Source organism: Triticum aestivum, chromosome 3D, assembly GCF_018294505.1.
Source record: "Triticum aestivum cultivar Chinese Spring chromosome 3D, IWGSC CS RefSeq v2.1, whole genome shotgun sequence".
NCBI classification, from domain to species: Eukaryota; Viridiplantae; Streptophyta; class Magnoliopsida; order Poales; family Poaceae; genus Triticum; species Triticum aestivum.
In genome coordinates, this window is record NC_057802.1 from 407,936,610 (window position 1) to 408,008,698 (window position 72,089).

The 72,089-nt window shown below is 47.0% G+C and overlaps 1 protein-coding gene across 1 annotated transcript; it reads right to left on the reverse strand.

Moving 5' to 3' along the window:
* Positions 1-36,876: 36,876 nt before the first annotated feature.
* Positions 36,877-38,161, reverse strand: LOC123074768 (dof zinc finger protein 5). The gene has a single exon (XM_044497523.1). It carries the CDS (start codon positions 37,915-37,917, stop codon positions 37,297-37,299), a length of 621 nt encoding a protein of 206 aa, XP_044353458.1. The 5' UTR covers positions 37,918-38,161; the 3' UTR covers positions 36,877-37,296.
* Positions 38,162-72,089: the final 33,928 nt, after the last annotated feature.

The window sequence follows — 72,089 nt, forward strand, 5'->3', positions numbered from 1 at the left end:
GCATTACCGAGAGGGCCCAGAGATACCTCTCCGAAACACGGAGTGACAAATCCTAATCTTGATCTATGCCAACCCAACAAACACCATCAGAGACATCTGTAGAGCATCTTTATAATCACCCAGTTGCGTTGTGACGTTTGATAGCACACTAAGTGTTCCTCCGGTATTCGGGAGTTGCATAATCTCATAGTCATAGGAACATGTATGAGTCATGAAGAAAGCAATAGCAACAAACTAAACAATCATCGTGCTAAGCTAACGGATGGGTAAAGTCAATCACATCATTCTCTAAAGATGTGATCCCGTTAATCAAATGACAACACATGTCTATGGCTAGGAAACTTAACCATCTTTGATTAACGAGCTAGTTAAAGTGGATCTGATCGTGGAGGTGAATATTTGAGTTACGAGTTTGGCCTTCATTTAAAACAATGTGGAATTGTTTCATAACTCACGCCACCTGGAACACTACAACGTAATGGTGTGTCTGAACGTCGTAATCGTACTTTGTTAGATATGGTGCGTTCTATGATGTCTCTTACCGATTTGCCTTTATCATTTTGGGGTTATGCATTAGAGACAACCGCATTCACGTTAAATGGGGCACCATCTAAATCTATTGAGCCGACACCGTATGAACTATGGTTTGGCAAGAAAGCTAAGCTATCATTTCTTAAAGTTTGGGGATGCGATGCTTATGTCAAACAGCTTCAGCCTGATAAGCTCGAACACAAAGCGGAGAAGTGCGTCTTCATAGGATACTCTAAAGAGACCATTGGGTATGCCTTCTACCACAGATCTGAAGGCAAGATCTTTGTTGCCATGAATGGGACCTTTCTAGAGAAAGAGTTTCTCTTGAAAGAAGTGAGTGGGAGGAAACTAGAACTTGATGAATTTGCTGTACCTTCTCTCGAATTGGAAAGTAGCACACAGGGGAAAACGTTTTTGCGATGCCTACAGCAACTAGAGAGGAAGATAATGTTGATGATCATGAAACTTCAGATCAAGTTACTACTAAAATTCATAGGTCGACTAGAACACGTTCCGCACCAGAGTGGTACGGTAATCCTGTCCTGGAAGTCATGTTATTATACTACGGCGAACCTACGAACTACGAAGAAGCTATGATGAGCCCAGATTCTGATAATTGGCTTGAGGCCATGAAACCTCAGATAGGATCCATGTACGAGAACAAAGTGTGGACTTTGGTGGACTTGCCCAATGATCGGCAAGCCATTGGGAATAAATGGATCTTCAAGAAGAAGACGGACGCTGATGGTAATATCATTGTCTACAAAGCTCGACTTGTCGCAAAAGGTTTTTGACAAGTTCAAGGGGTTGACTATGATGAGACTTTCTCACCTATAGCGATGCTTAAGTCTGTCCAAATCATGTTAGCAATTGCCGCATTTTATGATTATGAAATCTGGCAAATGGACGTCAAAACTGCATTCCTTAATGGATTTCTTAAAGAAGAGTTGTATATATGCAACCAGAAGGTTTTGTCGATCCTAAAGGTGCTGACAAAGTTTGCAAGCTCATGCGATCCATCTATGGACTGGTGCAAGCATCTTGGAGTTGGAATGTACGCTTTGATGAGGTGATCAAAGCATATGGTTTCATACAGACTTACGGTGAAGCCTGTATTTACAAGAAAGTGAGTGGGAGCTCTGTAGCATTTCTGATATTGCATGTGGATGACATATTGTTGATTGGAAATGATATAGAATTTCTGGGTAGCATAAAAGGATACTTGAATAAGAAATTTTCAATGAAAGACCTCGGTGAAGCTGCTTATATATTGGGCATCAAGATCTATAGGGATATATCAATACGCTTAATAGGAATTTCACAAAGCACATACCTTGACAAAGTTCTGAAGAAGTTCAAAATGGACCAGTCAAAGAAAGGGTTCTTGCCTGTGTTGGAAGGTGTGAAATTGAGTCAGACTCAAAGCCTGACCACGACAGAAGATAGAGAGAGAATGAAAGTCATTCCCTATGCCTCAGCCATAGGTTCTATCATGTATGCTATGCTGTGTACCAGACCTAATGTGTGCCTTGCCAAAAGTTTCGCAGGGAGGTACCAAAGTAATCCAAGAGTGGATCACTGGACAGTGGTCAAGAATATCCTGAAGTACCTGAAAAGGACCAAGGATATGTTTCTCATTTATGGAAGTGACGAAGAGCTCGTCGTAAATGGTTACGTCGATGCTAGCGTCGACACAGATCCGGATGACTCTAAGTCACAAATCAGATACGTATTTATATTGAATGGTGGAGCTGTCAGTTGGTGCAGTTCCAAGCAGAGCGTCGTGGCAGGATCTACGTGTGAAGCGGAGTACATAGCTGCTTCGGTAGCAGCGCATGAAGGAGTGTGGATGAAGGAGTTCATATCCGATCTGGGTGTAATACCCAGTGCATCGGGTCCAACGAAAATATTTTGTGACAAAACTGGTGCAATTGCCTTGGCGAAGGAATCCAATTTTCACAAGAGAACCAAACACATCAAGAGATGCTTCAACTCCATTGATGAAAAGGTCAAGGATGGAGACATAGAAATTTGCAAAATACATACAGATATGAATGTATCAGATCCGTTGACTAAACACGTTCCGTGGGCAAAACATGGTCAACACCAAGACTCCATGGGTGTTAGATTCATTACTATGTAATCTAGATTAATGACTCTAGTGCAAGTGGCAGACCGATACATCTCCAACGTATCTATAATTTTTGATTGTTCCATGCTATTATATTATCTGTTTTGGATGTTTAATGGGCTTTACTAAGAACTTCTATATTATTTATGGGACTAACCTATTAACCGAAGGCCCAATGCAATTTGCTGTTCTTTTGCCTATTTTAGTGTTTCGCAGAAAAGGAATATCAAACGGAGTCCAAACGGAATGAAACCTTCAGGAGAGTTATTTTTGGAACAAACGTGATCCAGGGGACTTGGAGTGGACGTCAAGAAAGAAGCGATGAGGCCACGAGGTAAGGAGGCGCGCCTGCCCCCTGGGCGTGCCCCCACCCACGTGGGCCCCTCGCAGCTCCACCGACCTACTTCTTCCTCCTATATATACCCATATACCCCAAAAACATCCAGGAGCACCATGAAACCCTATTTCCACTGCCGCAACCTTCTGTACCCCTGAGATCCCATCTTGGGGCCTTTACCGGCGCTCCGCCGGAGGGAGAATCGATCACGGAGGGCTTCTACATCAACACCATAGCCTCTCCAATGATGTGTGAGTAGTTTACCATAGACCTTCGGGTCCATAGTTATTAGCTAGATGGCTTGTTCTCTCTCTTTGGATCTCAATACAAAGTTCTCCTCGATCTTCTTGGACATCTATTTGACGTAACTCTTTTTGCGGTGTGTTTGTCGAGATCCGATGAATTGTGGGTTTATGATCAAGATTATATATGAACAATATTTGAATTTCCTCTGAATTATTTTATGTATGATTTGTTAGTTTGGTTTGGCCTACAAGATTGATCTTTCTTGCAATGGGAGAAGTGCTTAGCTTTGGGTTCAATCTTGCGTTGCTCGATCCCAGTGACAGAAAGGGAAACGACACGTATTGTATTGTTGCCATCGAGGATAAAAAGATGGGGTTTATATCATATTGCTTGAGTTTATCCCTCTACATCATGTCATCTTGCCTAATGCGTTACTCTGTTCTTATGAACTTAATACTCTAGATGCATGCTGGATAGCGGTCGATGTGTGGAGTAATAGTAGTAGATGCAGAATCGTTTCGGTCTACTTGTCGCGGACGTGATGCCTATATACATGATCATGCCTAGATATTCTCATAACTATGCACTTTTCTATCAATTGCTCGACAGTAATTTGTTCACCCACCGTAATACTTATGCTATCTTGAGAGAAGCCACTAGTGAAACCTATGCCCCCCGGGTCTATCTTCCATCATATTAATCTCCTGCCAACGTGCTATTTCTGTCGCCGTTTCTTTTTGCAATCTTTACTTTTCAATCTATATCATAAAAATACCAAAAATATTTATCTTATTATCTCTATTAGATCTCACTTTTGCAAGTGGCTGTGAAGGGATTGACAACCCCTTTATCGCGTTGGTTGCAAGGTTCTTATTTGTTTGTGTAGGTACGAGGCGACTTGCGTGTAGTCTCCTACTGGATTGATACCTTGGTTCTCAAAAACTGAGGGAAATACTTACGCTACTTTGCTGAATCACCCTTTCCTCTTCAAGCGAAAAACCAACGCAAGCTCAAGAGGTAGCAAGAAGGATTTCTGGCACCGTTGCCGGGGAGGCTTACGCAAAGTCAAGTCAAGAATTGATCTCCCATCAACTAGCCAATTTCTGGTGCCGTTGCCGGGGAGATCTACACCAAGTCAAGTCAAGTCAAGACATACCAAGTACCCATCACAAACTCTTATCCCTCGCATTTCATTATTTGCCATTTGCCTCTTGCTTTCCTCCCCCCACTTCACCTTTGCCTTTTCTTCGCCTTTTTCCCGTATGTATCTTTGTTTGTGTTTCCATGTGCCTTCTATTTGCTTGCATCTTTGCTTGCTAAAAATCTATTGATATGGATCCACTTAAAGTGTTCTACTTGGATCATCTTCGATCCTTATGCGCTCGTGCTGAAACCCCAACTAGCCTAGTTGATGTGAAATCTTTAGATGAGCATGCTCATTTTGTGTGTCACCGCTTGTCTGAAAAAGGGAGATGAACAGATTCTTGTGTTATGCTTGGAATCTTTGGGATATTTATGATTTTACTTGTTGCTCTAAGAACCCTAAAAAACACCTCCCCTACCTATGTGAGTTTAATGATAATGAAATCTTATCTTCTTATGCAAAGGGTGTTTATAGTTACTACGATATTCAAACAAATTGAAGAATTTGTTGCTTTTAAGGGTGCTTATGAAGTTGCTTCTTTGATTGAAAAGTATGATATTACTCTCTACGAATCTGAAAATTTTGACATACTTAAATATTGCTATGAAAACTATGCTCATAATGTCTATGTCAAAGAATTTAATGAAAGAATGACCGTTGCTTCTGAAGAAAATAATGATATGCATGAATCTATAGATAATTATGATTCCGATGATTTGATTGAAGTATCCCTTGATGAACATGATGCGTGCTATTCTTGTGGCCATGATGCCAATATTTATGAAGATGAATTTTCTATAGTTCCTTATGTTAAACATGAGATCGTTGCTATTGCACCCATACTTGATAGTTCCTTTGATGAAAAGCATGATTGCAATGATGTTATTATAAATTCTCTTGATGTTAATTGTGCTAATAATATGCAAAACCCTAATCTTGGGGATGCTAGTTTTGCTATGTCTACTACTTGTTGCGATGATCATGATTGGGGTGATTCTTCTTATGATCTTGAAAATTTATTTAGGTCCCATGATGAATATGAGATTGATAATATTGTTTGCAATAATATTGAAAGTGGGTTTGGAAGAGTGTCAACTTTAGATCCCACATATTTGGAGAATGTTCAATCTTATGAAGTTTTTGATAAAAGTGGGTTTGGAGAGGTCATGACTTTAGTTAATGTTAACCCCACTATTTTGGAAGAGTGTCAACTTTGCATACATGTGGATCATGTTAACAATATGTTTTGTGATAGTTATATTGTTGAATTTGCTTATGATCCTACATGTAATTATTATGAGAGAGGAAAATATGGTTGTAGAAATATTCATGTTACAAAATTACCTCTCGTTATGTTGAGATTGCTATTGTTTCTTTCCACTTCCTTGCATATGCTAGTTTTTGCTTGCCTTGCTAATTTGTTTTCCTATAAGATGCCTATGCATAGGAAGTATGTTAGAATTAGATGTGTTTGTCACGTGTTTTATGATGCTCTCTTTGTGCTTCAATTATTTTCTTTCATGTGAGCATCATTGAAATCTCAATGCCTAGCTAGGGGCGTTAAATGATAGCGCTTGTTGGGAGGCAACCCAATTTTATTTTTGTTTCTTGCTTTTTGGTTCTGTTTAGTAATAAATAATTGATCTAGCCTATGGTTAGATGTGGATTTATGTTTTAATTAGTGTTTGTGCCAAGTAAAAACCTATAGGATCTTCTTGGATGATAGTAATTTGATCTTGCTGAAAAAGTCAAAAACTTTCTGCTCAGGAAAACAATTGTTAAAAATCACCAGAACATGATAAAATACTGATTCCAATTGCAGTAGATCAAAAAAAATTATCTAGGTCGTTCTATTTTGGTAGATTTTTCTGATTTACAGAAGTTTGCGTCAGATCCAGATTACTACAGACTGTTCTGTTTTGGACAGATTCTGTTTTTCGTATGTTGTTTGCTTATTTTGATGAATCTATGGCTAGTTTCGGAGGTTATGAACCATAGAGAAGTTGGAATACAGTAGGTTTAACACCAATATAAATAAAGAATGAGTTCATTACAGTACCTTGAAGTGGTGGTTTGTTTTCTTTCGCTAACGGAGCTCATGAGATTTTCTGTTGAGTTTTGTGTTGTGAAGTTTTCAAGTTTTTGGGTAAAGATTTGATGGATTATGGAATAAGGAGTGGTAAGAGCCTAAGCTTGGGGGTTCCCAAGGCACCCCAAGGTAAAATTCAAGGACAACCAAAAGCCTAAGCTTGGGGATGCCCCGGAAGGCATCCCCTCTTTCGTCTTCGTCCATCGGTAACTTTACTTGATGCTATATTTTTATTCACCACATGATATGTGTTTTGCTTGGAGCGTCTTGTATGATTTGAGTCTTTGATTTTTAGTTTTCCACAATCATCCTTGCTGTACACACCTTTTGGGAGAGACACACATGAATCGGAATTTATTAGAATACTCTATGTGCTTCACTTATATCTTTTGAGCTAGATAATTTTGCTCTAGTGCTTCACTTATATCTTTTAGAGCACGGTGGTGGTTTTATTTTATAGAAAGTATTGATCTATCATGCTTCACTTATATTATTTTGAGAGTCCTTTAGAACAGCATGGTAATTTGCTTTGGCTATAAAATTAGTCCTAATATGATGAACATCCAAGATAGGTATAATAAAAAGTTTCATAAAAAGTGCATTGAATACTATGAGAAGTTTGATACTTGATGGTTGTTCTGAGATATGGAGATGGTAATATTAGAGTTGTGCTAGTTGAGTAGTTGTGAATTTAAGAAATACTTGTGTTGAAGTTTGCAAGTCCCGTAGCATGCACGTATGGTAAACGTTGTGTAACAAATTTGAAGCATGAGGTGTTCTTTGATTGTCATCCTTATGAGTGGCGGTCGAGGACGAGCGATGGTCTTTCCTACCAATCTATCCCCCTAGGAGCATGCGCGTAATACTTGGTTTTTGATGACTTGTAGATTTTTGCAATAAGTATATGAGTTCTTTATGACTAATGTTGAGTCCATGGATTATACGCACTCTCACCCTTCCATCATTGCTAGCCTCTTCGGTACCGTGCATTGCCCTTTCTCACCTTGAGAGTTGGTGCAAACTTCGCCGGTGCATCCAACCCCCGTGATATGATACGCTCTATCACACATAAACCTCCTTATATCTTCCTCAAAACAGCCACCATACATACCTATTATGGCATTTCCATAGCCATTCCGAGATATATTGCCATGCAACTTTCCACCGTTTCATTTTTGACACGCTTCATCATTGTCATATTGCCTTGCATGATCATGTAGTTGACATCGTATTTGTGGCAAAGCCACCATGCATAATTTATCATACATGTCACTCTTGATTCATTGCCATCCCGGTACACCGCCGGAGGCATTCATATAGAGTCATATTTTGTTCTAGTATCGAGTTGTAATCATTGAGTTGTAAATAAATAGAACTGTGATGATCATCATAAATAGAGCATTGTCCCAAATAAAAAAAGAAAGAGAAAGGCCAAATAAAAAAGAAGGCCCAAAAAAAAGAAATAAAAAGGGACAATGCTACTATCCTTTTTTCCACACTTGTGCTTCAAAGTAGCACCATGATCTTTATGATAGAGAGTCTCTTGTTTTGTCACTTTCATATACTAGTGGGAATTTTTCATTATAGAACTTGGCTTGTATATTCCAACAATGGGCTTCCTCAAATGCCCTAGGTCTTCGTGAGCAAGCAAGTTGGATGCACACCCACTTAGTTTCTTTTGTTGAGAATTCATATATTTATAGCTCTAGTGCATCTGTTGCATGGCAATCCCTACTCCTTGCATTGACATCAATTGATGGGCATCTCCCTAGCCTGTTGATTAGCCGCGTCAATGTGAGACTTTCTCCTTTTTTGTCTTCTCCACATAACCCCCATCATTATATTCTATTCCACCCATAGTGCTATATCCATGGCTCACGCTCATGTATTGCGTGAAGGTTGAAAAAGTTTGAGATTAATAAAGTATGAAACAATTGCTTGGCTTGTCATCGGGGTTGTGCATGATGAGAGCATTCTTGTGTGACGAAAATGGAGCATGACCAAACTATATGATTTTGTAGGGATGAACTTTCTTTGGCCATGTTATTTTGAGAAGACATAATTGCTTAGTTAGTATGCTTGAGGTATTATTATTTTTATGTCAATATTAAACTTTTGTCTTGAATCTTTCGGATCCGAACATTCATGCCACAATAAAGGAAATTACATTGAAAATTATGCTAGGTAGCATTCCACATCAAAAGTTCTGTTTTTATCATTTACCTACTCGAGGACGAGCAGGAATTAAGCTTGGGGATGCTTGATACATCTCCAACATATCTATAATTTTTGATTGTTCCATGCTATTATATTATCTGTTTTGGATGTTTAATGGGCTTTCCTAAGCACTTTTATATTATTTTTGGGACTAACCTATTAACCGAAGGCCCAGTGCAATTTGCTGTTTTTTTTTGCCTATTTCAGTGTTTCGCAGAAAGGGAATATCAAACGGAGTCCAAACGGAATGAAACCTTCGGGAGAGTTATTTTTGGAACAAACGTGATCCAGGGGACTTGGAGTGGACGTCAAGAAAGAAGCGAGGAGGCCACGAGGCAGGGAGGCGCGCCTGCCCCCCTGGGCGCGCCCCCACCCTCGTGGGTCCTCGCAGCTCCACCGACCTACTTCTTCCTCCTATATATACCCATATACCCCAAAAACATCCAGGAGCACCACGAAACCCTATTTTCCACCGCCGCAACCTTCTGTACCCGTGAGATCCCATCTTGGGGCCTTTTTCGGCACTCCGTCGGAGGGGGAATCGATCACGGAGGGCTTCTACATCAACACCATAGACCCTCCGATGATGCGTGAGTAGTTTACCACAGACCTTCGGGTCCATAGTTATTAGCTAGATGGCTTCTTCTCTCTCTTTGGATCTCAATACAAAGTTCTCCTCGATCTTCTTGTAGATCTATTTGATGTAACTCTTTTTGCAGTGTGTTTGTCGAGATCCGATGAATTGTGGGTTTATGATCAAGATTATCTATGAACAATATTTGAATCTCCTCTGAATTCTTTTATGTATGATTTGTTATCTTTGCAAGTCTCTTCGAATTATCAGTTTGGTTTGGCCTACTAGATTGATCTTTCTTGCAATGGGAGAAGTGCTTAGCTTTGGGTTCAATCTTGCGTTGCTCGATCCCAGTGACAGAAAGAAAAACGACACGTATTGTATTGTTGCCATCGAGGATAAAAAGATGGGGTTTATATCATATTGCTTGAGTTTATCCCTCTACATCATGTCATCTTGCCTAATGCGTTACTCTGTTCTTATGAACTTAATACTCTAGATGCATGCTGGATAGCGGTCGATGTGTGGAGTAATAGTAGTAGATGCAGAATCGTTTCGGTCTACTTTTCACGGACGTGATGCCTATATACATGATCATGCCTAGATATTCTCATAACTATGCACTTTTCTATCAATTGCTCGATAGTAATTTGTTCACCCACCGTAATACTTATGCTATCTTGAGAGAAGCCACTAGTGAAACCTATGGCCCCCGGGTCTATCTTCCATCATATTAATCTCCTGCCAACGTGCTATTTCTTTCGCCGTTTATTTTTGCAATCTTTACTTTTCAATCTATATCATAAAAATACCAAAAATATTTATCTTATTATCTCTATCAGATCTCACTTTTGCAAGTGGTTGTGAAGGGATTGACAACCCCTTTATCGCGTTGGTTGCAAGGTTCTTATTTGTTTGTGTAGGTACGAGGCGACTTGCATGTAGTCTCCTATTGGATTGATACCTTGGTTCTAAAAAACTGAGCGAAATACTTACGCTACTTTGCTGCATCACCCTTTCCTCTTCAAGGGAAAACTAACGCAAGCTCAAGAGGTAGCAAAGACTGATCGAAATATGCCATAGAGGCAATAATAAAGTTGTTATTATTATATTTCGTTATTCATGATAAAGGTTTATTATTCATGCTAGAATTGTATTGACCGGAAACTTAAATACATGTGTGGATACATAAACAAATACCGTGTCCCTAGTGAGCCTCTACTAGACTAGCTCGTTGATCAAAAGATGGTTAAGGTTTCCTAACCATAGACATGAGTTGACATTTGATAACGGGATCACATCATTAGGAGAATGATGTCATGGACAAGACCCATCTGCTAGCTTAGCATACGATCGTTCAGTTTATTGCTACTGCTTTCTTAATGTCAAATACATGTTCCTTTGACCATGAGATCATGCAACTCCAGCATACCGGAGGAATACCTTGTATGCTATCAAACGTCACAACGTAACTAGGTGATCATAAAGATGCTCTACAGGTATCTCTGAAGGTGTCTGTTGAGTTGGCGTGAATCAAGATTGAGATTTGTCACTCCGTGTGTCGGAGAGGTATCTCTGGGCCCTCTCGGTAATAAACATCACAATGAGCTTGCAGGTAAAGTGACTAAGGAGTTAGTTACGAGATGATGTAATATGGAATGAGTAAAGAGACTTGCCGGTAACGAGATTGAACTAGGTATGGAGATAGCGACGATCGATCTCGAGCAAGTAACATACCGACAAACAAAGGGAATTACGTATGTTGTCATAAAGGTTCGACCGATAAAGATCTTCGTAGAATATGTAGGAACTAATATGGGCATCCAGGTCCCGCTATTGGTTATTGACCGGAGAGGCGTCTCGGTCATGTCTACATCATTCTCGAACCCGTAGGGTTCGCACGCTTAACGTTCGTTGACGATATAGTATTATATGAGTTATATGAATTGGTGACTGAATGTTGTTCGGAGTCCCGGATGAGATCACGGACATGACGAGGAGCTCCAGAATGGTCCGGAGGTAAAGATTGATATATATAGGACGATGTTATTTGGTCACCGGAAATGTTTCGGAAAGTAACGGGTATTTATCGGAGTGCCGGAAGGGGTTCCGGGAGGCCACCGGTAAGTAGTGGGCCTTATGGCCAAAAGGGGGAAAGCACACCAACGCACAAGGGGGCTGGCGCACCCCTCCACCCCCTACCCATGTGAAGGAAATATGCCCTAGAGGCAATAATAAAATTATTATTTATTTCCTCATATCATGATAAATGTTTATTATTCATGCTAGAATTGTATTAACCGGAAACATAATACATGTGTGAATACATAGACAAACATAGTGTCACTAGTATTCCTCTACTTAACTAGCTCGTTAATCGAAGATGGTTGAGTTTCCTAGCCATGGACATGAGTTGTCATTTGATTAACGGGATCACATCATTAGGAGAATGATGTGATTGACTTGACCCATTCCATTAGCTTAGCACTTGATCGTTTAGTATGTTGCTATTGCTTTCTTCATGACTTATACATGTTCCTATGACTATGAGATTATGCAACTCCCGTTTACCAGAGGAACACTTTGTGTGCTACCAAACGTCACAACGTAACTGGGTGATTATAAAGGTGCTCTACAGGTGTCTCCGAAGGTACTTGTTGAGTTGGCGTATTTCGAGATTAGGATTTGTCACTCCGATTGTCGGAGAGGTATCTCTGGGCCCTCTCGGTAATGCACATCACTATAAGCCTTGCAAGCATTGTAACTAATGAGTTAGTTGCGGGATGATGTATTACGGAACGAGTAAAGAGACTTGCCGGTAACGAGATTGAACTAGGTATTGAGATACCGACGATCGAATCTCGGGCAAGTAACATACCGATGACAAAGGGAACAACGTATGTTGTTATGCGGTTTGACCGATAAAGATCTTCGTAGAATATGTGGGAGCCAATATGAGCATCCAGGTTCCGCTATTGGTTATTGACCGGAGACGTGTCTCGGTCATGTCTACATAGTTCTCGAACCCGTAGGGTCCGCACGCTTAAAGTTTGGTGACGATCGGTATTATGAGTTTTTGTGTTTTGATGTACCGAAGGTAGTTCGGAGTCCCGGATATGATCACAGACATGACGAGGAGTCTCGAAATGGTCGAGACGTAAAGATCGATATATTGGATGACTATGTTCGGACACCGGAAGTGTTTCGGGAGGTTTCAGACATTTACCGGAGTACCGGGGGGTTACCGGAACACCCCGGGGAGTATATTGGGCCTAATGGGCCTTAGTGGGAGAAGAGGAGGGGCGGCCAGGGCAGCCGCACGCCCCCTCCCCCTCTAGTCCGAATTGGACAAGGAGGGGGGCGGCGCCCCCCTTTTCCTTCTCCTCCTCTCTCCCTTCCTTCCCTTCTCCTACTCCAACAAGGAAAGGAGGAGTCCTACTCCCGGTGGGAGTAGGACTCCCCCCCTTAGCGCGCCCTCCTTGGCCGGCCGCCTCTCCCCCCTTGCTCCCTTATATACGGGGGTAGGAGGGCACCTCTAGACACACAAGTTGATCTGTTGATCTCTCCCAGCCGTGTGCGGTGCCCCCTCCACCATATTCCACCTCGGTCATATCGTAGCGGTGCTTAGGCGAAGCCCTGCGGCGGTAGCAACATCATCACCGTCATCACGCCGTCGTGCTGACGGAACTCTCCCGTGAAGCTCTGCTGGATCGGAGTTCGCGGGACGTCATCGAGCTGAACGTGTGCTGAACTCGGATGTGCCGCACGTTCGGTACTTGGATCGGTCGGATTGTGAAGACGTACGACTACATTAACCGCGTTGTGCTAACGCTTCCACTTTCGGTCTATGAGGGTACGTGGACAACACTCTCCCCTCTCGTTGCTATGCATCACCATGATCTTGCGTGTGCGTAGGATTTTTTTTTTGAAATTACTACGTTCCCAATAGTGGCATCCGAGCCAGGTTTATGCGTAGATGTTATATGCACGAGTAGAACACAAGTGAGTTGTGGGCGATACAAGTCATACTGCTTACCAGCATGTCATACTTTGGTTCGGCGGTATTGTTGGATGAAGCGGCCCGGACCGACATTACGCGTACGCTTACGCGAGACTGGTTCTACCGACGTGCTTTGCACACAGGTGGCTGGCGGGTGTCAGTTTCTCCAACTTTAGTTGAACCAAATGTGACTACGCCCGGTCCTTGAGAAGGTTAAAACAACACTAACTTGACGAACTATCGTTGTGGTTTTGATGCGTAGGTAAGAACGGTTCTTGCTCAGCCCGTAGCAGCCACGTAAAACTTGCAACAACAAAGTAGAGGACGTCTAACTTGTTTTTGCAGGGCATGTTGTGATGTGATATGGTCAAGGCATGATGCTATATTTTATTGTATGAGATGATCATGTTTTGTAACCGAGTTATCGGCAACTGGCAGGAGCCATATGGTTGTCGCTTTATTGTATGCAATGCAATCGCCCTGTAATTGCTTTACTTTATCACTAAGCGGTAGCGATAGTCGTAGAAGCAATAGTTGGCGAGACGACAACGATGCTACGATGGAGATCAAGGTGTCGCGCCGGTGACGATGGTGATCATGACGGTGCTTCGGAGATGGAGATCACAAGCACAAGATGATGATGGCCATATCATATCACTTATATTGATTGCATGTGATGTTTATCCTTTATGCATCTTATTTTGCTTTGATTGACGGTAGCATTATAAGATGATCTCTCACTAAATTTCAAGATAAAAGTGTTCTCCCTGAGTATGCACCGTTGCCAAAGTTCGTCGTGCCGAGACACCACGTGATGATCGGGTGTGATAAGCTCTACGTTCATCTACAACGGGTGCAAGCCAGTTTTGCACACGCAGAATACTCGGGTTAAACTTGACGAGCCTAGCATATGCAGATATGGCCTCGGAACACTGAGACCGAAAGGTCGAGCGTGAATCATATAGTAGATATGATCAACATAGTGATGTTCACCATTGAAAACTACTCCATCTCACGTGATGATCGGACATGGTTTAGTTGATTTGGATCACGTGATCACTTAGATGATTAGAGGGATGTCTATCTAAGTGGGAGTTCTTAAGTAATATGATTAATTGAACTTAAATTTATCATGAACTTAGTACATGATAGTATTTTGCTTGTTTATGTTGTTGTAGATAGATGGCCCCTGCTGTTGTTCCGTTGAATTTTAATGCGTTCCTTGAGAAAGCAAAGTTGAAAGATGATGGTAGCAATTACACGGACTGGGTCCGTAACTTGAGGATTATCCTCATTGCTGCACAGAAGAATTACGTCCTGGAAGCACCGCTGGGTGCCAGGCCTGCTGCAGATGCAACTGACGACGTTAAGAACGTCTGGCAGAGCAAAGCTGATGACTATTCGATAGTTCAGTGTGCCATGCTTTACGGCTTAGAACCGGGACTTCAACGGCGTTTTGAACGTCATGGAGCATATGAGATGTTCCAGGAGTTGAAGTTAATATTTCAAGCAAATGCCCGGATTGAGAGATATGAAGTCTCCAATAAGTTCTACAGCTGCAAGATGGAGGAGAATAGTTCTGTCAGTGAACATATACTCAAAATGTCTGGGTATAACAATCACTTGATTCAACTGGGAGTTAATCTTCCGGATGATAGTGTCATTGACAGAATTCTTCAATCACTGCCACCAAGCTACAAGAGCTTCGTGATGAACTATAATATGCAAGGGATGGATAAGACAATTCCCGAGCTCTTCGCAATGCTAAAGGCTGCGGAGGTAGAAATCAAGAAGGAGCATCAAGTGTTGATGGTCAACAAGACCACCAGTTTCAAGAAAAAGGGTAAAGGGAAGAAGAAGGGGAACTTCAAGAAGAACGGCAAACAAGTTGCTGCTCAAGAGAAGAAACCCAAGTCTGGACCTAAGCCTGAGACTGAGTGCTTCTACTGCAAGCAGACTGGTCACTGGAAGCGGAACTGCCCCAAGTATTTGGCGGATAAGAAGGATGGCAAGGTGAACAAAGGTATATGTGATATACATGTTATTGATGTGTACCTTACTAGAGCTCGCAGTAGCACCTGGGTATTTGATACTGGTTCTGTTGCTAATATTTGCAACTCGAAACAGGGACTACGGATTAAGCGAAGACTGGCTAAGGACGAGGTGACGATGCGCGTGGGAAATGGTTCCAAAGTCGATGTGATCGCCGTCGGCACGCTACCTCTACATCTACCTTCGGGATTAGTTTTAGACCTAAATAATTGTTATTTGGTGCCAGCGTTGAGCATGAACATTATATCTGGATCTTGTTTGATGCGAGACGGTTATTCATTTAAATCTGAGAATAATGGTTGTTCTATTTATATGAGTAATATCTTTTATGGTCATGCACCCTTGAAGAGTGGTCTATTTTTGTTGAATCTCGATAGTAGTGATACACATATTCATAATGTTGAAGCCAAAAGATGCAGAGTTGATAATGATAGTGCAACTTATTTGTGGCACTGCCGTTTGGGTCATATTGGTGTAAAGCGCATGAAGAAACTCCATACTGATGGACTTTTGGAATCACTTGATTATGAATCACTTGGTACTTGCGAACCATGCCTTATGGGCAAGATGACTAAAACGCCGTTCTCCGGAACAATGGAGCGAGCAACAGATTTGTTGGAGATCATACATACTGATGTATGTGGTCCGATGAATATTGAGGCTCGCGGCGGGTATCGTTATTTTCTCACCTTCACAGATGATTTGAGCAGATATGGGTATATCTACTTAATGAAACATAAGTCTGAAACATTTGAAAAAGTTCAAAGAATTTCAGAGTGAAGTGGAAAATCATCGTAACAAGAAATAAAGTTTCTACGATCTGATCGTGGAGGAGAATATTTGAGTTACGAGTTTGGTCTACATTTGAAACAATGCGGAATAGTTTCGCAACTCACGCCACCCGGAACACCACAGCGTAATGGTGTGTCCGAACGTCGTAATCGTACTTTACTAGATATGGTGCGATCTATGATGTCTCTTACTGATTTACCGCTATCATTTTGGGGTTATGCTTTAGAGACGGCTGCATTCACGTTAAATAGGGCACCATCGAAATCCGTTGAGACGACGCCTTATGAACTGTGGTTTGGCAAGAAACCAAAGTTGTCGTTTCTTAAAGTTTGGGGCTGCGATGCTTATGTGAAAAAGCTTCAACCTGATAAGCTCGAACCCAAATCGGAGAAATGTGTCTTCATAGGATACCCAAAGGAAACTATTGGGTACACCTTCTATCACAGATCCGAAGGCAAGACATTCGTTGCTAAGAATGGATCCTTTCTAGAGAAGGAGTTTCTCTCGAAAGAAGTGAGTGGGAGGAAAGTAGAACTTGATGAGGTAACTATACCTGTTCCCTTATTAGAAAGTAGTTCATCACAGAAATCTGTTTCTGTGACTCCTACACCAATTAGTGAGGAAGCTAATGATGATGATCATATAAGTTCAGATCAAGTTACTACCGAACCTCATAGGTCAACCAGAGTAAGATCTGCACCAGAGTGGTACGGTAATCCTATTCTGGAGGTCATGTTACTTGACCAAGGCGAACCTACGAACTATGAAGAAGCGATGGTGAGCCCAGATTCCGCAAAATGGCTTGAGGCCATGAAATATGAGATGGGATCCATGTATGAGAACAAAGTGTGGACTTTGGTTAACTTGCCCAATGATCGGCAAGCCATAGAGAATAAATGGATCTTCAAGAAGAAGACTGACGCTGACGGTAATGTTATTGTCTACAAAGCTCGACTTGTTGCAAAAGGTTTTCGACAAGTTCAAGGAGTTGACTATGATGAGACTTTCTCACCCGTAGCAATGCTTAAGTCTGTCCGAATCATGTTAGCAATTGCCGCATTTTATGATTATGAAATTTGGCAAATGGATGTCAAAACTGCATTCCTGAATGGATTTCTGGAAGAAGAGTTGTATATGATGCAACCGGAAGGTTTTGTCGATCCAAAGGGAGCTAACAAAGTGTGCAAGCTCCAGCGATCCATTTATGGACTGGTGCAAGCCTCTCGGAGTTGGAATAAACGTTTTGATAGTGTCATCAAAGCATATGGTTTTTATACAGACTTTTGGAGAAGCCTGTATTTACAAGAAAGTGAGTGGGAGCTCTGTAGCATTTCTAATATTATATGTGGATGACATATTACTGATTGGAAATGATATAGAATTTCTGGATAGCATAAAAGGATACTTGAATAAGAGTTTTTCAATGAAAGACCTCGGTGAAGCTGCTTACATATTAGGCATCAACATCTATAGAGATAGATCAAGACGCTTGATAGGACTTTACAAAGCACATACCTTGACAAAGTTTTGAAAAAGTTCAAAATTGATCAAGCAAAGAAAGGGTTCTTGCCTGTGTTACAAGGTGTGAAGTTGAGTCAGACTCAATGCCCGACCACTGCAGAAGATAGAGAGAAAATGAAAGATGTTCCCTATGCTTCAGCCATAGGCTCTATCATGTATGCAATGCTGTGTACCAGACCTGATGTGTGCCTTGCTATTAGCTTAGCAGGGAGGTACCAAAGTAATCCAGGAGTGGATCACTGGACAGCGGTCAAGAACATCCTGAAATACCTGAAAAGGACTAAGGATATGTTTCTCGTTTATGGAGGTGACAAAGAGCTAGTCGTAAATGGTTACGTCGATGCAAGCTTTGACACTGATCCGGACGATTCTAAATCGCAAACCGGATACGTGTTTACATTGAACAGTGGAGCTGTCAGTTGGTGCAGTTCTAAACAAAGCGTCGTGGCGGGATCTACATGTGAAGCGGAGTACATAGCTGCTTCGGAAGCAGCAAATGAAGGAGTCTGGATGAAGGAGTTCAAATCCGATCTAGGTGTCATACCTAGTGCATGGGTCCAATGAAAATCTTTTGTGACAATACTGGTGCAATTGCCTTGGCAAAGGAATCCAGATTTCACAAGAGAACCAAGCACATCAAGAGACGCTTCAATTCCATCCGGGACCAAGTCCAGGTGGGAGACATAGAGATTTGCAAGATACATACGGATCTGAATGTTGCAGACCCGTTGACTAAGCCTCTTCCATGAGCAAAACATGATCAGCACCAAAACTCCATGGGTGATAGAATCATTACTGTGTAATCTAGATTATTGACTCTAGTGCAAGTGGGAGACTGAAGGAAATATGCCCTAGAGGCAATAATAAAGTTATTATTTATTTCCTCATATCATGATAAATGTTTATTATTCATGCTAGAATTGTATTAACCGGAAACATAATACATGTGTGAACACATAGACAAACATAGTGTCACTAGTATGCCTCTACTTAACTAGCTCGTTAATCAAAGATGGTTGAGTTTCCTAGCCATGGACATGAGTTGTCATTTGATTAACGGGATCACATCATTAGGAGAATGATGTGATTGACTTGACCCATTCCGTTAGCTTAGCACTTGATCGTTTAGTTTGTTGCTATTGCTTTCTTCATGACTTATACATGTTCCTATGACTATGAGATTATGCAAATCCCGTTTACCAGAGGAACACTTTGTGTACTACCAAACGTCACAGCGTAACTGGGTGATTATAAAGGTGCTCTACAGGTGTCTCCGAAGGTACTTGTTGAGTTGGCGTATATCGAGATTAGGATTTGTCACTCCGATTCTCGGCGAGGTATCTCTGGGCCCACTCGGTAATACACATCACTATAAGCCTTGCAAGCATTGTAACTAATGAGTTAGTTGTGGGATGATGTATTACGAAACGAGTAAAGAGACTTGCCGGTAACGAGATTGAACTAGGTATTGAGATACCGACGATCGAATCTCGGGCAAGTAGCATACCGATGACAAAGGGAACAACATGTTGTTATGCGGTTTGACTGATAAAGATCTTCGTAGAATATGTGGGAGCCAATATGAGCATCCAGGTTCCGCTATTGGTTATTGACCGGAGACGTGTCTCGGCCATGTCTACATAGTTCTCGAACCCGTAGGGTCCGCACGCTTAAAGTTTGGTGACGATCGGTATTATGAGTTTTTGTGTTTTGATGTACCGAAGGTAGTTCGGAGTCCCGGATATGATCACGGACATGATGAGGAGTCTCGAAATGGCTGAGACGTAAAGATCGATATATTGGATGACTATGTTCGGACACCGGAAGTGTTTCGGGAGGTTTCAGACATTTACCGGAGTACCGGGGGGTTACCGGAACCCCTCGGGTAGTATATTGGGCCTAATGCACCTTAGTGGGAGAAGAGGAGGGGCAGCCGCGCGCCCCCTCTCCCTCTAGTCCGAATTGGACAAGGAGGGGGGCGGCGCCCCCCTTTTCCTTCTCCTCCTCTCTCCCTTCCTTCCCTTCTACTCCAACCGGGAGTAGGACTCCCCCCTTGGCGTGCCCTCCTTGGCCGGCCGCCTCTCCCCCCTTGCTCCTTTATATACGGGGGCAGGGGGCACCTCTAGACACACAAGTTGATCTGTTGAAATCTCCCAGCCGTGTGCGGTGCCCCCATCCACCATATTCCACCTCGGTCATATCGTAGCGGTGCTTAGGCGAAGCCCTGCGTTAGTAGCAACATCATCACCGTCATCACGCCGTCGTGCTGACGGAACTCTCCCGTGAAGCTCTGCTGGATCGGAGTTCGCGAGACGTCATCGAGCTGAACGTGTGCTGAACTCAGAGGTGCCGTACGTTCGGTACTTGGATCGGTCGGATCGTGAAGACGTACGACTACATCAACCGCGTTGTGCTAACGCTTCCGTTTTCGGTCTACGAGGGTACATGGACAACACTCTCCCCTCTCGTTGCTATGCATCACCATGATCTTGCGTGTGCGTAGATTTTTTTTTAAATTACTACATTCCCCAACACCATGCACCAAGGAGGCTGGGAAGGAAAGGGGGCAGCCAACCTCTTTCCTCCCCCCCCCATGTTCAAATATGGAAGAGGGTGGGTGCTAGGCAGGCCTCTAGGGCGGCCATCGGCCACTTGGGGCGCCTAGGGCTGCCTCCTCTCCCCCCTCCACCTATATATTTGTGTGGAGGGAGAGGGGCAACACACACCACGATTCCCAAGCCGTGTGCGGCGCCCCTCTTCCTCTAGTTCGTCATCGGTCATATTTCCGTAGTGCTCGGCGAAGCCCTACGGAGATAGTTGCATAACCACCGTCACCACGCTATCGTGATACCGGAACTCATCTACTACTTCGGCCGTCTTGCTGGATCAAGAAGGTGAGGACATCATCGAGCTGAACGTGTGATGAACGCGGAGGTGTTGTATGTTCGGTACTTGATCGGGCGGATCGTGAAGGTGTACGACTACATCAACCGCGTTGATAAACATTTCCGCTTAACGGTCTACGAGGGTACGTAGACACACTCTCCCCTCTCGTAGCTATGCATCTCCATGGATAGATCTTGCGTGTGCGTAGATTTTTTTTTATTTTCGAGGCAACGTTTCCCAACAAGACGACCATCCTACGATCCAGTGGCGGTTGCGCGAAATCTTGCTGGGACGAATCCGACTAGCCTCGTCCCAGCCGCCGCCGGAAAGGCTGTTCTACACGCGCCGAAGTGAGCATGCCCATCTGCCTCCCTCCTCCCCCTACCCCTGCACGATCCGACACCAAAGAGGATGACCGTCCTATGATCCAGTCGCAATTGCGCGGAATCTCGCTTGGCCGAATGCGCCCAGCCTCGTCCGAGTTGCAGCCGGAAGAGGCTATTCTCCACATGCCGAGGTGAGCATCCATGTCCGACGGTGTGAACTTTGGCTGGTTCCATGGGCACTTCGTCCCCGCCATGCAATCTTCATTGATTCGGAAAGATGCGGTTGTCCGTTAAGCTTATTCAATCTGCCATTGATCGTGCGAATTATTGCTATATGCAGTTATATTGGAAAACAACATAAATGTACTTCTCCTTTTCCAATCACAGTACTTAAATGTTGTGAATTGTATACATTTTTAATATGTTGTTGAACTATGCGTACAGAGACTCCAAATTATGATATACTCTTGTCATTTCCATATCTGATTGTTTTAAATATGTAGTGCCAGCCTTGCACCGTCCTGCTAAAATGTGAATATGCTTACAGTCCAGTTTGACATGGAAAGTAAATGAATGGCATGTTCAATGCTTGGATTATTCGATTGTTGCTTCTCAGTAGAAGCCATGGGCCAGTTCAAATACAAGAATTATCTGGATAACATTGTTGTTGCAGCTCCGTGAGCAGTTTGCACCTTCTTCATTGATGGTAATAAACTTCAGACACAAAAAGATCCATGTGTAACTCCACTTGACTTCAGTCGCTCTCCTGGTCTATTCTCCCACTGTCATGTCCCTCCCGAGCAGGCGGAGTCAGCACTGTAGATGCAGCGTGTTGTGTGTTGGCGACTACCCCTCACGGGAAGACGGAACACTGGTCCACATGACCACAGCCAACCATCAGGGTATGATGTAGTAATTTTGTCTGATATTGAATTATCTTTTTGACCAACATTGTGGTTAAACCTAACATTCAGTTTGTCCATACACTAAAAGTGTTTTTCAATCATCTAACCAGTAGAATGCATGACTGATATTAGCTGTGAAACTTGTTTTATATTTGGTCTCTCTGACTTGCCCTACAAGCATGACGCAATATCGTCAGCGAAAATCTCAACTGGCAGGATAAGATGAACGAGCATAACAATCCATTCTTTGATACGTGTGAAGGCCATTCTTTGATAAGTGTGATGACATATTTGCCAATTATAGCAGGAAGGTAACCCACTTCACTTAACTGAATACATGAAAATATTTGGGTGATTTGGGTAGGCAAAATATGGACGAGGTTCAGGTAGAACTTCTCGGAATTGAAAGTATGACGTGTACATGAGTATTGTTATTTTCGGCCAAAATACTTTCTATGGTGGGCAATGGGTATTACCTTGTCGTACTTCAATAAAATATGTCGGCTCTGCTTGTACAATATTGCATGAATACCACAGTAATCGTTGTACCAATTATCTCAACATAATTATTTATTATATTGTAGCTGATGATGTTGAAAGCTGTGGCTGATGGTTCCACCAAGGAAACCTACGCAAGTAACTAATGCAGTTGCAACTTGCAATACAAGGTGGTGCTTACGGCAGCGGCATGGTGATGACAGATATCGAGCGGGCCAAGGTCGCGGTGAGAAGGATGAGACAACTATTTTGACTGGAGCAATTGAGCCGCAACAATTTCAATGGAATTATTTCCCTCTTTGCTTATGTTGGCCAAATATAAGGCATATGACCCATTAGACTCTAGGCCGAATGCCCGTGACAGATGTCAAATATGAGGCGTTGTCAAAGCACAAAATAGTGGATTCCACATGTACTTATGTGTATTTTCGCCTATAAACAATTTGTGTGTATAGAGAAGTCGGTTGCACAAGGGAGAGAGAGAGAGAGATGAAGCAAGGGAGGGAGAAGAAGAGTGTGTTGTTAAAAAGTTTACAAGGGAGGGGGACAAGAAGAGTGTGTTGTGTTGTTAAAAAGTCGTCAACGGAGGGAGGAAGATGAAGAAGAGTGGTTAAAAAGTTGTCCGTATCATAAGTTTCAAGGCTAAAATATTGATGCCCCAGTTGCGAAAGCAGGGGAAATAGCTAGTCACGAATTAAATTTGGACTCGGGAGTCCTGAGCGTCCGCTGAAGCCGGCGATTGTCATCAGGTTGCGCTGACGCACACCAAGACACCACGGGGCTTCAAAGTTCAAACATTGAACAACTCCTTGTCTTGTTCTCTTTTTGACCGCCACCAGTACCGCCCTGTATGCTTTCTAGCTTTTAGTAGATGTCAGACTCTGATCCGGCTGGTCAGTTTGACGTCTGCCTAGCCCTAGACCCATACGGCGCTCGTTTGCCTCCTCGCTTACTCAAACGAAAACTTCATCTAACCGATGGATACAACGTATTCCCAGTCCCAGTCCCACCCATAAAGCTAGGACTGTTGGAAACGTAGAATAAAGCATAAGGATAAAGCTACTGCCTTGTGGCGAAGCTAATCCGAACATATCAAATAATCTAGGTAAGCAGAAAGATGGCTTGTTGAATACTACTTCCTCATTTCCGGTTTATAGGGCTCAATTCAAAAATCTCACCAGTCAAGGTAGATGGTGAGTGGTGGAATACTTTTTGTAGTTTGCAAAAGCACCCAATTTAATGCTCTTGTTTTCCTTAAAAAATTATGTTTATCAATGCATTAATTAAATTGCATGCATGCATAAAGTACATGCATTGGTCAATTTTCTCTTAATACTTGCATGCAATGATTTAATGCACCTTAGAATCTGAACTTGTGATGGGGAACAACCAAATTAAGCCTTATAAAATGAGAAAACTAAAGTTTTGAGATAAGCCCTATAAACCGGAAAGGAGGTAGTAAGAATGATGCTACTAGAGTACAAGCAATTTCTGCGGCAGTTTCGAGCTATCTTCCAAAAGAGGCGGGGAAAGTGAAGCCTCTCATGCGTGCATTGCTGATAAGTACTCCCTTTGTTTCACAATACATGCCTTCCATTTATCAAAATATAGATGTATCTAGACATGTTTTAATATAGGACTGTGATATTTGGCACACGTGTGCCATATAAGCAAAACTGCCACACCTCTATTTCTTTCATTTTAAAGTAAGTACCACATGATCCCTCGTCCTTTGACCTCGCCTCCTCCCAAACGACCCCGCAGGCTCGCCCGAGAAACCTGCTTCTCCCGCACATCTCGGGCGCCCACTCCCGAGAAAACTGCCACTTCTTCACGTCTACCGCATGATTTCTCCTCAAGACAAAGTTACCATGGTATTCGTATGCAAGTTATCAGGCCTGTGTTGCATAATTTACCGTGCTATTTACATAGAACGTACCAGGTATCTATGCTTCAACAACTATATCCCTTCAGAGTTACCACTGTGTTTTGTACACAAGTTATAAGGTCTTCGATGTGTAAAATACCGTGGTACTTGCACATAAGTTATCAGGGTATATGTACATCAACCTCCCCCCGGTCAAAGTGACCATGAGGGATTGTACATGAGTTACTGGGTCTACAGTTCGTATATTATTAAGGTACTTGCACCTGAAAACCTGGTTGTGTTTCGGTAGCTTTTTTCATAGGTCAAAAATTACCACGATGTTTTTGCGTAACTTATCACGCCTATAGCACGTGTGCCCCTCATGACACTAAACATTATGTGACTTTCCCGTGGCACGCCATGTGTTGTGTTCATCCAAGAGGCCCACGCGCGAGGCGAGTGTATGTTTTTTACAACTTAGTTTCCTTTGGTAAAAAAGTTACCATCATGTTTATATTGCAAGTTATCGGTTATGCTGTGCTTATATTATCATGTTATTTACACAAAAAATATTGGGGATGATTTGAACAACTTTTTCCCGGGACAAAAAGTTATCATGGGGATTCTAGGTAACCTATCAAGCCCGTAATACTTAAAATATCATGCTATTTACACAAAATTTATCAGGGGTATGTTTCAGCAAATCCCCCCCCCCCCACGGGTCAAAAACTTATCATGGTGTTTAATTATCGCAGTGCATATGTTTTCATGCTATTTACACATAAAAATGCCAGAGGAGGGAGGTATACTACCGTGCTATTTACACAGAAGATACTGGAGTATCTTTTCAAAAAAAAGATCCCTACGGTCAAAGTTACCATGGTGTTTCTACCTCAATTATGAGATGTGCGCTGCGTATATTACCATCTATTTACACATAAATTATCGGGTATCTTTTCACATTTGCCTTCCCCAATGGTTAAAGTTATCATGATGTTTGTATCTAAATTATCAGGTCTATGGCGTGAATGTTATTGTGCTATTTACAGAAATTACCGGGGGGCGGGTTCAACAAATTTATTCCCAATGATCAAAGTTACCACGAACTTGTCAAAAACAGTATTTCCCTTAGCTTGCTCAACAATGAGTGTCATAGGTGAGGTGGTTAGCTCCCTTTGTTGATTACCTGCAGACCAGAGATCAAATCCTAGTCCAAGCATTATTTTTTGCCGAAAATCGGGAAGGCGCGTGGGCCATAATTGACGATTACGAAAATTAGGAAGGCACGATAAAATCGGGGAGGGCATGCGGGAAAGGAAAGAAATCGGGGGAGGCAGGAAAGAAATCGGGGGAGGCCGGTGGGGGAGGACCTGCGGGAAAGGAAGGAGATCGGGAGGCGTGCGGGAAAGGAAAGAAATTGGGAGGACGTGCGAGGAAGCAAGGAGATCGGGAGGGAGGTGACGGCACTGGATGCGTGTGGCAGTTTCGCAATCTGCCACACGGTTGCCATATACATATTTCGTTTAATATATAGGTACATTCATTTTTGGACAAATGAAAGTCAAGTATTTTGAAACGGAGGGAGTACTTGTTGGAAATATGCCCTAGAGGCAATAATAAATAGGTTATTATTATATTTCCTTGTTCATGATAATCGTTTATTATCCATGCTAGAATTGTATTGATAGGAAACTCAGATACATGTGTGGATACATAGACAACACCATGTCCCTAGTAAGCCTCTAGTTGACTAGCTCGTTGATCAATAGATGGTTATGGTTTCCTAACCATGGACATTGGATGTCGTTGATAACGGGATCACATCATTAGGAGAATGATGTGATGGACAAGACCCAATCCTAAGCATAGCACAGATCGTGTAGTTCGTTTGCTCAGAGCTTTTCTAATGTCAAGTATCAGTTCCTTAGACCATGAGATTGTGCAACTCCCGGATACCGTAGGAATTCTTTGGGTGTACCAAACGTCACAACGTAACTGGGTGGCTATAAAGGTGCACTACAGGTATCTCCGAAAGTGTCTGTTGGGTTGGCACGAATCGAGACTGGGATTTGTCACTCCGTGTAAACGGAGAGGTATCTCTGGGCCCACTCGGTAGGACATCATCATAATGTGCACAATGTGACCAAGGAGTTGATCACGGGATGATGTGTTACGGAACGAGTAAAGAGACTTACCGGTAACGAGATTGAACAAGGTATCGGGATACCGACGATCGAATCTCGGGCAAGTAACATACCGATAGACAAAGGGAATTGTATACGGGATTGATTGAATCCTCGATATCGTGGTTCATCCGATGAGATCATCGAGGAGCATGTGGGAGCCAACATGGGTATCCAGATCCCGCTGTTGGTTATTGACCGGAGAGTCGTCTCGGTCATGTCTGCGTGTCTCCCGAACCCGTAGGGTCTACACACTTAAGGTTCGGTGACGCTAGGGTTGTAGAGATATTAGTATGCGGTAACCCGAAAGTTGTTCGGAGTCCCGGATGAGATCCCGGACGTCACGAGGAGTTCCAGAATGGTCCGGAGGTAAAGATTTATATATGGGAAGTCTTATTTTGGTCGCCGGAAAAGTTTCGCACTTTATCGGTATTGTACCGGGAGTGCCGAATGGGGTCCGCGGGTCCACCAAGGGGTCCACCAGCCCCGGGGGGGCCACATGGGCTGTGGGGGGTGCGCCTTGGCCTATATGGGCCAAGGGAACCAGCCCCAAGAGGCCCATGCGCCAACAGATAAGATAAACGGAGAGTCCTAAAGGGGGAAGGCACCTCCGAGGTGCCTTGGGGGGGAAGGACTCCCCCCTGGCCGCACCCTTCCTTGGAGGAAGGGCCAAGGCTGCGCCCCCCTCTCCCTTGGCCCTATATATAGTGGGGGGAAGGGAGGGCAGCAATATCCAAGCCCTGGCGCCTCCCTCTCCTCCCGTGACACACCTCCCTCCTCCCGCAGCGCTTGGCGAAGCCCTGTTGGAATCCCGCTACTTCCACCACCACGCCGTCGTGCTGCTGGATCTCCATCAACCTCTCCTCCCCCCTTGCTGGATCAAGAAGGGGGAGACGTCGCTGCTCCGTACGTGTGTTGAACGCGGAGGTGCCGTCCGTTCGGCGCTAGGATCATCGGTGATTTGGATCACGACGAGTACGACTCCATCAACCTCGTTCTCTTGAACGCTTCCGCTCGCGATCTACAAGGGTATGTAGATGCACTCACCTTCCCCTCGTTGCTAGATTACTCCATAGATTGATCTTGGTGATGCGTAGAAAATTTTGAATTTCTGCTACGTTCTCCAACAGTGGCATCATGAGCTAGGTCTATGCGTAGTTTCTATGCACGAGTAGAACACAAAGTAGTTGTGGGCGTAGATGTTGCCAATTCTTCTTGCCGTTACTAGTCTTATCTTGTTTCGGCGGCATTGTGGGATGAAGCGACCCGGACCGACCTTACACGTACGCTTACGTGAGACAGGTTCCACCGACTGACATGCACTAGTTGCATAAGGTGGCTAGCGGGTGTCTGTCTCTCCCACTTTAGTCGGAACGGATTCGATGAAAAGGGTCCTTATGAAGGGTAAATAGAAATTGGCATATCACGTTGTGGTTTTACGTAGGTAAGAAACGTTCTTGCTAGAAACCTATACAAGCCACGTAAAAACTTGCAACAACAATTAGAGGACGTCTAACTTGTTTTTGCAGCATGTGCTATGTGATGTGATATGGCCAGAAGATGTGATGAATGATATATGTGATGTATGAGATTGATCATATTCTTGTAATAGGAATCACGACTTGCATGTCGATGAGTATGACAACCGGCAGGAGCCGTAGGAGTTGTCTTTATTTTTTGTATGACCTGCGTGTCATTGAATAACGCCATGTAAATTACTTTACTTTATTGCTCAGCGCGTTAGCCATAGAAGTAGAAGTAATCGTTGGCGTGACAACTTCATGAAGACACAATGATGGAGATCATGATGATGGAGATCATGGTGTCATGCCGGTGACAAAGATGATCATGGTGCCCCGAAGATGGAGATCAAAGGAGCAAAATGATATTGGCCATATCATGTCACTACTTGATTGCATGTGATGTTTATCATGTTATGCATCTTATTTGCTTAGAACGACGGTAGTAAGTAAGATGAAACCTCACTAAAATTTCAAGAGACGTGTTCCCCCTAACTGTGCACCGTTGCGAAGGTTCGTTGTTTCGAAGCACCACGTGATGATCGGGTGTGATCGATTCTAACGTTCGAATACAACGGGTGTTGACGAGCCTAGCATGTACAGACATGGCCTCGGAACACATGCGAAACACTTAGGTTGACTTGACGAGCCTGGCATGTACAGACATGGCCTCGGAACACAAGAGATCGAAAGGTCGAACATGAGTCGTATAGTAGATGCGATCAACATGGAGATGTTCACCGATGATGACTAGTCCGTCTCACGTGATGATCGGACACGGCCTAGTTTGACTCGGATCATGTATCACTTAGATGACTAGAGGGATGTCTATCTGAGTGGGGGTTCATTAAATAATCAGATGAACTTCATTATCATGAACATAGTCAAAAGGACTTTGCAAATTATGTCATAGCTTGCGCTTTAGTTCTACTGGTTAAGATATGTTCCTAGAGAAAATTTAGTTGAAAGTTGGTAGTAGCAATTATGCGGACTGGATCCGTAAACTGAGGATTGTCCTCATTGCTGCACCAGAAGGCTTATGTCCTCAATGCACCGCTCGGTGTGCTGAACCTCAGCGTCGTCTGTAGATGTTGCGGAACATCTGACATACACGTTTTGATAACTACGTGATAGTTCAGTGCGTAATGCTAACGGTTTAGAATTGTGGCACCAAAGACGGTTTTTGAAACGTCGCAGAACATATGAGATGTTCCGAAGACTGAAATTGGGATTTCAGACTAGTGCCCGCGTCAAGAGGTATGAGACCTCTGACAAGTTTCTTAAGCCTAAAGACTAAGGGAGAAAAGCTCAATCGTTGAGCATGTACTCAGATTGTCTGAGTACTACAATCGCTTGAATCGAGTGGGAGTTAATCTCCTAGATGAGATAGTGATGGTTCTCCATAGTCACTGCCACCAAGCTAGTAGAGCTTCGTGATGAACTATAACATATCAGGGACAGTTATGATGATCCTTGAGCAACTCACGATGTTTGACACCGCGAAAGTAGAAATCAAGAAGGAGCATCAATTGTTGATGGTTAGTAAAACCACTAGTTTCTAGAAGGGCAAGGACAAAAAGGGATACTTCATGAAACAGCAAGTCGTTTGCTGCTCTAGTGAAGAATCCCAAGGTTGAACCCAAACCCGAGACTAAGTGCTTCTGTAATGAGGGGAACGGTCACTGAAGCAGTACTACCCTAGATACTTGGTAGATGAGAAGGCAGGCAAGGTCGACAGAAGTATATTGGATATACATTATATGAATGTGTACTTTACTAGTACTCCTAGCAGCACCAGGGTATTAGATACCGGTTCGGTTGCTAAGTGTTAGTAACTCGAAATGAAAGCTGCGGAATAAACGGAGACTAGCTAAAGGTGAGATGACGATATGTGTTGGAAGTGTTTCCAAGGTTGATTTGATCAAGCAACGCATGCTCCCTCTACCATCGAGATTGGTGTTAAACCTAAATAATTGTTATTTGGTGTTTGCGTTGAGCATAAACATGATTGGATTATGTTTATCGCAATACGGTTATTCATTTAAGGAGAATAATGGTTACTCTGTTTATTTGAATAATATCTTCAATGGACTTGCACCTAAAATGAATCTCGATCGCAGTGATACACATGTTCATGCCAAAAGATATAAGATAGTAATGATAGTACCACATACTTGTGGCACTGCCACATGAGTCATATTGGTATAGAACGCATGAAGAAGCTCCATGTAGATGGATCTTTGGACTCACTCATTTTTGAAAAGATTGAGACATGCGAACCATGTCTATTGGTATATATGCATGAAGAAACTCCATGCAGATGGATCGTTTGGACTCACTTGATTTTGAATCACTTGAGACATGCAAATCATACCACATGGGCAAGATGACTGAAAGGCCTCGTTTTCAGTAAGATGGAATAAGAGAGCAACTTGTTGGAAGTAATACATTTGATGTGTGCAGTCCAATGAGTGCTGAGGCATGCAGTGGATATCGTTATGTTCTTACTTCACAGATGATTTGAGTAGATGCTGAGTGTATTTACTTGATGAAACACAAGTCTGAATTATTGAAAGGTTCAAGTAATTTCAGAGTGAAGTTGAAGATCGTCGTGACAAGAGGATAAAATGTCTATGATATGATCATAGAGATATCTGAGTTACGAGTTTGGCACACAATTAAGACATTGTGGAAAGTGTTTCACAATTAATACCGCCTGGAACACCACAGTGTGATGGTGTGTCCGAACATCATAACTGCACCCTATTGGATATGGTGCATACTATGATGTCTCTTATCGAATTACCACTATCGTTTATGGGTTAGGCATTAGAGACAACCGCATTCACTTTAAAAGGGGCACCACGCAATTCCGTTGAGACGACACCGTTTAGAGAAACCTAAGTTGTCGTTTCTTAAAAGTTTGGGGTTGCGATGCTTATGTGAAAAAGTTTCAGGCTGATAAGCTCGAACCCAAAGCGGATAAATGCATCTTCATAGAATACCCAAAAACAGTTGGGTATACCTCCTATTTCAGATCTGGAAGCAAAGGTAATTGCTTCTAGAAACAGTTCCTTTCTCGAGGAAAAGTTTCTCTCGAAAGAATTGAGTGGGAGGATGGTGGAGACTTGATAAGGTTATTGAACCAACACTTCAACTAGTGTGTAGCAGGGCACAGGAAGTTGTTCCTGTGGCACCTACACCAATTGAAGTGGAAGCTCATGATAGTGATCATGAAACTTCGGATCAAGTCACTACCAAAAACCTCGTAGGACGACGAGGATGCGTGCTACTTCAGAGTGGCACGTGATCCTGTGTTGGAAGTCATGTTGCTAGACAACAATGAACCTACGAGCTATGGAGAAGCGATGGTGGGCCCATATTCTGACAAATGGTTAGAAGCCATGAAATCCGAGATAGGACCCATGTATCAGAACAAAGCATGGACTTTGGTGAACTTGCCCGATGATCGGCAAGCCATTGAGATAAATGGATCTTTAAGAAGAAGACGGACATGGACGGTAATGTTATCGTCTATGAAGCTCGACTTGTGGCAAAGAGTATTTTCACAAGTTCAAGGAGTTGACTACGATGAGATTTTCTCATCCGTAGCAATGCTTAAGTCCGTCGGAATCATGTTAGCATTAGCTGCATTTATGAAATCTGGTAGATGGATGTCAAAACAAGTTTCCTTACCATTTTTCGTAAGGAAAGGTTGTATGTGATACAATCAGAAAGGTTTTGTCGATCCTAAGGATGCTAAAAGGTATGCTAGCTCCAGCGATCCTTCCATGGACTAGAGCAAGCATCTCGGAGTCAGAATATACGCTTTGATGGAGTGATCAAAGTTTTTTTGGGTTTATACAAAGTTTGTTAGAAACTTGTATTTACAATAAAGTGAGTGGGAGCGCTGCAACATTTCTGATAAGTATATGTGAATGACATATTGTTGATCCGAAATGATGTAAAATTTCTGGAAAGCATAAATGGTTGTTTGAAAGGAGTTTTTCAAAGGAAGACCTGGATAAAAGCTGCTTACATATTGGGCATCAAGATCTATAGAGATAGATCAAGACGCCCGATGATACTTTCAAAGAACGCACACCTTGACATGTTTTTGAAAGAGTTCAAAATAGATCAGCAAAGAAGGAGTTCTTGGCTGTGTTACAAGGTGTGAGTATTGAGTAAGACTCAAGACCTGACCACAGCAGAAGAGAGAGAAAGTACGAAGGTCGTCCCCAATGCTTTAGACGTAGGCTCTACAGTATGCTATGCTGTGTACCGCACATGAAGTGTGCCTTGCCATGAGTTGGTCAAGGGGTGCAATAGTGATCCGGGAATGGATCACATGACAGCGGTCGAACTTATCCTTAGTATCTAGTGGACTAAGGATTTTCTCGATTATGGAGGTGAAAAGGAGTTCGTCGTAAAGGGTTACGTCGATGCGAACTTTGACACTAATTCGGATGACTCTGAGTAGTAAACCGGATTCGTATAGTAGAGCAGTTACTTGAAATGGCTCCAAGTAGCGCGTGGTAGCATCCACAAGATGACATAGATATTCGTAAAGCACACACGGATCTGAAAGGTTCAGACCCGTTGACTAATAACCTCTCTCACAAGCATAACATGATCAAACCAGAACTCATTGAGTGTTAATCACATAGTGATGTGAACTAGATTGTTGACTCTAGTAAACTCTTTAGATGTTGGTCACATGGTGATGTGACTTGTCAGTGTTAATCACATGGTGATGTGAACTAGATTATTGACTCTAGTGCAAGTGGGAGACTGTTGGAAATATGCCCTAGAGGCAATAATAAATAGGTTATTATTATATTTCCTTGTTCATGATAATCGTTTATTATCCATGCTAGAATTGTATTGATAGGAAACTCAGATACATGTGTGGATACATAGACAACACCATGTCCCTAGTAAGCCTCTAGTTGACTAGCTCGTTGATCAATAGATGGTTATGGTTTCCTGACCATGGACATTGGATGTCGTTGATAACGGGATCACATCATTAGGAGAATGGTGTGATGGACAAGACCCAATCCTAAGCATAGCACAGATCGTGTAGTTCGTTTGCTCAGAGCTTTTCTAATGTCAAGTATCAGTTCCTTAGACCATGAGATTGTGCAACTCCCGGATACCGTAGGAATGCTTTGGGTGTACCAAACGTCACAACGTAACTGGGTGGCTATAAAGGTGCACTACAGGTATCTCCGAAAGTGTCTGTTGGGTTGACACGAATCGAGACTGAGATTTGTCACTCCGTGTAAACGGAGAGGTATCTCTGGGCCCACTCGGTAGGACATCATCATAATGTGCACAATGTGACCAAGGAGTTGATCACGGGATGATGTGTTACGGAACGAGTAAAGAGACTTGCCGGTAACGAGATTGAACAAGGTCTCGGGATACCGACGATCGAATCTCGGGCAAGTAACATACCGATAGACAAAGGGAATTGTATACGGGATTGATTGAATCCTCGATATCGTGGTTCATCCGATGAGATCATCGATGAGCATGTGGGAGCCAACATGGGTATCCAGATCCCGCTGTTGGTTATTGACCGGAGAGTCGTCTCGGTCATGTCTGCGTGTCTCCCGAACCCGTAGGGTCTACACACTTAAGGTTCGGTGACGCTAGGGTTGTAGAGATATTAGTATGCGGTAACCCGAAAGTTGTTCGGAGTCCCGGATGAGATCCCGGACGTCACGAGGAGTTCCAGAATGGTCCGGAGGTAAAGATTTATATATGGGAAGTCTTATTTTGGTCGCCGGAAAAGTTTCGCACTTTATCGGTATTGTACCGGGAGTGCCGAAAGGGGTCCGGGGGTCCACCAAGGGGTCCACCAGCCCCGGGGGGGCCACATGGGCTGTGGGGGGTGCGCCTTGGCCTATATGGGCCAAGGGAACCAGCCCCAAGAGGCCCATGCGCCAACAGATAAGATAAACGGAGAGTCCTAAAGGGGGAAGACACCTCCGAGGTGCCTTGGGGGGAAGGACTCCCCCCTGGCCGCACCCTTCCTTGGAGGAAGGGCCAAGGCTGCGCCCCCCCTCTCCCTTGGCCCTATATATAGTTGGGGGAAGGGAGGGCAGCAATATCCAAGCCCTGGCGCCTCCCTCTCCCTCCCGTGACACACCTCCCTCCTCCCGCAGCGCTTGGCGAAGCCCTGTTGGAATCCCGCTACTTCCACCACCACGCCGTCGTGCTGCTGGATCTCCATCAACCTCTCCTCCCCCTTGCTGGATCAAGAAGGAGGAGACGTCACTGCTCCGTACGTGTGTTGAACGCGGAGGTGCCGTCCGTTCGGCGCTAGGATCATCGGTGATTTGGATCACGACGAGTACGACTCCATCAATCCCGTTCTCTTGAACGCTTCCGCTCGCGATCTACAAGGGTATGTAGATGCACTCTCCTTCCCCTCGTTGCTAGATTACTCCATAGATTGATCTTGGTGATGCGTAGAAAATTTTGAATTTATGCTACGTTCTCCAACAGTACTTACATCTCTCCGGTCTTAACTTATGCTTTTGCTATCTTCTTTTGAGTTCCACGGCCGATCCCCTTGCCGGCCGGCCGGCCGTCGGTACCAGTTGAAAGAGACACAAAGCTTTTATTATATCCATAGATATCCGGTGCCCATGTCCTTGGTGCGCTAATAAACATCCAAGACCACAAGGGACTAGATCCAGTGAGCAGTGATAATACCAAATTAAAAAAAAATACTCCTCCTAGTAGCAAAATCTCGCTAACCACAAGCGAATAAAACTCTCAGACATTTCGACGGCAGGCTCCATCCCATCCTATACACACGATGAGTTCAACGTCCCGTCCATAATTAACGCATGTAGTCGCTAAACGACGGTACTATCTTAGTTGGGCAAAGAGAAATTGAAACCTGATGTTACCTGAGGCTGAGGGACACGCATCAATGTAACTGTAACCGGACGTAGCCATCGGCGCCACCATGGTCCATGGCTTTCCTGAAACCTACGTGCATCCTCTTTCTGGGCTCCTTCTGCCCAACTTAATTGTGGAGGGGAAAGCAACCCCGGCATGGCCCCCGGCCGGGTTAGCTCGCTGTCACTGCGCTTCATTAATGAGCAACGATCGCCATTGATTCCTCATAGTATCCGCGCTAATTACCGCTGGAGCTCTTGAGCAGCAAGCAAAAGCGACGCGTGGTTCCGTTCCGTGTCACGGGCGGGCACCGCGCCGGCGTACATGCCGGCCGGCGAAACCCACCCGGAGGATAGACATGCGGCATGGTCAACTCGTCCCGAGCACGAAAGCAGCCGAGCCGACGGTTTGCTGGGCGGGCGCGGAGGAGAAGGCGGCGGGGCGGAACGGATGTGTTGGATTGTTGGGCCGGTGAAGTTCACCGCCCGCGTCGCCAACCTTTCTGCAGGCCCTTTACTGCGGGAAGGAAAGAAGAAAAGCGCACTTGCTGATGCTGCTGGTGCACTTTTGGGTTGGGTTGGGTTGGCTGTCACCTTTTGGCAGCGCGGCAGAGCACGTGTAGCTTGCAGGATTATCGCTCCTTGCTTGCTGCTGCTTCTTTTTTCTTTTCTTTTCTTATCAAACGATGCTCTGGACCAAAAGTCTCCTCATGCTCTGCTCCTTTTCGTCTTTCCCCCGTCTTTGCAGTGGCAGGCATCTCTTATTTTCCTTCAAGTACCAACAACCTTTTGCAGTGCATAGTGTGCACAACTGAGAGACTAGAACACGTGACCACAACTTATACTGGCTTTTGGTAGTATACTCGACTAGTGCTACCGCTGGGTACGGGTGTTGGGGGCCTGTAGTTGTCGTGTCGCACGTATGGCTCGCTCCATGTCAGCATTGAAAGAGTTTTTCTTTTCGCGAGCGGGAGATAGGCGCGTCGCAATTCATTCGTGGGAGGAGACATGATGATGGTCTGCTCCAAAACCATACCATTCCATTGATTAGCCGCTCTTATTATGAAGCTGAAAGCCCAGAGCCACAGAGAGGTCCCTCCGCTGTGGTTAGGTTAGCCATCTATGTTATGTATACACTACACCACACACGTCAGTAGCTCTGCCACTGCAGCGAAAAGGTCCCGGCCGGAGCCGCAGTCCCAACCCCCAACCATCCCAATGCTGACGACCGAGCGAGAAGTGAGTAAAAAAACGGAGCCAAACGCCTTTGCGAGCGCCTACATAAAGTAACTTTGCGAGCAATTAAAGGCAGTTGCGAAAGCGGGGTGGGGACTGAACTGTTGTTCAAAGGCGAAGGCGCCCCTCCCTCCCTCATTGACCCGGACAAGCTGACGGTTGGAATAATTATCTCCTCCGCTCCGGCTCCCGGTCCTTTGAGGAAAAGCTGCCTTTATCTTTTTCCCAGTGCATTGATGAGGACTAGTAATAAGTCACCAGTCAGGTGCCTGCCCATCTCCATCCACGACGCTTTCTCTTTCCCTTTGTGACGAAACTTCCCAAAAGGATGGTGGTGAAAAGCGCCTGCCCGGTTTACCGAAATGTAAATGTGGGAGCAACCACTTTTGTCCTCCAAGAGAATCAGGCTACAGCACAACCCACGCATGCATGCGGATTATTTAAACAAGCTTCACAAGTACTGCTGCTGCTACGGTAATCAATCAATTGATCCATAGTACTAGTAGTGATATTAAACTGGCACAAGTACTATGGTCTACTTGCGCGAGCTAGCAACAGGTTCTTGCTGTACGGCTTCCATCCAGTTGATACTCCTACCAGGCCGCAGGCAGCACAATATGACGGCATCCGTGCGAGCGCGACGATAATGTAAGAGTACACACCGGAGTGGTAGAGTACATTTTTGCAAGTACAATCACCACAGATTTACTACTCCAATCACTTTCACCTCCTCTGCCAGCCCCCGTAAGAAAGATGGACGGCCATCATCATCCTTCGGGGCTTTGGGCGAGGTGATGATGATTGATGAGCGCTCACTTCCAAGACAGAGATGGATGCGGACAAGCATGGTATGGGATCGCATCACACTCATCGGAGTCATGAAAGCTTACGCATGCTCGTCATACATACACAATGGGAATGGGACATGTTTCTCGCAACTTGCTGCTACTAGTACCGCGCAACCTGATCTGTTCCATTTTACATTACACAGGCGACGCAAACTGACGGACCAACCCAAGAAGAAGAAACAAGTGCAAACAAAATGCTAGGAATACTACTACAGTAGCAAGGAATTAACAAGAGGGAAGCTAGCATAGCAAAGGGAACAAGGAAAAGAAAAGTAAAGGGACATTCGAATTCTCCTCCTTTTTCCATGTCTTGCGTGAGTGAGCCTTCACGTACAAGCTATTAATACTAGCCAGCCTTCCCGTCTCATCTCATCAGGATTCTGCGGGTCAAACCAAACTCTATCCGAACCCTCGTCTTCCGGGCGGCCGGTTGGGCCGCGGACGAGTCGATCAATGGTTGTGTCGGCGGGATGGGATCAGAACCGGCGATCCGGGCCGAGCTGCCACCGGTCGGCGTACACCGGCGGTGGGGAGGTGGGGGAGGAGGAAGGGCTGGGGAAGCCGAGGACGAAGCCGGCGGCGGCGCGCTGGTGGTGGTGGTGGTGGTGGCCGGCGACGGTGGCGATGGGGCCGAGCGGGCGGTTCTTGCGGCGGCCGGCGCCGATGGGCACGTTGCGGAGCGCGCCGCCGGCCGTCCAGTAGCGGTGGCAAGCCTTGCAGAAGTGGCGCGGCTGGTTCACGTTGTAGTTGTTGAAGTAGCAGAACTTGGTCTCCCGGCTCCGGCACCGCGGGCACGGCAGCGGCGCCGCGGCCGCGCGCGCCTCCGCCGACTCCTGCAGCTGCGTCCGCCGCGACGCCTCCGCCCCCTGCTGCTGCTGATGCTGCGGCGACGAGTCCATGTCCGCCGCCTCCCGCTTGACCGCCGTCGTCGTCCGGTCCGTCTCGCCGTGCAGCCGCCGCTCCTCGTCCTGCGCGGCGAACGCGGGCGACGGCGACGGCGACGCCTGGGTCCCCTCGACGCACTGCGTGATGACCTTGCCGAAGAGCTTGAAGCCGCCGCCGGCCCCGGCGGGTGCCATCTCGACGTGGGAGAGCATGCGACGGGAGAAAGGGTGGAGTGGAGAGTGGAGGACGGGGAGAGAGGGGGCAGCGGAGGCAGAGCGATGTGGGAAAGGGGTCGGTCGCTGCTACTTAAATGCATCCCAGCAGCTGATGGATGGATGGATAGGTCACTCATCACACCAGAGAGTGAGTAAAGCGTCGCGTACGTGGGTTGGACCGCAAGAGCAAAAGGCCAAATATGTTACGCGCACAGCACACACGCCCGCACGCACATCGGGTTCTCTTGCGTCCGTATACTTTTACGCCGGCCGGCTGGGTTTGCTTGCGGCTGCGTGGGTTTGCGGATGGGTGGATTTTGATTTGATTTTGATCTGCATGTGGAGTTTGTGGTTCGAGGGGAATCTCCGGGTTATATAAATCTTGGAGAGCCTTGTTGTTGTTGTTGTAGCGGGATATGGGATTGGGAGGTCAGCTCTCCGTCGCATGGTGGGGTGGACCTGGAGTTTTGTTGCGGGAAAACGAAGGGATGGGGGCGCTCCCTCCGAGTGCGTGGCCGCCTTGGTTTCTTCCGCGGTGTGGATTCGTGTGTATTTTGCGCCTTTATGCTCTGTGTTCCCCTCTTGCCCCATCCATCCTGCTGCAAGAACCGATGACGGATCTAAGGCCAACTCCGGACGCGTCGGAGTTGGGGCACGAACGGACAGACGAGCCGACCCAATGCGTAACCCATCCTTAAATCTCGTTTGTTTTTCGTTCGGCCCAACCCATTCTTGACGCCTAATTAAGCGAGCTTTGCGCCTGCGCGGACAATAGACGGACGGGCACGCGGTGTCTCGGCGTCTGTCTCGGGCTCGCGTGCCGGCCGTGCAACTACCTCCCACCGACCCTAGTCAATGCACACGGGTGATTGGGCTTGCATGCCAGCCACCCACATGGCCACCGGCCACGTCTTTTTTTATGGCAAAGCCGTGGACTTTCACTACCACTTCCACTTCCCCGTCCCCATCTGCTTCCCCACCGTTGCCCCCTCCATTGGAGACAACAAACTCTAGCCGCCGTCCACCTCGCTCCCCGCCGGCCATGGGGTTCTGGAAGTGGCACCCCGGCAAGAAGGGCAAGCACGACCATGGGGCGGGGTCGTCCTCCGCCTCGTCCGGAAGTGCGGCCGGACAGTCCACCTCGCCGGCCTCCTTCTCCATCTCCCCTCCAGCGGCCGCGCCACGCTTCTGGCCCGACGTCAAGGTCGAAGTGTGCCGCCAGTACTGGGAGACCGGCACACCGCAGTTGTCGTGGAATTGTCACAGCAGATGTTCTCGAGCAAGGACTTAGTCGTGGAGCCATCGCCGGTAGGAAGCTTAAAGGGGTTAAACGGGACAAAGGACACGAAGATTATACTGGTTCGGCCCCTTACGTTGAAGGTAAAAGCCTACTTCCAGTTGAGGTGGTATTACTTAGGGTTTCGATGACCAGGAGCTAAACCGCTCTGCCTGGCTATCGATCTGATCTTACTTGTCCTGAACCACCGCCGGGTCGCCCCTTTATATAGAGAGGTTAACGCCCAGTGGCTCTCAGAGTCTCGGCCGGCTTATAAACAGCGTCCGGCTCGGACTCTTAACTATTCCTGCCTTACACTACAAGTCACGCCTTACGGCGGTTTACCACTACGGGCCTTAAGCCGCCTCCGGGCCTTAAGCCCATTACTGACCCGCCATCTTCGAGCTTGACTCTGGGCTTCATGCGATGATCGTCTCAATGTAACCCGGCCCCTCCTGGGCGGGTAACACCAGTAGCTATATCCCCAACATTAGGCCCTAGATTGATTTGAACCGGTTCATGTCAATCTTCAATACCTTAAGAGAAAATCTTCCGGCTTCTGCTTGTGCGAAGGTCATAACCCGCCATGACGTCATCTTCTGGATTCTTGGCAACCCGCCGTGACGTCATCCGCCATTAATGCACGTTCCGTCCAACGTATCTCAACGGATCCTTATCTTAATAACTATCCCGAAATTCGAGGCGCCTCTGCAGCTGGATAATCATGTCTTCAGCCTCTTCGTTTCTCGTGCCCACTCATCAGCCGTCCCTTATAAATAGGCCCGGCCCTCAGGTCTTCGTCACTCTCCCTTTCCATCATCTTCCTCCTCTCGACACCACAGAGCCTGAGCTCCGTCGCCGCCGCCGCGTATCTCGTCCGCACCAACCAAGGCCGCTGCATCGACTTGTCTTGGCCAGAGAACCGCGACGCATCTCCGCTGCTCGTCAGCACCAGTAAGTCCTCGCCATCCCGTCTACTAGATCCACATTAGGGTTCGCAAGTTCTTCGGTGTTCTTCGTGGTTCCTCGCGATTCCTTCGCAGTTCTTCCACGACGGCTCCCTTTGATCCAAGAGTAAGGCACAACTCCGGCGGTAGTCGTTTCACGCCCATTTTCCATATTAGCAGACCCCTTTTGCTTGCAAAAAGACCTCATTTAGAGCTGATGAACTTCTCCGTATCAGTTTTTAGGTCTAGAAATTTTTCTTTTCTGAACGATCGCTTGATCCAAAATAATCCCTGTAATCTGTGAAACTTGTTTGTGCAACACTTAGGCAAAAACTGCATCTGTTAACCATGGCGGGTCATATCGCCGGCTTAAAAGCAGCCATGCTTTACGAAAGTTCTGGATCATTCATAATAGAGTTAAATAACTTAATTGCTCATGATATCCACGGCGGCTTAAATAACCTGACACAATTAACCATATATCATTAGGCCCTTTCATAAGCCGCCATCTTAAATACTGAACTGAAATTTTCCTCCGGCTTAAATTTGAACCGGAAACTTTATTTTGTCATAGGCTTCCATCTTTCACAATGCCACCTAAGGCTCCCAAAGCACCCATCACCTGCAACTGGGTTAGATCCAACGTCACCGACAGCATCTTAGCTGACTTCGTGAAATCGGGTAATCTGCCAAAGAAAGAGGTCATGTCAAATCGTGCTCCTGACCCGTCAGAAGAGAGGCCTCAACCCAAGGATGGGGAAGTTGTCATTTTTACTGATCACATGAACCGGGGCTTTGCTCCTCCCGGCTCAAAATTCTTCAGAGATGTCCTGCACTTCTTTGACCTGCGACCGCAAGACATCGGACCCAATTCCGTGTCAAACATCTGCAACTTCCAAGTGTTCTGTGAGGTGTACCTCGGAGAAGAACCCAGCTTGCTGCTCTTTAGGGAGTTATTCTACCTGAACCGCCAGAATGAATGTGCCAACGGGCCTAGCTTGGAACTTGGCGAAATTTCAATCCAACGACAGAGAGATTGTCTCTTTCCTTATGCTGAGCTGCCAAGCCACCCGAAAGATTGGAACCAGACATGGTTCTACTGCCAGGACACTTCTCCGGCTGACGAGAACCCTCTGCCCGGCTTTCGCGCCCTGCGCCTGGAATCAAATCACCCCTTGCCGGACAAATTATCTCAAGCTGAACGTCAACCACTTCCACCCACCATCAACAAAATCAAAGCTCTTCTGGGGAACGGCTTGAATGGTATTGATCTGGTCCGGGTCTGGGTTGCCTGGCGGGTGATTCCTTTAAGCCGCCGCCCCGGCTTGATGTGTGATTACACATGCCAGAAAGATGATCCTCTATGACACAGCCCAGACGACTTACCTGAGGACGTCATTGATGATACAACCAAGTCGCTTCTGAATGAGAGCCTGGCAGATTGCTGGAGAGTGGGCTTAAGCCCTTTCTGCAAGACTAACCCGGCTCCAGCGGTAAACCATTAACCTGAATGCTTCTCCTTCCATTTTAACGATTTTGTCTTAACTTACTAACCTTCGTTGTATTTTACAGGCTAATGATAAATTCTGGAAGGTCAAGTATGACCACGAAGCTGCCAAGAAAGCCAGGAAAGTTAAAAAAGCCACCAGGAAAGCCGCTCCCCGTAAGAAGGGGAGTAAACCTAGCGCCTCGGACCTACTTCGTCTGGAAGACAACTCCGAGTCAGAGGTAGCTCTTGACTCTTTAGGCTCCTTTTTTAACCATCTTATTGACACGGATTATCAGCAGGAGGACACTGGAACAAGTCATGAAGTGAATGAAGAGGTAACTATAATTTCATCCGACTCCGAGCCTTTGCCGAGACGGGAAGTTCGAAGAGTAACCCGGAAAGTAAGATTTTCACATCCTTTAGCTTATCAAGATCCTCAATTTCTTTTGAAGCGATAGATTTATGAGAGCCGGAGGCAGACCCGGACTAGCAAAGACGCAGACCTCTTCTCCGACTTATATCCTTTTCATCCTTTGGCGGGCGTCACTCGTCAACCACTCAATTCTTCTGATTCAAACTACCAGGGAACTTCACCTTCCTCCGGCGACTCAATGCAGTCTAGCTTGCCGGCCTTCAAGACCGCACCCGGGTAATGATGATCAGCTTACTTTGTGCTTATCTTACTCATGTTTTTGCACTAACTCTTTGACTTTCAGTGTACAAGTAAAGCCCAGCAAGAGGGTGAAGAAAAATAAGCCGGCCGAAGAGCCGGTCCTGACTGAACCTGAGGCTTCTGCTCATGAGCCGCCAACTGCACCAGCTCCTGAAACTACCACTGCTCCATCTGATGAACAAGTCATGGAAGGTTCCGATAACCCGGAGATCCCCAGCCCGGCTCATCCAGATGATCCGGACGTTGTAATCACCCGGACAGAGTTTGTCGAACCAGGAAGACCCACCGTGTTAGCTAGATGCTCTGCCAAGGAAGAGCTTCTGGAACGCCGCAGGGCCAGGATGGACATCACTGACTATGCCAATCTGAGCATTGGAGATATTGTCTCTGGCTATGTTAATCAAGTGCACAACAGCCGGGACCTGGAAATTGACATGGTGAAGCAAATACAGCAAAAATCTAAGGTATGACTCTCTTGCTTACTCCATAGTTATCCTTACCATGCCAGCCCCCAAGTCTATGACTTATGATAAAATATGTTGTAAAATTAATACCGGCTTAATAATTACTACAAGAAACCGGCTTACCTGGTCACACTCAAGGGTCGGCTTAAACAGTCATGTTGACCCGGTTCTTTCCTTACTTTAATCAAGTAGTTGAGCAACTTTACACATTAGCCCCCAAGTGCCAAGTACCTTTGCCTGCAAAGTGCTTGGGACTTATTTTCATGAACCGGCATTGTAAATAGAGCTTTTCAGCATACATTAGCCCCCAAGTGCCAAGTGTCTTTGCTTGCAAAGTGCTTGGGACTTAATGTTGCATTATAATCACCCTAACTGTAACCCGGAATTTGTACAGGCCGTCTGTAAGAAATTTGAATCAGAAATCTCTGATCTAAGGAACCGCCTGAAGACCTAGGAAAGTGAGACCCAAAAGGCCAATTCCAAATTTGAATTCAGTGTATCTGCACAAGAGAAACTGAAGAAAAAGTTTGAAGCAGAAAGAAAAGCCTGGGCGGATGAGAAGACTGCCTTGCTCAACCGGGCCGAACAACCGGAGGCCGCTCTTACTGAAAGAACCACCGAACTTTCCGGCTTAAAACGCCATGTATCTCAGATGGCCTCCGCAATCTTCGGTAAGTTACTCTGTAAGTTTCTAACTAGTTTACTTCGTTCGTTTCCCATAAGTATCACCATTGCCATCAACTCACCTGACTTTGTCATGCAGGCCCCAGGAGCTCCAATCTTAATCAAAATGTGCTGACCAAATTGAAGGCGGTTTATACTTTGGTAGAGCAACTGTACACCGGGTCACAGCGTGCCTTAGCCGTTGTGGCTCTGTCAAATGAGGTTCCCACTCACCTGGCAGATGTACTCAGGCGGCTTGCCGTACTTCCTCAATGCTTCCAAGAGTTGAGACGGGCTTCTGCAAGAGCCGGAGCTATAGCCGCTTTGAGCCGGGCCAAGGCGTTTCTACCGGAGCTAGACCCGGCCGACATCGCTCTTGGATACCCCAGCTTGAAGGAAGACGGCACCCCCTATAACCAGAAAGACTTCGCCGCCTGTGTGAAGAGCGTGCGCCCGGTGGCCACCTTGATTGGTAATGATACATACCTTACCAAGTATCAACCGGGCTATGACACGGAGAATCAGAGGATCCCAACACCACTCTATGAAGCAGTCAGCCTGATTCCTCCGACTCGTAAGCATACCTTCGCCCCTGAAGTTGACCTGGCCAGGTTAATTGAGATGAGGCTCAATTTGAAGCCTTGAGTGGCATTGACTGGAAACCATCAACCTTCTAGGTCATGGACACAGCCGGAGGAGCAGAGAGGGATGACCCGGAAACCTCAGGCCAACAACGCCCTTGATCTCGCAGGCGGCTCATATGATGTCTTAAAAGACGATGCCTCACCTTTCGGACTCGGGGAGTCATGTAATAGAGTAGGACGAATACTTAATTTTGTCGTGCCATCGTGCACGTGTGTATTGCTTAACTCCATTTAAACTGCTCTTTTATATTCTTCCGGGTTATGTTTGATCCTCTGCTTTCCCTAAGTTTAAATAGCTGTCTTTAATTGTCCTGCATAGAAAACAAATCACAAGTCTCTAGGCAGCTTACCGCACGGAGAGTCTTATAACCAGGAATATGAATCAAAGTCATAATAAACCGGCTCTCAATTATATCTTCGAGATACCATAATAGCATACCTGCGAGCCTTCAGATACAGTTCCGGTTTATGTAGCCCGAATAATGAGGTTGAGAACTCCGGCTCACCAGCACTTATAATACTTATTATGTGCCATCAACATTATTAATCAAGGTTAAGCCGGTGGAATTAGAACCACCCTTGAATACTTTTGATATGATCAAAAGAACTTGTTTGCAACAAAAAGATGTCAAAAATCTGGAGGCTTCTGATTCGAATACGACCAGAGAACCGTCCCAAAGGGGTTAAGCTAAGATTTGAATACGATCATATAGCCCCCAGTGGCTTTGGCGTTGCCGATCAAGAGGGTACCGACAGCTATGTTCTCTTTGGTTCGAATACGACCCATGTTTGAACAGGAAGCCCCCAAATGACCTTGAGAGTTGTTTAACGACGCTGATTCGAATACGATCCACGTCGGTTCCCAAAGGGGGTTGAGCTATGATTCAAATATGATCAAGAAAAACTCCCCAATGAGCTCGGCAATATGCCAATCAAGTGGGTATCGACAGCTATGTTCTCTTTGGTTCGGATACGACCTAAGTTTGAACAGGAAGCCCCCAAGTGATCATATTTTGAACGGCTAGATTCGAATACGATCATAAGCCGGATGAACCTCCAAGTGACCATGTAATGTTGCAATGAAAATAACAATGACACATTTACCTTTGGAGGAAAAAGGGACAGAGGCCCTGCTTTATTATTTATCACAATATATACATGGCTATAGAAATATATACATTATGAGAGCCAGTGGCTCAAGTGTAATAAGGCCGAAGCTGAGCTATGTTCCACGGCCGGCGGGTCTCCTCCTCCGACTTACGTGAATCTTTGTGCTCCCGAACGTCGATAAGGTAGTATGACCCGTTGTGCAAGTTCTTGCTGACCACAAAGGGCCGTTCCCAAGGTGGGGATACCTTGTGTGCGTCTGTTTGATCCTGGATGAGCCGGAGCACCAGATCACCTTCCTGAAAAACCCTGGACTTAACCCGGCGGCTGTGATAGCGGCGCAGGTCTTGTTGGTAAATCGCCGAGCGAGCTGCTGCTACGTCACGTTGTTCGTCCAACAAGTCAAGAGCATCTTGACGCGCCTGCTCATTATCCGCCTCGACATAAGCCGCCACTCGAGGCGAGTCATGACAGATGTCGCTAGGGAGGACCGCCTCCGCTCCATAAACCATGAAGAAAGGCGTGTAACCCGTAGACCTGTTAGGAGTAGTATTGATGCTCCATAACACGGAGGGTAACTCCTCCACCCAACAACCCGGCGTCCGTTGCAAAGGGACCAAAAGCCGGGGCTTGATGCCCTTCAAGATTTCCTGATTGGCTCTCTCAGCTTGACCATTGGATTGAGGGTGAGCCACTGATGAAACATCAAGCCGAATATGCTCTCGTTGACAAAAATCCTCCATGGCGCCTTTAGACAGATTGGTACCATTGTCAGTTATAATGCTGTGTGGAAAACCAAAGCGAAATATCACCTTTTTCATGAACTGAACCGCCGTGGCTGCGTCACACTTACTAACGGGCTCTGCCTCAACCCACTTTGTGAACTTGTCAACCGCCACCAAGAGGTGGGTCTTCTTATCTTTGGACCTTTTGAAAGGCCCAACCATATCAAGCCCCCAGACTGCAAACGGCCAAGTGATTGGAATCATCCTCAACTCTTGAGCCGGCACGTGAGCACGTCTTGAGAACTTCTGACAACCGTCACATTTACTGACTAAGTCCTCTGCGTCAGCATGAGCCGTCAGCCAATAAAAACCATGACGAAAAGCCTTGTCCACAAGGGATTTTGAGCCGGCATGATGGCCACAATCCCCCTCATGAATCTCACGTAAAATTGCTTGACCTTCCTCAGAGGAAACACAGCGCTGAAAAGTTCCAGTGACACTGCGATGATGCAACTCGCCATTGATAATTATCATTGACTTAGACCGCCGGGTTATTTGTCTGGCCAAAGTTTCATTCTCAGGCAATTCTCCCCGGGTCATGTAAGCTAAGTATGGCACTGTCCAATCTGGGATAACATGGAGAGCCGCTACCAACTATGCTTCTGGGTCAGAAACAGCCAAGTCTTCCTCTGTAGGCAACTTGACAGAAGGGTTATGTAGAATATCCAAGAAAGTATTAGGCGGCACCGGCTTTCGCTGAGAGCCCAGCCGGCTTAATGCATCAGCCGCCTCGTTCTTTCTGCGATCGATGTGCTCTTCTTGGTAACCCTGAAAGTGTCCAGCAATGGCGTCAACTTCGCGGCGGTAAGCCGCCATGAGGGGATCTTTGGAATCCCACTTGCCTGATACTTGTTGGGCCACTAAATCTGAGTCGCCAAAGCACCTTACCCAGCTTAAGCTCATCTCCTTAGCCATCCGAAGACCATGGAGCAAGGCCTCGTACTCAGCTGCATTGTTAGTACAGGGAAACATCAACCGTAGTACATAACGAAATTTGTCACCTCGAGGGGAAGCTAACACAACTCCAGCCCCCGAGCCCTCCAATTGCCTGGACCCGTCAAAGTGAATAGTCCAGTATGTATTATCTGGTTTCTCTTCAGGCACCTGCAGCTCTGTCCAATCGTTGATGAAATCCACCAATGCTTGAGATTTGATAGCAGTTCGTGGCACGTATTTTAGACCATGAGGCCCAAGTTCTATAGCCCACTTAGCAACTCTTCCTATGGCTTCTCTATTTTGGATGATATCTCCTAGGGGAGCAGAACTGACCACAGTGATAGGGTGGCCCTGGAAATAATGCTTAAGCTTCCAGCTTGCCATGAACACCCCATAAACAAGCTTCTGCCAATGTGGATACCGTTGCTTGGACTCAATGAGTACTTCGCTGACGTAGTAAACCGGCCACTGAACCGGATGCTCTTTACCCGCCTCCTTACGCTCCACCACCACAGCTACACTGACGGCTCGTGTGTTAGCAGCGACATACATCAATAAAGGCTCCTTGTCGACAGGAGCAGCATGGACTGGCGGCTCAGCTAGTTGTTTTTTCAAATCCTCAAAAGCAGCATTAGCAGCATCATTCCAGACAAAGTCATCTGTTTTCTTCATCATCTGATTAAGTGGCATGGCCTTTTCACCCAACCGGCTTATAAACCGACTCAAAGCAGCGATGCGACCCGCCAGACACTGGACGTCATTTATGCACGCCGGCTTAGCCAGAGAGGTGATTGCCTTGATCTTCTCCGGGTTAGCCTCAATGCCTCTGTGAGAAACCAGAAAACCCAAGAGCTTGCCTGCAGGAACACCAAAGACACACTTGGCCGGGTTAAGCATCATCTTGTAGACCCGGAGATTATCAAAGGTCTCTCTCAGATCATCTATCAAGGTCTCCTTCTTTTTGGATTTGACCACAATATCATCCACATAAGCATGAACGTTGCGCCCAATCTGATTATGAAGACAATTCTGCACGCAACGCTGGTAAGTCGCCTGTGCACTCTTGAGCCCAAAAGGCATAGACACATAACAGAAGGCTCCAAAAGGAGTAATGAACACCGTCTTCTCTTGGTCCTTAACAACCATTTTGATCTGATGGTAACCAGAATACGCATCCAAAAAACTCAAACGCTCACAACCCGCCGTAGCATCAATAATTTGATCAATACGAGGGAGAGCAAAAGGATCAGCCGGACAAGCCTTGTTTAAATCCGTATAATCCACGCACATACGCCAGGTGCCATTCTTCTTGAGCACAAGCACCGGGTTAGCTAACCATTCTGGATGAAAGACTTCAACGATAAACCCGGCCGCCAAGAGCCGGGCTACTTCCTCACCAATGGCTCTCCGCCTCTCCTCATTAAACCGCCAGAGGAATTGCCTGACTGGCTTAAATTTCGGATCAATATTGAGAGTGTGCTCAGCGAGTTCTCTTGGTACACCCGGCATGTCAGAAGGTTTCCATGCAAAGATGTCCCTGTTCTCACGGATGAACTCGATGAGCGTGCCTTCCTATTTCGGATCCAGATTGGCACTGATGCTGAACTGCTTAGATGAGTCACCTGGAACAAAATCAACAAGTTTAGTCTCATCAGCTAACTTACATTTCATTACCGGCTCATGCTCCGTGGTTGGTTTTTTCAAAGACGTCATATCTGCCGGGTCAACATTATCCTTGTAAAACTTCAATTCCTCTGTCGCACAAACAGATTCAGCGTAAGCAGCGTCACCTTCCTCACACTCCAAGGCTATCTTTCGGCTGCCATGAACCGTAATGGTCCCATTGTGACCCGACATCTTGAGCTGCAAATACACGTAACACGGCCGTGCCATGAACTTGGCGTAAGCCGGCCGCCCAAATAAAGCATGGTACGGGCTTCTTATTTTAACCACCTCAAAGGTTAGTTTTTCCGCCCTGTAGTTGTACTCATCTCCGAAGGCTACTTCCAGCTCGATCTTACCGACTGGATACGCCGACTTACTGGGCACCACCCCATGAAAAACAGTGTTGGACTGGCTAAGGTTTTTATCAGTTAATCCCATACGACAGAAGGTCTCATAATAGAGGATGTTGATGCTGCTGCCTCCGTCCATGAGCACTTTCGTGAATTTATACCCCCAACCCGAGGATCCACCACCAAGGCCAGGTGACCAGGATTATCAACCCGGGGAGGATGATCTTCCCTACTCCATACAATAGGCTGCTCAGACCATCTTAAATAGAGGGGAACTGCCGGCTCAATAGCATTTACAACCCTCTTATGAAGCTTCTGGTCTCGCTTGCACAGACTGGTAGTGAACACATGATATTGTCCACCATTGAGCTGCTTTGGATTGGTCTGGTATCCCCCCTGCTGCTGCTGCTGATTACCCTGGCCAGATTGCTGATTAAAACCCCCTTGAAAATTCTGAGAATTGGAATTTGAACCGCCGCCCGGGCCATGAAAGCCGCCGGCGCCTGAGCTGCCGCCCGGCCTATTGTTGCCATTAAAAGCGTTGGAATTTTTGAAGGCTTTCATGATTGCGCAGTCTTTCCATAGATGAGTGGCCGGCTTCTCCCTAGAGCCGTGCCTTGGACAAGGTTCATTCAACAACTGCTCAAGCGTCGGGCCTGACCCGCCGGCTCGGGGAGGTGGTCTCCCCTTGCGTCGGTGGTTATTACCCTACGCATTGGCATTGGCCACAAACTCCATACTGCCATTAGCCTTACGTTTGTTACCTCCCTGGTTCGCCGGGTTATGCCGAGGGCCCTTGCCATTGTCGTTCTTCTTTCCCTTCCCTGTCCTTTCATCATCCGACGCGGGATCCTTGGTACTATCAGAGTCGGCGTACTTGACCAGAGCCGCCATCAGCGTACCCATATCATTGCAATCGCGCTTGAGCCGCCCGAGCTTCATCTTCAGGGGCGCAAAACGACAATTTTGCTCCAACATTAAAACTGCAGAGCCGGCATCCATCTTATCAGACGAATGTATTATCTCTTTGACCCGGCGAACCCAATGGGTTGTAGACTCGCCTCTTGCTGGTTGCAGTTAGTCAAATCCACAATTGACATAGACTGCTTACATGTATCTTTGAAGTTTTGGATGAACCGGGCTTTTAGCTCTGCCCATGACCCGATAGAATTAGGCGGAAGTCCTTTCAACCAAGTGCGGGCGGTCCCATCCAACATCATAGTGAAGTATTTGGCCATTGCCGCTTCGCTGACCTCTAGCAACTCCATAGCCATCTCGTAGCTCTCGATCCATGCTCCGGGTTGTAAATCAGCCGTATAATTAGGTACCTTCCTAGGTCCTTTGAAATCCTTGGGCAGACGTTCATTACGGAGAGCCGGCACCAGACAAGGGACACCTCCGGTCCTTGTAGGTACACGCGCCTCAATAGAAGCCGTCGGATAAACCGGGAGGGGCCGGTAAGCCGTCAACTGAGGCAGCTGCTCCGCCTCTTGCCGTGCTCTGTCTTGGTCTGCCGCGTTAAAGGCCCCATTATGAGCCGGGCCGTGGCCAGCTGGCAAGTCACGGTGCTAGACGTTGCTTGAGCCGGTCGCTGAAACCATGTGTCTGCTATAACTTGGGCTCCGGCCTGGACGAGGGGTTGAATGAATCCTGTCCCGGCTATATGAATATGCCTCCTGTTGCGCCAGAGCCGTCTGAAGAAGTTCTCTGACCCGGCGGGTTTCGACCGCCGTTGGAGAATCGCCCTCGATTGGAAGGGCCGCCAGTCGCGCCGCCGCGGCGACCATGTTTTCCAACAGGTTGGCACAATGACCCGGTGGTATTGGCACGTACTGAGGCGGGGTAGTGTTCACATGGGGAGGCCCCATCACTTGTGGCTGAATCGGCGTTCCAGCCCCGGGTGCCGTGATCTCTGGCGGGTTACTGGGCCCTGCACCAGGCGTGTTGAAAAGGTTTCGAGGATCGTAAACCGGACGGAGTCGAGATTGGGCCTTCTGATGCCTCCTTCTCATGATCTCATTGGACGCGTTCTGATCCATCGTGAGCCGGAAAGACTGCGCCTGAATCAGCTGAGTCTGGGCGTCGAGAGCCGCCCGCTCTGCAGCCATCCTGATCCCTTCCGCTGCCAGATCTTCCTTGGCTCTGGCTATATCCAGCTTTAACTGTGCCACCTCCGCATCATATTGAGCTTGATCCACTAGGACGACCGTAGTGGTTAACAGGGCCGTCATCTTATCTGTGATATCCATTAGCACCTGAGCCGGCGAGTACGCAAGGCCCCCTGCCCCAGCGGCGGGGTTTTGAACAGGTTGTGCACCGGCCACGAAGATTCCAACCTGGCTGGGCGGCTCAAAGGGGTCCGGAATACTGTCGCCATCGGAACAACCCCTAAGCCTGCCATCTCGAAGTTGATATAACGAGTTGGTCTCGTCTGTGGACGACTCGCCGTCAGAGCGAGCGGCCATCTCATCGCCAGATCCAGATCCTTCAGAGAGTCCTCCATGGACGCATCCTACGAAAGCACGCTTCAAGGCAGGCAGAGTCCGGGCGGGTCTTGCACGCTGAGCCGTCTCGATGAGGTCGGCGCAGAGGTCCGGCTCAAGGCTCGGCTCGCCAATCTTGCCAATGAAAATGTGGATTCTGCCGAAGGGGACCCGGTACCCGTACTCGATTGAGCTGGCGTCGGGGCCCCAGCTTGCATCGTCGATGTAGAGCTTGCCGCGACGACTCTTGGTCATCCGGCCCACAGCGTATCCCTTGAGCCCTTCGAAGCTGACCTTCAAGAATTCAAATCCACCGTGCGCTGGCCCCACGGTGGGCGCCAACTGTCGTGGAATTGTCACGGCAGATGTCCTCGAGCAAGGACTTAGTCGTGGAGCCATCGCCGCTAGGAAGCTTAAAGGGGTTAAACGGGACAAAGGACACGAAGATTATACTGGTTCGGCCCCTTACGTTGAAGGTAAAAGCCTACTTCCAGTTGAGGTGGTATTACTTAGGGTTTCGATGACCAGGAGCTAAACCGCTCTGCCTGGCTATCGATCTGATCTTACTTGTCCTGAACCGCCGCCGGGTCGCCCCTTTATATAGAGAGGTTAACGCCCAGCGGCTCTCAGAGTCCCGGCCGGCTTATAAACAGTGTCCGGCTCGGACTCTTAACTATTCCCGCCTTACACTACAAGTCACGCCTTACGGCGGTTTACCACTACGGGCCTTAAGCCGCCTCCGGGCCTTAAGCCCATTACTGACCCGCCATCTTCGAGCTTGACTCTGGGCTTCATGCGATGATCGTCTCAATGTAACCCGACCCCTCCTGGGCGGGTAACACCAGTAGCTATATCCCCAACAGCAGTCGTGGTTAGATGCGCACCTCCCCAATGGGTGGCATCTAAGCACGGATCAGGTGCCCATCCCCCCGTCCCGGCGACCGGCCGTGCCCGCCTCCAGGAGATCGCCCGCTGTTGCGCCAGGATCCCGCGCGTGCTCCTCTCCGACCGCAGTATGCCGTCGACTCGCCCCTCTGGGACACTTGGTTTCAGGACGAGCACAACATGCATCGACAAACCTTTATTGCCGGCTGTGGTCGTAGCCCTACCCGTGTGTCCCCGTGTGGCCCGTGGCCCTCGTGTGCGCGCACCGAGCCCACCCAGAGTGCGTGGCTGCACGCCGACGCCGTCTCCCTCCCTGTCGCTGCCACCCCCGCAGCCTCCCGCCACGAGGGCCGAGGAGGAGCGGCTCCTGCAGGCCGACATGGAGGACTCTGAGCGGGAGTACATGCGCCAACATGAGGAGGAGTGGGAGGGCCCCAAGGAGATGCTCGAGTTGTCAGCCTCGGCGACGTGTACGTGCCGTAGCTGGACGTCAAGCAGGAGGTCAAGGAGGAGCCCACGGAGGAGCGTGCATGGGCGTCGTGGTCACCACCAGCCACACTGTCGCCCCCTCTGCCTGCACAGCACGCGCCCGACCTGTACTGGGGCCCACCGCTGGACGCCTCCACTGTACATCAACCTAATGAGCGACGACGAGGATGGTGGCGCCTGAAGACGGCGGCTGCGACGGCATCGGCGTGATGGCAACGGCTTCTGCGGCGTGCGGGGTGCCGCATTATCTTTTTTATGGTTTTCTAAATTTCATCTTAAGTATTGTGCATGGGCCGTGACGACGGTGGATTGTTTAATTTTTTTATTGTTTTAAGCTATTCTACAATGCCTTTCTTCATTTACCATGCCTTTTTGTGGGGTTTTTATGTGCCACACGGACCAGTTGGGGCCGCGGCCACGCGTTGGAGTTGGCCTAAGAGCCTCTACACTCGGGCGTCTCAAACCTGCCTCAAATTCCCTGGCGGCCCGTCTGATCACTGACCGGTCCCAATTTTAATTCAGATGATTCCTCAAACGGGCCTCACCGTCCGGGCTAACCAACACCCCTCATATCCAACCAAATATGGGGTGGATAAGGGGGTGTCCGGGCGCTTCCGCCACGTCGGACCCGGCCAGCATACCCGGCCCATGCCGGCCAACCCGAGCCCACATATATTCGTCCCCATTCGCTCGTTGGACCAAACCCTGGCCACTTCACACTCCACTCCCATCCGCTCCTTCCGGCACCCAAGCTCATCTCCGGCGTTTTTCGGCCATCACCGGCATGGCGGGTGAGGGAGTCATGAAGTAAGGGGTCCTCGGGCGTCCGGCCTGTTAGACATGGGCCGGACTAATGGGCTGATAAGATACGAAGACCGAAGACTTTCTCCCGTGTCCGGATGGGGCTCTCCTTGGCGTGGAAGGCAAGCTCGGCGTCTAAATATGAAGATTCCTTTCTCTGTAACCGACTTTGTACAACCCTAGTCCCCTCCTTGTCTATATAAACCGGAGGGCTTAGTCCATAGAGGATATATAATCATAGTCATACAGGCTAGACTTCTAGGGTTTTAGCCATTACAATCTCGTGGTAGATCAACTCTTGTAATACTCATATTCATCAAGATCAATCAAGCAGGAAGTAGGGTATTACCTCCGTAGAGAGGGCCCGAACCTGGGTAAACATTGTGTCCCCTGTCTCCTGTTACCATCACCTTAGACACACAGTTCGGGACCCCCTACCCGAGATCCACCGGTTTTGACACCGACATTGGTGCTTTCATTGAGAGTTCTGCTGTGACGTCGAAAAAAGGTTTGATGGCTCCTTCAATCATCTACAACAATGTTGTCCAAGGGGAAGTCTTCCTTCCCGGACAGATCTTCCTGTTCGGCGGCTTCGCACTGCGGGCCAACTCGCTTGGCCATCTGGAGCACATCGATAGCTACGCCCCTGGCTGTCAGGTCAGATTCGGGAGCTTGAACTACGTCACGGATATCCGCGGAGACTTGATCTTCGACGGATTCGAGACCACGGCAGCCGCTCCCCGTCACCACGATGAACATGACTTAAATCTGTCATCGGACCATACGCAGGAGATAGCACCTGTAACTGCTCTGGCCTTAGATCCGGAGCAGATCGCGCCATCCGAATACGGGAAGCTTAACCCCGCCACGGATGCCGCAGTCTCAGCGGCATCAAAGCCGCACACAGACCCAACCTCGAGTGGAATCTGTGTCACCGGAGCCTCGGACGCGTTTCGAGCTACAGGTTCCGAACCATGTGTGTCCACGTGCGTCGAGCTCGATCGGTCATAGATCGCCGAATTCAGCTCCGCGGACGTTTTTCGGCACTCGCCTTTGGGCGACGTGTTAAACTCGTTAAAAACTCTATCCTTAGCGGGGGACTCTTAGCCGAATTATATCCGGTTCAAACCGGAGGCTGATGACGGAGAACTTCGTTTCCCACCCGCCGCCCACTTCATAGCCACTTTCGAGGACTTAACCGACATGCTCGATTACGGCTCCGAAGACATTGACGGTATAGACGACGATGCTGGAGAAGAGGAGGCCCAAAACCCGTCGTTCACCGAACGATGGACGACCACCTCCTCATATGACGTATACATGGTGGATGCACCAAAAGAGAATAGCGGCGATGATAAGGAAAATCCAGTTGAGGATGACCCTCCTAGGATACAACCAAAGCGCCGGCGTCAGCGGCGCCGCTCTAAATCACGCCGCAGCAAAGATAGCAACACCGGCACAGGAGACGATAACACTCCGGACGGTGCCGAAGACAGAGAAGATCCCGACGAATAAACTGCCGAACATGACGATCAGGAAGATGGGCAAGTTAGCCCTGATGAATAGGCCATACACGAAGACTCGGTGGACAGTAATTATCTCCCGCTCTCCGAGGATGAGGTGAGCCTCGGCAACGAGGATTTTATCGTGCTTGAGGAACCTCTCGAGCAGGAGCGCTTTAAGCGTGAGCTAATAGCCACTGCAAGGAGCCTGAAAAAGAACCAGCAGCCGCTTCAAGCTGACCAAGATCTGCTAAACGATAGATGGACTAATGTCCTGGCAGCCGAGGAATACGGCCTCAAGCACCCAGCCAAAATTTACCCGAAGCGTAGATTACTACCTCAGTTCGGTGATGAGGCGCTGGAGCCCGTACCATCATCGCACAATGCGGCTGACCGGCCACCACGTGGCCGGGATAAAGCGGCAACCCAAGCCGAACACCAGCCCGCCCTAACTCACCGTAAAGGCAGAGATAAAACAGCTCGGGGTCAGACATATGACCTTCGGCAGGACCTGAACAATAGAGCAGGACATACCAGATCAATCTACGGATCGCGACGGCATGCCCAGACACGCGACAACGGCTCCCTATTCGGACGTGCCAAGCCTAATCACGCCCGGGCCGAAAACCGCAGACAAACTCCATCTGACCTACGTCGCGATGTGGCCTGATATAGAGGCGCCGCACACCCTCTTTGCTTCACTGACGAAATAATGGAGCACGAATTCCCAGAAGGGTTTAAACCCATGAATATAGAATCATACGATGGAACAACAGATCCCGCTGTATGGATTGAGGACTTTCTTCTCCATATCCACATGGCCCGCGGTGATGATCTCCATGCCATCAAATATCTCCCGCTAAAATTAAAGGCCCAGCGCGACACTAGCTAAACAGCCTTCCCGAGAACTCCGTTGGCAGCTGGGAAGACCTGGAGGACGCCTTTCGCGATAACTTCCAAGGAACATATGTCTGGCCGCCAGATGCCGATGACTTAAGTCACATCATCCAGCAGCCCGGAGAGTCAGCCAGGAAACTCTGGACTAGGTTCTTGATTAAGAAGAACCAAATTGTCGATTCTCCAGACGCCGAAGCCCTTGCGGCCTTCAAACACAGCGTCCGGGATGAATGGCTCGCCCGCCACCTCGGTCAAGAAAAAACCAAAATCCATGGCAGGCCTTACCGCTCTAAGGACCCGCTTTTGCACGGGAGAGGACAGCTGGCTCGCTCGTAGAAGCAACATCGCCAGCGATTCGGGTATTTCCGAAGTCCAAGACGGCAACGGCAAGCCACGACGCGATAAACACAAGCGTCGCAACAATAATGAAATAATGTGAGACACGGCGGTTAACGCCGGGTTTAGCGGCTCCAAACCCGGTCAACAGAAAAAGCCATTCCAGGCAAATAGAGACGGACCATCCAATCTAGACAAGATACTGGACCGGCCCTGGCAGATTCATGGCACCCTCGATAAACCAGCTACTCACACAAACAGAAGTTGCTGGGTCTTCAAACAAGCCGGCAAGCTTAATGCCGAATCAAGGGGAAGCGGCCGCCCAATGATAGCGATGACGAAGAGACTCGCCAGCCGAACACCGGGGTTCAGAAGCAATTCCCCCCGAAGTGAAAACCGTAAACATGGCATATGTGACGCACACCCCTACAAGGGAGCGCACATGTGCACCACGGGGCCTATACGCCATAGAGCGGATCCCCCCAAAATTTAGTCATATCCGTCCCGAAGGGTTCCATCTCTGATCATCGATCCAATTATCGACGGGTTCCATCTCACGAAAGTCCTTATGGACGGCGGTAGTAGCCTTAATCTACTCTACCAAGGCACTGTCCGCAAAATGGGCATTGATCCTTCAAGAATCAAGCCCACGACAACTATCCTTAAGGGAGCAATACTCGGTGCAGAAACTCACTGCACGGGCTCTATCACACTGGAAGTCGTTTTCGGTTCGCCGAACAACTCCCGAAGCGAGGGCTTGACCTTTGATATTGTCCCGCTCCACAGTCGCTACCATGCACTTCTGGGGCATACCGCTCTTGCTCGTTTTAATGCGGTCCCGCTCTACGCCCGCGCAAAACTTAAAATGCCCGGTCCACGCGGCGTCATAACAGTAAACGGACACATGGAACACTCCCTCCGTATAGATGACCACACTACAGCTATTACGGCCGCAGTACAAAGCGGCCTCGTCGAGCCGCATAACTCATCGGCCATTAAGCCGCCGGTCTCTACTAAATGGAACCGATCAATCCCAGAGCTGGATTAGCAGTTCGGCCTCCGCCGTTCGCCTTACACACTTGCGAGGTTCACACCGCGCATGCATAACTATGCACTCAAAATACCCTGGTCATCGGCGGAGGCAATATACGGAATAGATTACAAGCACTCCCATTTCCTCCTTTTCTTTTCTAACCACTTTTTATCTCTTATTACAGGTGGCTCAAACATTGGTCATCTCACAGACTCTTTCGGAGTTCGGTTTCATACACTCACCCAAAGGTTATTCCTGTTAAGGAATCCTTCCACTGAGGCAACGCAACGCAGACGTGCGATAGGAGGTCCAAATAATTTTGTGTAGATCGCACTCTCTATTTCGAGCCTGTAAAGTGCCTTCTCCCTCAGCCTTCGACCACTGGCATGTCAAATAGCCTGGGTCGCGGCGTTGTTATTTGTTAAATGGCAATTGACATATCAATCAAGTTCCAGTGAACGTAATCCGTATCAGCATTTGCTTCTTTTAAAGTGCTAATTTTTTTTCCGGTTGTTCCACACTCGCGCCTCGGCACAAGATCGCCAGGGGCTCGATATGGGAACAAATGAGTTGCCGACAAAGTCCGAACAGCTTTATAGCACACTTCGGCGTCACGAGTTTGGCCTTATATGCACCAGCTCCGAATCATGTCTATGGTCAATAGTTGGGTTGCCCGGCTCCTGTGCTTACTACCTTACGTTCCGCTATATCGGCTAGGGTAGTAAAGGGAGAACTACTGCGATTGTGTCCCGGTTCATCCGGATGAGCACCTTAGTAGAGAAAGCCGAAAACTGACTGTCATGATACGGCGAGAGCTGGTCAACCACTCGATGACTTACTAGAATCTTTCGCGATTCTTTCCGTACTAAACGAAGGGCCATTCTCAAGGTCACCCATGTAACGCACCGTATTCGGATAAACTGCGTACATACTAGGGGCTATATCGTAGAGCCACCATGAAACTCCTATGGCTAAGTGAAAGTGTTAAAGCCCTATAGTCCGATTGCCTAGTTCGCAGCATTGAGACCTCCTTCACGGACCAAGACGTTGGATCAAGAGTGATCAGATGCTTTTTCGAACACCCCCGCATTTTATGCGAGGGGGCTGAAGCCGACGACTGGAAAACTTTCAGATTATATAAAAAACGACCGCACAGGAGGAGCCAAAATTTCTGGGAATAAACTTAAAGTGTCATAATATTGTTTTTACAATCACAATACAGTTCACTCGAATATCATATCTTTCGAGCACTGACCCTCTATTAAGCGGGCACCCTCTCCTCGAAATAATGCTCTGGCGTGTGATGGTCCTTACCCTGGGGTGGACTCTTCGCTGCAATATCGGTGGCCTTCATCTTCGCCCAGTACGTCTTGACGCGGGCAAAGGCCATCCGTGCACCTTCAATGCACGTTGACCGCTTAACGACGTCGATACACGGCACCGCATCAACAATTCGCTGCACCAAACCGAAATAACTATTCAGAATTGGCTCAGTCAGCCACAGCCGGACTACGATGTCCTTCATGGCAGATCCGGATATCTTGTGGAGCTCTGCCCACTGGGCCATTTGTTCGTTCAGCAACAGCGGACGCTCCGGCATGCTAAACTGCGACCAGAACAACTTTTCTATTGCACGTCCTTCTTGCGCTTGGAAAAACTGTGTCGCATCGGAGACACTCTTCGACAAGTCCAACAATGCGTCTGGAGAACTCCACACTTGGTTAAGCGGGGCATAATTCGGATCGCCGAACTTAGTTTGTAATAAAAAGGGCTTACCAGCCGCGATCTCCCCAGCTTGCCGGATCTCCTCCCGGGCCGCTCTAGACTCGGACCGCGCTTCTCTCGCCTCTCATAAGGCCTTGTCAAGATCAACCGTTCTAGCTTTATTATCCTTCTCGAGAAATTCGCAGCGGCCAACGGCATCCTTTAGCTCAAGCGCCATCGTGGATATTCTCTCCTCATATTGGTGCCGAGCAGCTTGTTCGGCCTTTAATTCGGCAGACGCCTTTTCTGCAGCCGCATTACTAATCCGGGCCTGCTCCTTGGCCTGGGCTAGCTCAGCTCGAAGGATCTCAACTACGGCGGCACTATCTTCAGTCATGCATATTTCAGTATACAATTCTTAGAGTCATGCTTATATTATAAGCACGTGCTTGTAATGACTGCCCCAAAACATACCTTGCGCCTCGTCAAGCCGCCTATTGATAAGTGTGATGTCATCATCCGCTACATCCAGCTTCCGCTGCAGATCTGCAACCTCTGTAGTTCGGGCAGTCGCCAGGGAGGTAACAACCTGTGTTTCAATTAATCAGATTATTTCTTCGGCATATCTTTTTGATCCTGTGATCGCCTCCCTTGGGAAGCCAATCAGAGTCTCAGGGGCTACTATCTATACACAGGTGCATTTTGCGAATAAAGCACAATCGAAAATATTACATTACAAACCTCGAAGCCTCTTAGCAGGCTCGTGAAGGCTTCATTCAATCCGCTTTTCGCAGACAGAACCCTTTCAACCACCTTACCCATCAAGGTACGATGTTCCTCTGAGACGGACGCCTGTCGCAGCATGTTCGTCAATATATCCGGCGCTTCTGGATCCCTAGAAGCTGCTGTAGGAGTACGGCCTTCCTTCGAAGGGATACGTTTATTCGTCCCTAGAGTCGTCTCCGGCTGTAAACTAGACAGTTCGGGGCCTTTATTGTTGGCCCCTGGACTCTGGGCAACCGAAGTATCACCTTTGGGTAATGTCTTCATCATCCCTCGCACCACTTGTTGATCAGGAGAGACCCTCCGGGACGACACCTCGAAGTCGCCCGCCCTATTGGGCGAGGAGACCGGTGGAGGCGTCTCGCTTTCCATCATCTCCGGGAGAAGATCCCCCGAGGAAGAGGATTGTTGAAGAAGATTGTGTGCCAAGCTGCAAAAACATATATTCTAGACATTACCTTTGTAACAGGAAACGAACTGGATATGTTTAAAACACCCTTGTTCACTTACGATATGGCTAAAGGCTTGTCCTCACTGTGGGACTATGCGACATCGTCGTCCTCTAAGCCTGAGTCGCCTGACAGGGGCATCTTGCCTCGCTTAGGAGCCTGTTCCTCCCAACCTTCGGAGGCGGCCCTTTTCTTACCATGGGGAGAAGGGATGTTGGCTTCTCCTTCACTTTTGTCTTCGGGCGAGGGAACTTTGATCTCCCCGGACACAGTGTCTGACATACCTTCGGAATGGAGGCCACCTTTGGTCTTCCCACTCTCCACCTTGTCCTCCTTCACGGGCACCTGGTACGGAGCCGGGCCAGCATCCTTGTTAGCACGGTATCCGCTGAGTCTCCGGGAAGGGGGCCGAACACCTAATTCGCTCCGCTTTCTTTATCCAGCCCTGGAAGAAGATAGTTTGCTCAGTGTCGTATTACGACATACTTAACTAAAAATTGTTCGGGAGTCGAGCGCTTACCGAGGTATCCGGAAGGTTGTAGTCGAGGCTGATGTCCTCGGTGGTGTCCGGACACTGTTTTCGTTTCCCGAAAAACAACTTCCACATTCCTTTGTGCGTAGTGCCGAAGAAGTGTTGGAGGGTCCGTGGTCCTTCCAGATTAAACTCCCACATACGGAGAGGCCGTCGCTGGCCCGGCAGGGCCCAGCGAACTAGCATTACTTGAATCACGTTGATAAGATCGATGTCCTTCTCAAGGAGGCTTCGGATGCGGCTCTGTAGAGTCTGCACTTCATCAATTGATCCCCAGTCCAGCCCCTTATTAATCCATGATGCAAGCTGTAACGGAGGGCCAGATCGGAACGCAGGTATAGCTGCCCACCTGGTACCACGGGGTTCAGTGACGTAAAACCACTCCCGCTGCCATAGGTTGGAAGTTTCGGTGAAAGAGCCTTTTGGCCAAAGAGTATTGGTAAGCTTGCTCACTATAGCACCGCGCACTTCGTATGTTTCCCGTCGACTACCTTCGGCTTCACACTAAAGGTCTTGAGCCATAAGGCGAAGTGTGGGGGAATACAGAGGAAGGCCTTGCATGTGATGATAAACGCCGAGACATGGAGAAAAGAATCTGGGGCTAGATTGTGAAAATCTAGTCCGTAATAAAACATGAGCCCCAGGACGAAGGGATGAAGAGTGAATCCCAGCCCTCGGAGGAAGTGAGAGATGAATACGATCCTCTCGCCGGATCTGGGAGTTGGAATAACCTGTCCTTGAGCAGGAAGCCTATGTGGGATCTCCGCGGTCAGGTATCTGGCCGCCCTGAGCTTCGCAATGTCCTCTTCTGTAACAGAGGAAGCCACCCATCAACCCTGTGGGCTGGGTCCGGACATGATTGGGAAGCTGGAAGCAATGAAGTTGAACCTTGGGTGCTGGAACTCGAGGTTGGAAGGGCTGAGGAAAGGGTCGGCGTAAAAGAAAAGAGACGGCCCTTGGCTCCTTTATAAAGGCAAGAGATATCGAATGCCTCCTCCTAAGCCGTCAAACTTGCCTACTCCTAAGGAATCATGCCAACCGAACGGTTGGGTTACCCACGCTCGTATTAATGAGAATCCCACAATAAGGGGACACGATCTCTGCTTCAACAAGACGTGTCAATAAAACCGCGTCTCGAAACATGGAGCGACATGCCAAAAACGGTTCGAAATAATAACCGGGAAGGGACGTGATGTCACGCTATAGAAAAGTTGTCGGCAGATTGGACTCGTGGAATATTGTACTCTCTACGGTTGTGTGTGGGATTTGTTTTGCAGAGCCGGACACGTTCGTTGCGTCCGAAGACTGTGTTGGAGTATTCGGAGGAGGAACCCGCCTTGCAATGCCGAAGACAATCTGCGCGCCGGACACCTCATCATTGAAGCTTGGTTCAGGGACTACCGAGGGAGTCCTGGACGAAGGGGTCCTCGGGCGTCCGACCTGTTAGACATGGGCCGGACTATTGGGCTGAGAAGATACGAAGGCCGAAGACTTTCTCCCGTGTCCGGATGGGGCTCTCCTTGGCGTGGAAGGCAAGCTTGGTGTCCAAATATGAAGATTCCTTTCTCTGTAACCGACTTTGTACAACCTTAGTCCCCTCCGATGTCTATTTAAACCAGAGGGCTTAGTTCGTAGAGGATATATAATCATAGTCATACAGGATAGACTTCTAGGGTTTTAGCCATTACGATCTCGTGGTAGATCAACTCTTGTAATACTCATATTCATCAAGATCAATCAAGCAGGAAGTAGGGTATTACCTCCGTAGAGAGGGCCCGAACCTGGGTAAACATTGAGTCCCCTGTCTCCTATTACCATCACCTTAGACGCACATTTCGGGACCCCCTACCCGAGATCCGTCGGTTTTGACACCGACAGCAGGCAACGGATCTGACTCCAACCAGTCCGGATCCATTGACTGGGGTGTCATCCCGTGCAGGCTGGAGGAGGCAATGGCAGTCCGCATTGCACTCCACCGCTCCCGGGAGGACAGTGCCTGGCCGACGCGACTCCATAGCGCCGGCTCAATGGGCGCTTGGGTCCATCGGGGTTGGATCAATGCGGTCCCGGCAGCAGGAAAAACTCTCCTTCCCCGTCATTGGTCAGGCAGACTATGAGTCCCATCGGGAATGGTTGGTCCGCCGTGGTAAGGAGGATAAGGGCCGTTGAGGCTCGTATCGCGGCGGAAATGCCGGCGGCGGAGCCGCTGGCGACCGCAGAGGAGGAAGCCATCCACACCCGCATTGCGAAGAAACTACAGCGGAGCAACACGCGCGCCCTTGCCCGAGAGAAGAATCGGGCGGTTCGTGCCATGGCCGCACTACCACAAAAGGAGGAGAAGGAGGGCAGCGACGGCGAGGATAGCTCCGACGACGAGCAAATCCGGTTCGATCCCTACCGCGTCTTGATGACCCACAAGTATAGGGGATCAATCATAGTCCTTTCAATAATTGAGAGTGTGGGACGCAACGAGGGAGAAGAAGGAAATGACAAGTGGTTTTCAGCAAGGTATTTTCTGCAAGCACTGAAATAGTCGGTAACAGGTAGTTTGGTAGCAAGATAATTTCTAACAGACAAGTAACGGTAACGGTAAATAAAGTGCAGCAAGGCAGCCCAATCCTTTTGTGGCAATGGATAGGCCAAAATGGTCTCTTATAATAAGCAAAGTGTTCTTGAAGGCACGCGGGAATTTCATCTTGTCACTTTCGTCGTGTTGGTTTGATTCGCATTCGCTACTTTGATAATTTGATATGTTGTTGGACCGGTGCTTGGGTGTTGTTCTTACTTGAATAAGCCTTCAACTTATGATTAACCCCCTCGCAAGCATCTGCAACTACGAGAAACGTATTAAGGTAAAATCTAACCATAGCATTAGACATTTGGATCCAAATCGGTCCCTTACGAAGTAGCGCATAAACTAGGGTTTAAGCTTCTATGACTCTAGCAACCCATCATCTAATAACTACTCGACAATGCATTCTCTTAGGCCCAAAGATGGTGAAGTGCCATGTAGTCGATGTTCACATGACACCACTAAAGTAATCACAACATACATATCATCAAAATATCGAACACATATCAAGTTCACATGATTACTTGCAACATGACTTCTCCCGTGACCTCAAGAACAAAAGTAACTTCTCACAAATAATATCCATGCTCAAGATCAGAGGGGTATTAAATAGCATAATGGATCTGAACATATAATCTTCCACCAAATAAGCCATATAGTAATAAACTACAAGATGTAATCAACACTACTAGTCACCACAGGTACCAATCTGAGGTTCCGGTACAAAGATTGAACACAAGAGATGAACTAGGGTTTGAGAGGAGATGGTGTTGTTGAAGATGTTGATGGAGATTGGCCTCCCAAAGATGAGAGGGTTGTTGGTGATGACGATGGCTTCGATTCCCCCTTCGGGAGGGAATTTCCCCCGACGGAATCGCTCCGCCGGAGGGCAAAAGTGCTCCTGCCCAAGGTCCGCCTCGAGACGGCGGCACTCCGTCCCGAAAGTCCTCCCCTTAATTTTTTTCTAGGTCAAAATGACCTATATAACAGAAGATGGGCACTAGAGGTGGGCTGGGCTAACTACAACCCACCAGGGCGTGCCCTGGTGTCTTGTGATCACCAGGTGGCCCCCCTCTGGTAGTTATTTGCTCCAGTATTTTTATATATTCCAAAATAACTCTGCGTAAATTTTCAGCTGATTTGGAGATGTGCAGAATAAGTGTCCTGACGTAGCTTTTTTAGGCCTAGAATTCCAGGTCCAGCTGCCGGTATTCTCCCTCTTTGTGTAAACCTTGCATATTATAAGAGAAAAGACATTAAAATTACTCCATAAAGCATTATTATGCATAAAAACATTATAAATAAGAGTAGGAAAACATGATGCAAATTGGACGTATCAACTCCCCCAAGCTTAGACCTCGCTTGTCCTCAAGCGAAAAGCCGATATCGAAAAACATGCCCACATGCTTAGAGAGAGAGATGTCGATAAAAACTAAGTACAGACATAGTCGCATCATGCTCATTATTACAACAACAACAAACTTTTTTATAAAACTTTATCACATAACTTCATCATATAACTTCTCATGAAAAAGTAACCATTCATGACAACATCGAAGTAAGAATAAACTCTATTGAAAACCAACAAATGTTCTCAGTCAACTTTGCAACTACAATTCATCATATTTTCAAGGTCTCGTATCAGATCCTTTTGGCAAGTCCACATACTCAACCATCATTTAATCTTCTATGATTGCTAACACTCACCGCATACACATGAGCAAAAAATTTCAACCGGACACATAGAAAGATAGGGGCTTATAGTTTTGCCTCCCAACTTATTCACCTCAAGGGTGATGTCAACAATAATAACTCATGCTCACCCATATCCAACTGGATATATGTGCCTAGATCTTTCCCCGCCACATTATGCTGGCAGAAAAAGAAAATAAAAAAGGAACAGAGAAGAATACTCTGACTCTTGCATTAGAAGTAAATACATAAAGTAAAAGATAGGCCCTTCACAGAGGGAAGCAGAGGTTGTCATGCGCTTTTTGGTTTGTATGCTCGATCTCTTAATGCAAAAGAATGTCACGTTATATTGCCCCTTATGATAGAAACCTTTATTATGCATTCCGTCGCTTTTATTACTTTGCCATCACAAGTTCGTACAATGCTCAATTTTCTCTTACACTAAATGATCAAACACATTTAGAAGCAATTTTTATCGCCTTTTTGCACCGATGACAACTTACTTGAAGGATCTTACTCAATCCATAGGTAGGTATGGTGGACTCTCAAAACACGAGTTTGGGTTAAAGGTTCTTGGATGCACAAGTAGTATCTCTACTTGGTCCTACTCAAGGTAGACTATCGCAAGTCATTTGACCGAGAAAGAGAAGAGTTGTGTCTTAAAGTAAAGACGAGGATGTGGAAATCCACACACACTTGTCTTTCAGGCCCAGCCCACCAGGGATTTCCAAATCGTTAGCGGCGGGTCTTTCTTCTTCTGGGCGAGCTGCGGAGCTACTTTTTCTTTCTTTCATTTTTTCTATTTGGAGCTTCTTCCAAAGAGGTTGGGATTCTAGTTTCAATTGGATGTGTCCCGGTAAGATCGTTAACGACTGATATACTGCCTGGGACAGGGCATGCTCTCCCCTCTGCGTATCGAGTGCGAATTTTGGCTAGCAAAGATATTGAGCAAGCACCACATGTTGAAGGATCTATGATAATATAACTTCTATGTGAATATGAAAAAACATAAATCCACCCGCAAAAAAAGAACAAACATAAATCATTACGTTGTCTTCCTTGTCCAACGTCAACAATTTTGGCATATAGTAGTTGATGGGGGCTCACAATCATAAGAGATGTCCAAGATAGTATATTTGCATGTGAATCTATCATGAGTTGCATCATTGACCAATGCTATGTTTGTCAACCTTCAACAAATTTTACCACTTGTACTTTTCTTTATGTGATGTCATTACTTAACATAAGATTAGCATATGATCTTTTTCACTATTTTCTTTTATTTTGATTGAAACATAAAAGTAAAGAGACAAAACTCAAACTAAACTTTATTATATAATCCTCACTCGATTACATAGATAGATAGATCACGAAACTAAGACTCGAAAATAAACCATGCTAAACTTTTATTCAACTAATTCATGAGATAACTAAGATCAAACTAAGAAAGATAAAGGCAATAAAGTGATGGTGATACGATACCGGGGCATCTCCCCCAAGCTTGGCACAGGCCAAGGGGAGTGCCCATACCCATTACTCAAGTCTCCTTTGGTGGTGAAGAAGAAGCTGGTGGTGTAGAAGTAGTAGATTTGTCCTCCGACTTCCAGGGTAGGGCCTCACCATCAAGAGTGGATGCACGAGTCTCCCGGGTCCTTCAACTTGCATTTAAACTCATACCTTTAAATCTTGCTTCATATTCAAAGACTTGATTTTGCAGATCATAGATTTGGCTTTGCAGAAGATTGATTTGCTCGTTGAAGGTGAAGACGATGTCCTTCTTAGACCGGCCATCCACCATTGATCACGGGTGAATTCCGTGATCATGGAGTGATTGGCGCTGAGTCCACGCTCCACCATCCCTTGGCACTTGAAGATGTCTTGTTCCACTACCTCCAGCCTGGCCTCCACGCTCCCGGTCCTCTTGGTCCCCTGAACATCCCGGATGTGGAGCACCCCCTCACGCATCTCAATGGCTTGAGGGTGATTCATCACCTCTGACAAGTACGGGTTGATGACCTTCTCGAAGAACTTGTCCTTGGAGGAGCTTGGTGGAGCCATAGCGATCTAGATCTGACAATAAAACATCAGGAAACAAGAACAAAAGATTTCTATGCTATACGGTGGTTAATACGTTCGGGGGGGGGGGTTATAAAGATATTTTATCTTGGGAAACAAGCAAAACGGAAGGAAAACAGAGTCGGGAAGGTTCCCGAGGTGGGCACAACCCACCTGGGCGCGCCAGGAGGGGCAGGCGCACCCTGCTGTATCATGCCCTCCTCGGTTGCCTTCCTGCTTATTTATTATTTTCCTAATTTTTATAATATTCCAAAACTGACAGAAGATATTTTTGAAATTTTTTTGGATTCCGTTTACTTACCGTATCACATACCTCCTCTTTTTCAGGATTCTGGAGTGTTCTGGAAGGTTTCTTTTATGTGTTCCTCCGGTGTCATGGTTTGGATAATATTCACTACTGCAGGATGCTGCTAACGCGACACTACAATCAGAGACCCTTCGAGAAACTGTGTGCGATGCCATAATCGCAAACGGTGGTGTATGAAAACCATCAGAAATGTATAAAACTTTTGCGATGACGGATGCATCAAACATGGTTTAGGTTTTACTTGTGTGTGCGATGAAGGGCATACGATTTAGTTCAATTAACTGTTTGCGATGAGGAGGAACAAAAGAAATGGGTAGCCAGATGAAGGCGTGTGCGATACACAGCATACGGTTCACTCGAATGAACAGTTTGTGATTAGGCAACACAAAAGAAACGGGCAGCCAGATGAAGGTATGTGCGATATACAGCATACGGTTCACTCGGATGAACTGTTTGTGATTAGGCAAGAGAACAGAACGGTTCAATATAACAAGATGTGTGTGATACGCGGCAAACAAGTCTGTAATCAGAAATGTGTGCGAAGACCGATAATAATGCAGACGATTGCTTCTAATAAGACGTATGTGATATGCTCTGTCTACACAACATCTATTGGCCATTGTGGGACGGGCGGTCATCCGGATACGCCATAAGGATGTGAAGAGGCATTCGTATCAGCAAGGACTAGCTGTTCCACCAATAGCTCATGTAAGAAAACTATCAAGTTAAGTGTGCTCAGGCTGGAGCAGCCATCGGATGGATGACTGGATGGGAAGTTGTGTCGATGTTAAATTAGCTGATGGGATGGGTCATTTCGGTCAAATGACCGAAATGCCCCATTCCCTTAGCTAATTTAACCTCGAGGTCCTTGTTTTTTATTTCTTAACACATGTTAATTAAAGAAGGTCTACACATTAATTTTTGACAATGTGCGATACATGGCATACAGTTGATCCATCTGACCTATTTGTGATGGAATAGGCCGTGTGTGTTGTGGGAAAACGCTTGCTAGTATTCAACCGTTTGGGATTAATGAATTCATTACCGACGGGTTCCCTAGTGTGGTCCGTGTTCATCTGATCAGCATCTACGACTTGTGCTAGCTCGATGCTAAGTTTCCATCTTGATGGCATTTTATGAACACGCCACCGTTTCCCGCCATTTCCTCACCTGTTTCCCATCACCCTACTATATTGCGCATAGGGGGCGCGCGACGCACGGAGGCGAGAAGCGCAGCCTGTAGCACATCCACCTTTTCCAAGCATGTCAACCCACCAAAGCGCCGCCTTTGCCATCAACCTCGTCGACGAGGAAAACGAACAGGCGCCACGACCCGTCGAGGCCGAGGCGCTCCCGGGCAACGCGATGAACGACGCCATGATGCGCGTCATCGCCAGGGTTGAGCAGACCTTTGGCGCATGGCGCTTCAGCGCCGCGGATCAGGATAGGCATGTCAGCGCCGACAGGTTGCAGCTCGCCGCACAACATGATCGATGGCGCGCCGCAGAGCAAGCTAGGAGCGTCCGCACCGATAGGCCGCGGCTCGCCGCATGGTGAGACCGTTGGAGCGCCGCAAAGCGAGAGGCACGGCGCGGCGCATAGCAACAGCGGATCCATCACGCTTGCGTGCTGTCCACACGGCGTCGCAGCTGGGTACACGTCCCGTCAGTACCCCCATTCCTCGCCAGGAGTGGGTAGAGGCCCTCAGCGCCGTACTTGCACCAGAGGCCAGCCGCGCCGTACTTGCACCGGACGCCCGCCACGCCGTTCGCGTGGGTTCCACCATTCGCCTTGTTCGCGGCCTGCTGGAGGCCAACGCGCTGGTCCGTAGGCTCGACCGCCTCGTTGGCCCAGGTGTCCACCTGGGCGCAGTAGAGGAACATGGCCGTCGCATCCTCGAGCTGGTGATCTCCGATGAAATAGCCAACTTGGAGCTCAAGATCGCGCTCAAGATGTACCGCGAGCGTGTCGACCGCTTGGACGAACGCCTGCACGAGTTCAGGCAGAGCCAAGAGCTACCCTAGGCAAGGGCTGCTGGTCTTGGTCTCATGGACGCGTTTTATTCTGGAAAGTCGTTTTGACATGGATAGCTATGTATTCACAGCAATCATAGTATTGCTCTGTTTATTGCTCTGCTTCAATGTGTGTACTCTGTTTTCCATTCTTATATGTTCTGTTTCAATGTGTGTATATACGATTTCCATTCTGTATATGTGGATGATAACAGCTAGATTCAAATTAGTATACAAAAACAGATAGAAAATGGAATTCATAATATATATTAATTGTTCATTAGATCATCACAGAATATATATATATATATATATATATATATATAATATCATCACATATACGTGATGATACTTAACTACTAGGTACAATGCATAAAATTGAAAACGAACAATACTAAAACTAATAATCCCTCCTGGGGCCAGCATTCCGGCAGCCCCTCGCCAGCAGCTCCCTGGTGCGCGGCGTCTTCGCAGTGCGGAGGCAGTACTCCGACTCCTCCGCCTCACAGCGCTTGACGTACTGATCTGCCTCTTGCTAGCGGACGCGCGCGACCAATCTTGCCATTTCGTTGGGCGCCCACCGGAGCTCCTCGTCGATGGCACGCTGGAGCTTATCGGTCCACCTCCACGCAGCGACGAGGCGCCCAACGCCTATGACCTTCCTCGCGAAGTACCCGTCTTCGTACACCTCGTCGGCATGACGGCGCGCCCGTCCCCAAAGCTCCGCCGCCTCCTTTTTCCAGGCGGCATCATGGGCTTCATAGGCCGCCTGGTACCTGGCTTCCTCCTCCGCCATCTCCTTCTTGAACGCCACTTGCCTGGCTTTCTCAGCCGGCAGCAACGACTTCCATAGACAAATATTGTACTAGCCCCAAAACCAATCCAAAGTTGGGGGGGGGGGTCCGGCGCAACCTCGTCAGGCGGCGCGTAGGGGTCCTCGTCGCTGCTAATTGAGTGAGCGTCCTCGGGGGGCGGCGACTCCTCGTGGGCGCGTGGGCAGACCGGCGGCGCCATGGCAGAGATTTGAGAGAGAGAGAGAGGGCGAGCGAGGGGAGGATGTAGATGAGAATGCAGGCGGGACAACGTGAGCAAGGTAGTATTTATTGGCGGCCGGAATCTAGATCGACGGGGACAGTACACACGCCGGTCGCCGGAATTTACGAGCACTGTAGTTTGAATTACACACAATTCCCGCGGCAAATTCGGAATCTAGAACCGTGTCTGATTAATGATCCCCGCCAATCACCTACCAAATCTCGAGCCGCGAGATAGAGTGACAATCGTGTGGGGGCCCGTTGTCTTGCCAGATATTTACATTTTCTTTTTTGAACACCAGATATTTACATCGTCTGATGATTTTTTAACTCGCACACAAGTACACAAAAATATGTTTTTTCAAACCGTTTTGGTTAGGCGTTGCATGTAGATGTAGTTCAGATTTGAATTATGGTCATTAAATGGTTAGAAAATGACTTAAATGTCTTTAAAAGGTCAAATGACCCCTGAAAATTTCCAAATTTTCACATGATAGTTGTATTGGTGCATGTTAAATGTAGGAAAAAATTTGAAGGCCGTAAGAGGAAGCTATCTCCCGTCCGTCAGCAAACATGCATTGTTCCCTCTCGAAACCATGAACCTTCTACTGAGTTGCTCCGGTTTGTGAGGGGTGTGTGTCCAAACTTTTGTCAAATAGGCCAATTTTTTACGACATCATCTTGGTAGCATGATATTAAATCAAGCAAGGTTTCATGTTTTTCTGATCATTTTTTTAATTTTTTGGAATTAAAATGCCATGGCATGCACTCCATGCATGTGCCCATGCCTTGACACCAATATGTTTGAAAATTCCTTCGAATTTACTGCACATGGAATTAACTCACACACAAGTACACAAAAATATGATTTTTCAAACCGTTTTGGATAGGCGTTGCATGTAGATGTAATTCAAATTTGAATTACAGTCATTAAATGGTTAGAAAATCACTTAAATGTCTTTAGAAGGTCAAATGACCCCTGAAATTTACCAAATTTTCACATGACACTTGCACGTTAAACGTAGGAAAAATTTGAAGGCCGTAAGAGGAAGCTATCTCCCGTTCGTCATCAAACATGCATTGTTCCCTCTCGGAACCACGAACCTTCTAGCGAGTTTCTCCGGTTTGTGAGGGGCGTGTGTCCAAACGTTCGTCAAACATGCCAATTTCTTTACCACATCATCTTGGTGGCATGACATTACATCAACCAAGGTTTCATGTGTTTCTGATCATTTTTCTATTTTTTTGAATTAAAATGCCATGTCACTCGATGCATACGTATGCATGTGTCTATGTCGTGAGACCAATATGTTTGAAAATTCATTCTAATTTACTGCACATGGAATTAACTCGCACACAAGTACACAGATATGATTTTTTAAACCGTTTTGTTTAGGCATTGCATCTAGATGTAGTTCAAATTTCAATTACAGTCATTAAATGGTTAGAAAATCACTTAAATGTATTTGAAACGTCAAATGACCCTTAGAATTTGCCAAAATTTCACATTACATTTGTAGTAGTGCACGTTGACGTAGAAAAAATTTCAAGGCTGTAAGAGGAAGCTATCTCCCGTTTGTCAT

Excerpts from the sequence above, each read along its gene's own strand:
- LOC123074768 (XM_044497523.1), bottom strand. The coding sequence starts at position 37,917 with ATGCTCTCCCACGTCGAGATGGCACCCGCCGGGGCCGGCGGCGGCTTC.